This window comes from Phallusia mammillata, chromosome 3 (genome assembly GCF_965637545.1).
Source record: "Phallusia mammillata chromosome 3, kaPhaMamm4.hap1.1, whole genome shotgun sequence".
In the NCBI taxonomy this organism is placed as follows: Eukaryota; Metazoa; Chordata; class Ascidiacea; order Phlebobranchia; family Ascidiidae; genus Phallusia; species Phallusia mammillata.
Window position 1 is genome coordinate 18346498 of NC_137254.1, and position 72089 is coordinate 18418586.

Below are 72089 nucleotides of genomic sequence, written 5' to 3' on the forward strand. Positions count from 1 at the left end.
GATCTGAGGGCAAAAAGAAGTTTTTTAAAAGATTTTGGTCTGAATCGAACTTGCCTAATAATGAGGATAGGATATTTGTGTGTTGACATTCTTTTTGAATTACCATCTTAACTATAGTTAAGAAAAAAAGCTATTCTCTTGCGCCCCCACCCCATTCAATACAAATTTCTGTGGTACTCAGCAATAGGTAAAGTGATCAGGTGTTACATGACCAGTAAGAGATTTAGAACCACAGGAATAGGCGAATAAAAATTTCCTGTTTTATGTTTAAAATTGTTCACCACATAAAAGATGTTTAATAACTTTGTGTTTACCAAGCTTACATAACTTTTTGTTTAATAGCAGCAAGTCTTTAAACTTGTCACTGAGCGGTTGCCAAAAGAAAATAGAAACATAACGCCGACGTTCAGAAAGAAGGAATACCAATGTGAAAAGCCGATTTTCAAGTTTGTGTTTGCAAGGATTCACAAAACCGGTTCAACCACTATGAAGGGTCTACTTCTTAACTTCATCAAAAAACATCGTTTATCGCGGGTAAGACTCTGAACTCCAACGAAAAGGTGGGGACAAAGGACATCAGTTTTTTTAGTATTTTGATGTTAAACATTTAAACAATTTATATTCAAAGACTGCATTGTTTATGAGGAATATAATAAACTGAGGGTCCAATGCTGCAAACAATGCACAATGTTTTGATCTATGAAGTCTTATCACTGCAGCTGGTGTCAAAAAATAGGCCGTAATAGCGAGTCTGTTACTCTCAACAAACTAGAGTGCCTCCCAACCGGAAAGTGATGTTCAAAATTCAAGTTTTAACTGTCAGCTATAAATTTAATTTCAAAGGCGTGGTACTTGGTATGTATAATGATTGGTATAATAATACAAAATCCAAGGAATCTTCATAGGGCACTTCTGTGCTAAGGTCGATACAAAACATTAACAAAATATATGAATAGGGGTATTTATCTGTTTCATTTGTTTTTAAACCGTTTGCATACTTTTGTTTCGATGTGGTCCGAAAAGTATTACCGCATAAACCGGGAAAGATGGACATAAAGTTTGAACAAGTTTTTCTTCGAACATTTACTTTCAGTACCTGATAATCAACGCGAGACTACTTTTTGCAGTTTACGACCCGCAGGTTTCCTGCAGATTTTGTTGGTGGATATCCTGGTCGGTTTAAGTGCAAGTTTATGTTTCCACAAGACGCTTCTATTAGTGTTGAACATTTAAGGTTTGATGCAGAAGAAATGAAGAAATGTCATCCCGAGACAAGGTGTTATGTTTAAAAAAAGATTTAAAAAGGACTGTACGCATGTTTCGAATATTTGCTTGAATGGAAAACATTAATGCCCCAAGCTCATTACGTACTTGTAACGAAATTACTAAAGTATTTTACTTTTGATCGATTGTTGCAGATATGTTACAATCATTCGCCAACCATGGAACCATTTTCTTTCGGCATACAACTGTCTTCCTGATTGGGAAAAGCGAACCCTTAACTGCGCTGGAATGCCCACTGTATACATTCAACAGGGTGAAAAGATGGGTCCTATAAAATTTCTGTCAAAAGCTGCTGTCTTGTTAAATCCATCAGTTCCTTTTTATTTCCGGTATTTTTCAGTTTGTCTCAACCCCTTTATGACCAGGTTGTTGGATAAAAAAGTGGGTATAATTCACTAATAACTTGAGGATAAACTTACATACGATTGTTTATCAACTTAAATGTAGTAGAAATAGTTAAATGTTAAAACAAGCTATTTGTGAAAAACTACTTTGTTTCTGATTTACGCAGATTTCGAAATTTTCAATCTCATGATTTGGGAATAGATCCGATGTTAAATGACGCAAATGAAATTGAAAGTCAAATACAGGAATTGGATAAAAACATGGATCTAGTGATGCTACTTGAATATTTTGATGAGTCTTTAATATTGCTAAAGGTTTGTTATGCAGAAATGATCTTCAGTCTGAAGCTCCTAACAAACTGGAGTGCCGTTATATGCTTATGCTTACACGGTCAATGTCTTGCTATTAGCTGCGCTGATGTTGGTTTGTTGGTCGAAATCGTATGTTCTGTCCGCAGTTAAATTATTTTTTTTCTTCATGCCAGTTTAGCGTTTTTCCTAACGTTTGCTTTTGTAAATAATGACTGCTGCAAGCAGTTTTAAATGAATAATTATTGTTTGAAAGCTTTTTTAAAAGCAACTATTCAACGCAGTTCAAACGCAAAATCAAACACTTGCTCCTTTTATTAGAATTTGCTTTGCTTTGATTGGGATATTTTAAATGGACTTGGTCACCTTAACAAACGCTACTATAAACGGAAGACGTTACAAAATGAAGAGGATAAGAAAAACTTTAAGCAGCTTTACAACATTGTACGTATATAGTTATGAATTGAAATATTTTTTTTTATTCTGTCTTACGCTTTGTTTTGTTTTGATACTCGTTTAAAATCGTTAAAATCTAGACAATATGTGCATTGACATATTTGTTTAATTTCAATGTCTATACAATCGTGGTGTTTGGAGAACAACTATTTTTTTTACAGGACATTGCACTGTACGATTACTTCAATAGAACTTTCTGGAAACGAGTTGAAGACTACGGACGGGAGAGAATGGCTAAAGATCTGGAAATACTTCGTAAAAGACAAAATAAACCTATAATTTACCCATCTCACCGTTCAATGCCAAAAGTGGATTCCCAACTAAAAGCGGAAATTCAAAGTTATATGTTTGAGAACAACGGAAAATGTCTCTACCCAGGTTGGAAAGAGCCGCTGTACATTCCGTAGATCAGCATTTTTTTCTAAAAATATTCAGGTTTGTGCTCCCGATATTGTGTGAAATCGAATTAGGTCAATTTACCGCTGGTCATACAGAATTGTTTGATCTGTTTGCTGATTTACTGAAATTTGTACAACATTATGATTCTAACCCTATTGGAGGGTTACACAACATCTGAACTACAGACCAATTTAAACCTTTTATCTCTTCAAGTATGACACATGTAAAGCGTTCAGTCACTATTTGACTTAAAAAAAAATCGGTAAAAATAAATTTCGGGGTTGCAAAGGTCATCGAAACATTTCATTAGTTTATGGAGGAAGCAATAAGGCCGAATGTATTTAAGTTCCATTATTTCCTTGATTATGTTCGAAAGAAAGCTCCCAAGCGTAATTTTTTACTCGTTGTGTTACTGATTTCTCGTTTATCAATACAACTTAGTCTGTTTGGCAGACATGTTAATTGCGTTCACAAGAAATTTTGTTTGAAATAACTACTGTGATTTTGAGATGTTTATAACATGACTACAATGTTTCTTTGCAACAGAGTATGTGTTTGATGTTAATAAGAAATAAAACTGTCCTATATAAGGTCATGTTCTTCCACCAACAGGCACTAATAACCGTACATTTTGTATCTTACTTTTAACCTTATTTATTAACCTATTAATATATCTCAAATGGAAAAGTTAGTTTCGTAAAATGATAACACCAGTTAATTACAACTTTTACAGAAACGTTAATTTTTTACAGGAAATAAATATGCTTACTTATTCTTTAAACTGTGGGTGCACGCAAAACTACATTAATGATGAATCGATGATTCCACCAACAGACACTTATAACCGGATTTTTTCACATCTCACTTTGAACCGGATTTTTTTTACATTTACATATCTCAACTGAACACCAGTTGATATTACAACTACTATTCGCAAATGTCATTGAAAAATATTTTAACCGCGACGATTCAGGGTCATTATAACCAGATTAGGGAATACACTGATTCTTTTTCTTCACATTTCAGTTATTTTGTTTCAAAAAGAATGAATACACTTTTCTCTGCATGTCGGCATACAATTTATCCTAAAGACTAGTATGTCTTGTGAACACTAGATACAAGCTTTTGTTGAATTAAGTTGCTTAAACTAAACCAAATTGTCAAGTGCTTACATATAGTGTAAACATTTATCGTAAACGTTTCAACAATTCCTGCCATTACCGGTAATGTTATTCAACTACTTTTCTTCTCATGCCCTATACCCTAGTGCAGGGCTACTCAAACTTTCTTGCTCTGCGACCCCATTTTAAAACAGAAATTTCCACGCGACCCCTTGATAGGTATAGCCCAGGGGTGCACAACCTTTTTGCTATGACGGCCGCATCACAGATCCTTATTTCACCAGCGGCCGCTTAAAGCCTGCATGCTTGTGTTTCAAAATTACTGATGTAAAGAAATACTTATATATACATATATATACTATCTAATGGCGATGCACAAATTGACAGTCTTATCTTTTATGACGTCATCATCTATATTGTGACGCTTGTGGTACCTGCTTTTTAGCATTGTTTGCACACAATAGGCATAAAAAAGTCTGACACACATGGCTATTAGGCTGGTAATAATCTTTTCCACAAAATGTGTTTAGAGCAGTTTAAAAGTCAAAATATTTAGCAAAGGGTTTTATTTACGTCACGGCAGCCACTACATTTATTCTAATAAACATGTTCACGGCCGCACAAACTCGTCTCTGTACGGCCGCAAGGTTGTTCACCCCTGGTATAGCCTCTACACGGGATTAATGTTTAAACAGTAAACGTACGCACGCATACCATTTATTGTGACTGACATAATAACGTATAATGTTTCGCGACCCCAAAATTAAATTCCGCGACCCCAATTGGGGTCGCGACCCACAGTTTGAGAAGCCCTGCCCTAGTGTATGCCTAATTCTTCAACCTGGGTAGACAGTGAACCCTGTGCAGTAAACCACTGCAGTCACAGGGGTTAATGCGTACCAATAAATGCACAGGGGCTTCTCAAAAAACGAGAAATGAGTCCATGATAATGTGTCTACTACGACTCGGTGAGGTATGGGATCGTGGCATCTGGATATGATCCGGAAATAAACAGAATTAAGTCAATTCTAACTTGTTAAAAAGCCAATTTTATACTTCTACATGTTTTCTTTTACCTTTACACCAATTGGTATGGTGATGGTCTCAAAAGCAATAAGTACAGTAAAAGTGGTCAGATGTCTACATGTACAAGTGATGTTGGCCGTTGCGTTATCAATGATGATTTGCTGGTTGATTTTGATAATATATCGGCGTCCCAACCGACAATATCAATGTAAGTTGTGTTTTCCAAAGCTATGTATCGCGTTGTTGCAGTGGATCCCTCTTTTAACATCTTAGATTGTGTAATTAAAGAGGAGTTCATCTTGTAGACAAGCACAGTGGCAATGATTCGACTAACATTACCTGTTTGAAGTGAATAGTCAATGTGCGTAGATCCACTGTAAATAGTTGAGCTGTATGTCTTTTGATCGATGTTAGCGACTACGATGTGCAAATGATCATCGCCATCATTGTAGGTGGTTCCGTTTGTTTCAGGGTGGATTCGTGCAACATCCTCGATTTTGTTTTCGATATTTTCCAACGCCACACCTTTTGCTCGTTTAACGTTCCATATCTGCTGTACAGATAATTCGTCTGCGCAAAACTATAGCCATATAAATATGACATATTTCAACATTTATTGGTCCTAATTCAAACAACTGCTTGATCTCTATTGTTTTTACCATAAGTTTACACACGAAAATACATGTGAGACAACCTACCTTAAATATCACATTGCAAAAAAACTGTGTAATAACCATGTTAACTAGCTGAGATGAACTCAATCTGAAGTAATAGGTTTAACGGAAAATAAAAATCCAAACAAACAGTTACAACAACCAAACAAGTTATTTGGGATTTTTTCGATATTTATCGAGCTTACAGTTTTTTTAAGTTGAAGACTTCATATCTTTTGCAAAGACAATTTGTCTGCACGAAAACCATGGTTTTAGTAAAAATTTCGTTTTTTAAATTGTTCTAAAGTAAACAAATGCTTGATCTCTATCGTTTTTGTAGTTTGGACAAACAAGAAACGACAAAAACACAAAAACAATAAAAATATTCCAGCAACCCTATCGAAAATCAAATAGAAAATTTTAAACGATTTTCACAATTGTTATTCCTTTAGCTCAGTGATCGGCAACCGCCGGTCCGCGGCCCAGTACCGGTCCGCGAGGAGTTCGTTACCGGTCCGTATAATTTTTCAGGTGAAATGCTATAAAACATTTTGCCCATGTATCCCGGGGATGACAAACTAATTTAAGCGTTTTTATTGCTAAATATTTGTAGTTTTTTTAAGACCGGTCCGCGATAAAATTTCACTTTCAAAAACGGTCCGCAGTGCAATAAAGGTTGCCGACCCCTGCTTTAGCTCAGCCATAAAAATAGTATGTGGCAAATTCGTAATATAGATGTTAGCGGAATGACATTAACAAATAACTTTAACAACAACAAAACAACTTACATTTTGGAGGTACATAGGTAAAATTAATGTCGTGGTATTTTGCTACTGTAGGACATGGATCCACATACTCGTATTTTTGTGGAAGGTGGCAAGAAGGTTTGTTGTATTCTTCAAGTTGTTGTATTTACGACACCAAGTAAACGGAAATAAAATAGAATGATTAAACTCAACATGCGCAGCATTATATAGGCAACGATTATCCATTTACATTCCACGGAAAACACGCCAGATTAGGAATAGTGTGCTTGCGGACCATACTTGAAATGTAAGGAATGCTGCACTACGCTAAAGGCATACAAGGCTCGAAATGAGGTGCTAATTAAAACACAACGTTCGAAATTACAACGCAACAATAGAAATCCTTAACACCTCCCCAACAAGTATGAAAAACGATAATTAGCAACACAATAATTGTCGGGGTTTACGTTGTCGTTTTGAACGTCTCGGATTGCCGGGACCATATTCTAAATGTTCAGGGTCCGCGACCTTCGGTGGTGAGGATTGTGTCGTGTCAGGTATTTCCTCATTTATTCTCTCACTCACGGGGTTAGGATCATCCGCCGGATTTTCATCTTCTTCTGTTGCGTAACGAGGACGGAGTTGTTCAATATGACGTCTCCATATAGGTCCTCGCGGAATAACACGTACTTCATGTCGCCTGATAACTTTTGCTGCCACCCAGCGTGGTTGTTGGTTGTGCCTAGGACCAAAGTAAAGGGCATAACAAGGATCACCAACTTTGTATGAATAAACGTTTGCTCTTCGCACTAGAGACTGAGATTTGGTGGCGATCTTCGATTGGATCCCTTGTGTGGTGTGGGCTGGAGATGGAAGCAATGCATCAATCTTTGTACGCATCTGTCGGTGGTTTAAAAGCTCGCTTGGTGAATAACCACTTCCGGCCGGTGTTCGGCGGTGCTGCATTAAAAACTCGAGCAGCGCTTCTTTAGGCGGACTTGACGACTTCCGAAGAGCCTGCTTAAAAGTTTGTACCAAGCGCTCAGCAGCGCCATTAGTGGCTGGATGGTAAGGTGCTCCTGTAACGTGAACTATTCCTCGCTCTTTGCAATAATTCTGAAATTGTTCGGACATGAACGTGGGAGCATTATCTGTCACAAGCGTGTGAGGATAACCGAAATGAGAAAAGTCGTTCTCCAAAAGATCGATTGTAGTTTTTGCTGATATCGACTGCGTCGGATGAATACACGGGTATTTCGAATATGCGTCAATTAGCAGCAACCAGTTGTAACCCATGAAGTTAATTGCATGGTCAACATGTAACCGACTCCACGGCTTTTCTGGACTCATCCATGGATGCAGGGCAACTTTTGATGGAGCATTCTGATATACCGCACACGTATTACACTTTCGGCAGAGATCAACGATGTCCCTGTCGATGTTTGGCCAGTAGACTGCTGTACGAGCCAACTGCTTCATACGCTGCATACCGAAGTGTCCTTCGTGTAGTAGTTTAAGAACTTTTGGTCGAATACTTTCAGGAATCACCGCTCGTGAGCCGTATAATAGACATCCGTAGCATGTGCTCAATGATTCTTTAATTTTTCGAAAACTCTCTGCTGGATCATTTATATCCTCTATGCGAAATTTCGCCGGCCATCCTTCTCGAGTATAACGCATCACCTTGGTCAATGTAGGATCTTTGGCAGTCTCTTTCTGCAAAGAATACGAATCTGATGGTTGAACTTGTAAACTCAAAGATCGAATATTGCAAACGGTATCTACATCGTGAGCACTTTCTTTTCCGTCAAAAACTGGATCTTGACCCACAGGTAAGCGGCTTAGGACATCAGCATTTTGATGCTCTGACGTTTTGCGGTAAACTATGTCGTATGAAAATTGATTTAAGAATAATGCCCATCGAGCTAAACGATTGGCTGCAAGGGCTGGAGTAGCCTTGTTTGGCCCAAACAGCAACAGCAAAGGCTTGTGATCGGTCACAAGGATAAACTTCCTCCCAAACAAGTATTGATAGAACTTCTTTAGAGCGTAAACAATTGCTAAAGCTTCTTTTTGTATTTGACTGTAATTTCGTTGACTGTTGGTCAATGTCTTCGATGCATTGGCTATCGGCCGCTCGCTACCATCTGGATAACGGTGAAACAATACAGCTCCGATACCAACGTTAGAGGCGTCACACGCAATTCCAACAGGCAACGTCTGGTCAAAATGCGTGAGCACGTTGTTGGATGACAACATACGTTTTAGTTGCTCAAATGCGTCTTGTTCTGTTTCTTGCCACTTCCACTCGACACCTTTTCTTGTAAGTCGGTGTAACGGTTCTGACACTGTTGAAAAATTCGGTGGCATGAACTTGCCGTAAAACTGCACAGAACTAAGAAACGAACGAAGTGTTGAGACGTTGTGCGGCGGAGGCATTTTAATGACGTCATCGACTTTTGTACCTTTTTCTACTCCGTCCTTTGATAATATGTGGCCCAAATACTCCACCTTGTTTTGGGCAAATTTGCATTTTTCCATGCGACAACGAAGACCCTTCTTGTCTAATCTTTCAAAAAGACGTCGCAGATTTTTGAGATGATCATCGGCAGAAGAACCACTCACGAGGATATCATCTAAATATACAGCAACTCCTGGTAAATCACAGGTAAGGTCATCCATGATTTTCTGAAAATAACTTGGAGCAGAAGATATACCAAACGGCAAAACGTTTTGCAGCAATACACCACGGTGCGTGCTAAGTGCCAACCTCTTTCTGCTTTCGGGGCCTAGCATGATTTGATTATACGCATCCGCAAGATCTATCTTTGTAAAACCATGTCCACCCCCAAGTCTTCGTATTAATTCGTCTGGTAGAGGTAATGGATGACGATGCGTTTTAAGTTGAGGATTAACGGTAACGGAATAATCTCCACAAACTCTCAAATTAGCTTTGCATGTTCCAGGTAAAACTGCTTTTCGGACTGGTACAACTGGAGTTCCCCAGGAATTAAATTGAACTGGCGTCCAGATGCCCCTCGATATGCCAGCGTCGTAGGCCTGGTTGAGATCCTCTTGCAAAGCTATTGGGACGGCTCTAGGCTTGCAGAATATAGACTTTGTCTCGGGTTGAAAATTTATTTCAAGCTCGTAGCCTTTCAAACAACCAAGTTCAGATTTAAACAAGTTTGGAAAACTTTCGCAAAGTTTTCGGCACTCTTGTGCGAGATTTTGTTCCTCAATTTTGTCGATAATGTTGACCGGATTTTCTTTGTGAAGAATGTCGTCTAAAGAAATATGCATCTTCTTGATGGCGTCACGACCTAATAGATTCAGCTTAGGGATGCTTGAAACAAGTAACGTAATGTTACAATCCTTGTTTGACCCAGCATGTCTCGCCATAGCTGTAAAAGAACCTAGGATTGGCATGGGATGATCTGTAGCAGATTGATATCGCGTATCTGGGTCTCGAAGCTTCGGCTTTCCAAGACTTTTCCAGGCCGCAATGGACAGAAAATTTCCACCTGCAGCGGTGTCGAGTTCCATGATGCAAGTTTTCTTGTTGATAGAAATTGGAACCTCCAATTTTGGAACTTTAGCTACTTGGTTTGAAATATTTTTCACAGTAAACTTGTCGACACATTTTACTTTCATTGATTCGTGATACGCTTTCTTTCTGCAGACCGACTGTAAATGCCCACGTCGTTTGTTGAAGCCTTAAAACGACATTCACTTGCAAAATGGCCCTTCTTGCCACAACGATAACAATTATATGAGCTTGAATTCTCGTTCTGGAGCTCTGCAGAAGGAACCTCCCGGTGTCGCTGATTCCTTGGACGAAACTTGCGCACCTTGTTTACCTCACTTTGTTGCGTCCCGTAAACGGTTTCTTTAGCAACTCTAGCGGCGTCCTCGGTCTCCATGGCGACTTGAACTGCCCATGCGAAAGTCAACTCGTCACTTTTAATTTTAAATACGGCCTTTAGAACTGCTTCATTTTTTACGGAACAAATAAAGCGTGTACGAAGTGCCTCATCTAACGGATCCTTGATGGATGGAAAATCACAGGTGCTGGCGTCTTGACGGATTCGTGCTGCCAGTTCCTGGATTGCTTCTCCTGGTTTGCGCTTCATCTCACTCCAGTAGCGAAATCGTTCCCGCACAACAAAAAGTTTGGGATCAAACTGGTCTTTCATGAAACCTACGATTTCTTCCATCGTCAAATCGTTGACTTGCTTCGGCGGCGAACTTTGACCTGCTAAATTGGCCAACAACTTATATACCGTACTAGTCTGGTTGGTCAAAAACACTTGTGCTTTGCGGTCATCGGACACAGCATCTGCCTTGAAAAACGTGCGAAATCTCGACCAATAATCTTCCCACAATTCCATGGTTTGATCAAACGCTGGAAAATTGGGCGTGGCTGTGCTGGAACTGGGCGTGGCGGAACTTTCAGATGTCGACGACTGCTTCAAGAAGTTCATCAAAGTTTCCATTTGGTCTTGATGTCGGCGTTCTTGCTCTTGGTGTCGGCGTTCTTGCAGTTCCATCTGTTTTTGCATGGCTTCTAAAAATTTCTCCATTGTTAGAGATTTTCAAGGACCAGACTGCGTTTACCTCGTTTAGCTGGATCCCATCCTCGTCGCCAATTGTTGTATTCTTCAAGTTGTTGTATTTACGACACCAAGTAAACGGAAATAAAATAGAATGATTAAACTCAACATGCGCAGCATTATATAGGCAACGATTATCCATTTACATTCCACGGAAAACACGCCAGATTAGGAATAGTGTGCTTGCGGACCATACTTGAAATGTGAGGAATGCTGCACTGCGCTAAAGGCATACAAGGATCGAAATGAGGTGCTAATTAAAACACAACTTTCGAAATTACAACGCAACAATAGAAATCCTTAACAGACACCAACTCATGATTTTTGTCACACCGTCCGAACCATCGCAAGGTCCTCGAAACCTTCTGGCTGACCAACATAAGCTTAAACAAGTGAAACATTGTGTTACATTTTAACATAAAAAAATCAAAACCAAAACGAGTAGAAATCGTGGAATATAGCCTATTGGTTTATTTTTTGTCAAACATTTCTTTTATTATGTCATTTATTTATTTTTAACTTTTGAACACGTAAGCGGAACACGTGCATTGTGCCATCACAGAAAGTTTGGGAATCAATGATTTATCGCATGATTGTGTCTCCATGCTGCAATGTTTAACAACATTCTAAAGAAATAATTTTCGATTAATTATGTGTGTTCTATAATTGTCTGCCTTTAATCAACCATAAGCGATTTGAAATATATCCTTAAAGCCGAAACTATGATAGTAACATTATAGCAAATATAAAAATGATATATTTACCTTAAATATATGAATGTAAAATTCAGATAAACGTATGAATTGTTTGCTAAAAATTTCTTACTTTTTTACGTTTCCGTGTCAGTTAATTGATCTTTTTTTCTTTTTTTGAATTTTTTTGAAAAACTATCATGTGTAAGTGAAAAGTGAGATATTGCGTACAGACATTTCAAATTTCATTATGTCTGCAAGCTGTGACGTTACAAACGACATTAAACGAATTACATTTCAATGAATTTGTGTGCTATAATCGACTGTGGTTTAATAAGCCATAAACGATCAAAACGGTCATTTTGGTTTAAAAATGTGTAACTTCTCAAATAAAATTTGCTTACTCATCGTAGGGTTGTAGTCTTCCATAAACCACTGATATTATGCGAATAATTCTTCCTTTTTGACAACTGATGTCGAAGTTTAAAGGGTAACAAACTAAACCAAATGTATAACCGGGTTAGTCTTTGAAACCGCCTTGTCAATTTTGAGCAATTTCAAATCAATTTTAAGTTAAACACTTGGCGTTACCTACACATCGTATGTGTTCTGTTTCTTGTTGACATTGGTTTTCATAATAAACGGAGTGAGCTAAAAAAACAAACGTCAATTTTTGTTCCGATAAAGTTATAATATGCTTCACGTTGACATTTTCCACAAACAAATAAATTGGGTTAAGATATTTTTTTTAAACAAACAGACCTTTCTCTGCAAACAGTTTATGGCTCAAACAAAATTAGTAACGGTATCAGATATAAACCATGTTGCTTACCTTGGAACGATAAAAACACCAAAACTGCAGCACACATCTGTACGAATAAACAGTGTGAGCGATTCATATCTGTTCAAATCTTACAGTATCTATAAGTGTAACAAGTTTTCCTGTAATGCAGTAAAGCACAAAATTCTACACCGAACAACAGAGCAACAATTGCTGCACTGGGTGCGTGCATTCCCACAGTACAAATGTTTTTAAAATTTAAACACAAAAGATCGTTGCCCTTTATTCGCTCTCCACACTAAAACATACGTACGGTGCATGTGAAGGTAACCACAGAAGTATCAGGAAGTTGATTGTTGGCATGTTGTGGTACACAAGAGGTGATCACCGAGTCGGTGCAGCTTGTGGCTATAACGTTCACCTCTTCTGCAATTTCAACTATTATTGATTTGTTAATTGCAAGTAGGATTTATAAAGCGTTTATGCTTTGAATTACTTTGAATAAACGTTTTTTCGATTAAGTTTAATGAAAGTCAAAACATTGATCAGAATTGCAAAAAAATCAGATGAATCACGAAAATACCTTTAGTTTTGAACAGCGATTGTTATGGGGACCACGACTACATGTCCTTACTAGTGACTATCCTTACTACCCATCAATACACAATAACAACATACACGTGCAAACATCAATATCCTCAAGTTCAAGTTATTGTGAAAAAAAACTGAACGATCCATTGTTTTTCTCAACGACGGCATAAAACTGAAACTGCGAGAATTTTTATAAATTAAACTGAGATTAAACAAGCAAACTTGGGCTGTTATGAAACAAATTTTGCCATTTTTGGTTATTTGAAAATTTATCAACATTTTTTTTACACCATTTCAAATAATCAAATAATTTTTGGTATGCTGTATACCTCAATGTACGTGCAAAACTAATGTAAGTTAGTTAAACATATTGGTGATATTTTTATGAAATGGAGATCAAACAGAAGCATGCGTTTCCAGCATTAAATACACATTTCCCAAATAATATTGGCAAAAAAGCATGGTAATTTACTGTACATTTCAGTATCAATTTCACCCAGTAACAATTAAGATTATTCAAGTAAATTAAAGTGTTAAAGACCATAGTTTAATTAACCAAGTGCTTAATAGAATGCTGTTGAAAGAAGTGAATAATACACTTGGAAACACACTTGTTTTCTTACAGAGAATAACTGAAACATGATTCTACTTTTTTCACATTTTAAACAGAAAACATTTTTAGCACGGATTTGATGACTAACAGCACAACCACATTACAGTATTTGTTCAATGACTTATCCTTATTTAACAATGTCTTTAGGCCTTACATTCCATGAATTTAAATTTATATTGGATTATTTGATTTGAAGCAAAAATCATTTAATTTAAGAAATTTGAAAACCTTCATTTGATAACAGCCCTGGACACCACAATAACAATAAGTAATCATGTACTAAGTTTATTCTCATTAAAATTTGTACACATACATGTACATTTTCCAAACCAATATCTCCGAGTAAAACATTACGGCGTGTTTGCATTTGCAACTGTCTTGTTTAGTTAAATCAAACAAGCAGACTTAACACCCTCTTTTAGTTTCTTAACGTTTATTACTGTAGGATTCGTAAAATCTATAGGATTCCAATTTTATTTAATATAACTTACCGTCCTTTGTAAACGCTAGACCTTGATGCTTCGATCAATAGGATCTCCTCTTCCCCATTTCATGTGACAGAAAAGGTGCCTCGATTTTTCTTGGAATAACTTGTTGCGGTGTCCGTCATTATTCAAACAATGCAAAATTGTGTAAGCAGCACAAAAATTACTTAACACTCCAGAAAGCTATTGGTCAACAAACAATAAAATTGATCGTATAATAAGGGTAAAAAATCTTCCGTTAATAAGAAAAACTATTTGCATTGTTTGTTTTTCTCTACTGGGATTCATTCTCAATCGTTCACCTTACTATCACTTTTGTGCTTATTAAGATAAGCATAGTTTTGTTTTGCTTTTTTATTTGTATTTTATTGACAAAAAATGATTAAAGCGTCATTTCACCAAGGGGTGAATTAAGCTGTTCTACCGAAACTTGCACCTTGTTCTACTTTGTTTATTTGTTTTTTGTATTTTTTTCATTTTATTGTATGTTTTTCTTTTTTTGTTATTTGCGTTTTTGTTATTCATATTTAACGAATTCAACAGAGTTGTGGACTATTTTAAAGTGAGTTAATTGCATGGATAATTTAATATTAGTCTAAACCAGGGGCGGGCAACTTCTCCAGTCGGCGGGCCTGATATGGGAAAATGAAGTACTTGGCGGGCCGGATTCCTGAATCGCCGCGGGCCGTATGTTGCCCGCCCCTGGTCTAAACTGTACTAATAGCATGAACATGGACATTGCGTGTGCACTCTTTCGGCGTCGGAAACTACCTGGCAGGGTTTCTTTTTGGTATTCTAATTTCATGTAACCCCCACCCTCTTTTACTAACACGAGTGGTTAGTTTTTTGAGCAAATTTTTCACATGTCTTGGGTCGTAAACAAAAACGATCAGGGACAGGCAAAAAAATGATCCAGCAAAACAGCATAACGCCGAGGGGGCGTGCCTTAACTTGTGGTAACCTAAGCAGGTTATACTCCCCTGCCTGACTGATCTCTGTTTGGTAAACCGCGCCCATCAATCCTGACAAAATACTAACGGCCATGCAAGCACGACGAATATCTGTATTGACAAAGTTTGTGTCTGTTGTTCAAAAAGCAACTTGTATGTGGACAAAACAAGTGTCTTTGACCCGATTCCTGGCGCGGGGCTTACCAGCTCCTGTCACACAGGTGTCCACCAAAACCCATTCGCTACAATGGCTGCAGAAAAGCGGTTTTACAAAAACACAAAACTTGGAAAATAAACCAATGCTGAATGCGTGAAGCTATGATGAACAACTTTGTATGTCTGTGCCATATAAATGTTTGCAGCTAGGCTTCTGTTTTCATTGTCAAGGGCGTGCACAACCGAAAACACAAAAAACCAATTGGTGCCGGAATTAAATTTAAAAAATTGTAACACTTTCCGATTGCCGATATATTTTTGTTACAATTTTTCAAGGCAAGAATCATCAGCTGGAGAAAAAACTTGTACTACTAGGGCAGTGCGAGCATAATTATTTTAACTGCAAGTTAAGAAATTTTACGTTCATCTATTTGAACCCTTTCATGACTTCTTCACAGTGTAATTAGGAGTCTTGCGATGCAAACAAATCATTTGTTAGTGCTAACAGCCCGAACGAGCTGAAAATAGTATTTTTGTCCATAAACACGACGCCTTCCACCCTCTCGTGATAAAATAATATTTTTAAAAAACAACTGTCAGTGGGCGCTAAGGAGTCTATTATCTTAACCCAAAAATAGTATGCGAAAAACGGCTTGAAGTGACCATGATAAATTAAAAGCACAATTTTGAAAGGTAACTTGACAACATTTAATACTATTGATGCGCGCCGTGTTTTTTTTATTGTCATGTTTCATGCGAATTTGCCTTTGAAGCAAATTTGCCTTTTATCGTTAAATAATCACAATACACTTGCATTTTTTTAGTAAATTTTGATTTTTTTCGATTGATTTGAAGCCGACCCACCGGATAGAAACGACCAATTTAAAGGGAGTAAAACCGCTCCCTTTGTCGTTTACTGCAAAGTTTTTGTTTTCAACCCAAATGGGCACCAAAAACAAACGACGTTGTCATGGAGATAGCGTCCTCCTAATTGAAGAATTTCTTTACCAGTAGTTACCAGTAGTTGATGAAACTAGCAACTTAGCATAGGTTACGGCAGTGTTTCAAATTTTCATCCGAAGAGCAAAGGTTTTGTGGGTTCACTTGTAAAGATAGCAACACCCCAAAAAGCGAATTTCATCGAAACTTTTAATTGAAATTTGTTTTAGGCTGATCCTCGAAGCAAACATTTCAAAATTCAAATGAAAACTTTTTATTTAAGTGTAAAGAATACGACACAGTAACGACCAACTTGTTGAATGATTGTGCTTTGGGATTGTTGACTTGGGTTTTTGATGACACGCCACTTTGCTATGAGCATCAAACGAATTGAGCCAACAGCGAGGAGTTGGTAAATGCGCACTTCAGATTGAGACTCGTACGCTAATAATAACCATGTATGATTATTTTGATAACGCATATCTGTTTGTTAACGGCGTGGTGTTTGAACACACTCAAACCCTACGACCGAATTCGGCGAATCGTGCAGTGACAGAGATAAATACGGTCGAGAAACTGGTATCGACTGTCTTAGTTGGTTATTAACAACAGTTTCGCTAACCGCTGTAGTCATTTCTCTAACAAAATAATGTGAACTGTCTAATTATCGAGGTACATTAGTTTAATTTAATTTTCATGGCCAGACAAGATGAACCAGATGGAGTTGATTTATTTAATATTTAACGAGTTTATAGGGAACTGATGTTAGCATTGGTTATAGTTAGGGCAAATATGTTTTGATTTTTAGAAATAGGTCAAAAATTGTTTACAAAGTCAAATTTTTTTACAAAGTTAAAATTGTTTACAAACTGCATTGTCGTGGTGTTGTAGAGGTTGCACTGCCAGCAAACTATTGGTTTTACACCTTGTAGCCTACTTTATACTGCTGTAATTGGCCCATTGCCTCAATTATTGCGAATCATAAACCATCAAGTGAATGAAACAATTAGGATGATATGGCGTGATGCTCAACACACCTCAAAACGTGCAAAATTTTGGTATAGGTCCCAAGTCATTTTACGGCAGCTGCAGGTTAGGTGCAGCTCTTGCTTCGGTTTTGCTTCAGATACTTCATGTATCTTTCGTTTATACAAATGTATTGAATAATTTTCGTTGTGTCTTAGCTGCAGTTTTTTGGCAGTGATTTTTAATTAGCTCATTCCCTTTTCATTCCCTTAGAATAGGTTAGGTCTATGTTCAGATTTTTGCCCTTCTGTTAGACTTTTGCACATTCTTTCGCTCTAGTTAGATTAGCCTAGCCATATTTTAACTTTTTGAACGATAATGCGTAATTTAACTACTTGAATTCTTCATAGGTCAAAATTTTGTCAAAAAAAGTTTTTTAAGGTCAAAATTTGTAGGTCAAAATTTTTCGTTTTTTTACGTCAAAAAATAATTGCCCTAGTTATAGTCAAACAAGTTGATCCACAAAAGAGTGCCGTTTGCGTTTTTTCAAGGTTGCTGTTAAATTGTTTGGCGATACTAAAAAATGGAAAAGCGGCGATTTCAAAATTAGTGATTGCGTATGTAAGTAAAAAATCTCATGAGCAGCGATTTTTAACCGGTTCCCTAGAAACGGGGGAATTTTTCAAATAAAAATTTAAAGACTACTGTTTTAGACTATATGATACGTTTATCGTATGCAAAAAAATAATTACTGCTTCGGTCATAAAAGCATTGGCCGTTGTACAACTTTCTTTTATATTTTACAGGTTTGAGCACATTGAGCAAAATGGAAAATAAAATTGTCTTAACCGTTGAAAAGCTGAAAGCGGTGTGCATAGAAAATGAACATGGCAAGATGGTTGAAGCTGATATAGCTGCATCCGCGGCAATATTACTTCAGTTGGGGGACATTCTTGTCGAAGATGTGCATAAACATCCTTACAACTATATACATAGCTTGGGTTTGTTTGTAGCTTCGGGGATAAGGCGACCACACAAAACAGTCGATAAACGTATATCTGACTTGTGGGAAGAATTTCTTCAACACTCACCAGCAGTTAACAAAACTTGTAACTTATCTCAAGTTACTGCAAGTATTAAAGAGCGCATTGCTAGGATGAGACAGGATGCTGAAAAATGTTGTAAAAACTTATTTAGTTTAAAGTGCAAAAGCCAACGAGATGAAGAAGACAAAATATATACGGCCAAACAGATTTCTTCCGCTGTTTCCAAAAACTATGTCAATGCAGTGAAGGTGGTTTCAGATATCTGTTCGGATATACTCTTTGGCGATGACAAACAACCTCCATTGTTCGCGCTCTGTGCATTGGGTTCGGTAGCCAGAGGTGAGGCGACTCCTTATTCCGACTTTGAACACATGATTTTACTTGACGATGGTTTAAGCAACAAAGAATTAGAAAAACAGAAGCACGATATGCGATGGTTTACACGGATGTTTCAGTTTCTGATTGTGAATCTTGGGGAAACACCGATTCGCCTGTTGGGCATTCCATGTCTTAACGACTTCTACGCCGAAGACAAAAGAAAGGATTGGTTTTATGATGATATTACACCATGTGGAATACGCTTCGATAGCAATATGCCGTTTTCTAGCATTCATCCACTTTCACGTCAAGAAACAAAAGCAAAACCATTTCAAACCGAGCTCATTCAAAACGTAACCGCGATGTTGGAATATCTGGACATCCAGTCCATTCAAAGAAATGCATACCACCTCGATACGGTTCTGGCTAAATCCGAATATGTATCTGGATGTCAGCGTTTGCATAGTAAGTACAGAGTACTAGTTACCGAAAAACTTGGTAGTCAAACAGATGTCATTTTATCCAACATTCAAACATACATGGATAATGAAAATGTTCTTTTTGAAATGAAAAACAAAGTTACACGTTCCAATATTAAAAAGATTTGCTACCGTGGACCGAGCATTATTATTGGTCACCTCGCCAGTCTTTTTAAAGTGTGAGATTCTAACTCATATGTTATTATTGAACGGCTTGTAGATGGTCGTTACCTAAATCCGAATGCCGGACACAATCTTAAGTTCATTGTTGCTCTTTCGTGGGAGTTAAGGATGTCGTTTTGCCTTCGTACCAAGGAACAAATGGCTGAAATGCAAACAAACTATACAGATCCCGTTAAAGAACTTGCCAATATTGTTGGAAAGGACACCCTTTTTGCATTTTTCACCATTTGGTACAATTTCTGGAATATCCTGCAACAAATTGTCTTGGAAATTAAAGACCTGGCTTTATTCTGCCACAGTGATATGAGAGTAACAGATAGGGTAACTAATGAACTTTGGATTTCATATTTGTGTCCGGAAAACCTCAACCCCAACAGGAAAGTTTGTATCATGCCAAACAACAAACAAAATCTAAGTTCTGCGCTCTTTCTTCAAATCCTGGCTCTTCGTACAGACGACTTGATTTGTGCTCTGGTGCAATTGTATGATGAGTTTGATCAGTTGTACTTAGAACCATCTTCGGATTTAACTGCTATTCAGCTACGACAAGCATCCGATTCGTTCAGAAATCTTTGTATAGCTGTTGATAACCCAAATCAAGACTCAAATGTTAAAATGTCAACTTTGGAAGAATTCTCGAGTAGACTTCTTGGTCAACATCATGTTAGCCACAACATGACACGCTGCTACGAGGCCATGCACAAACTATACTGTGTTTCAGCACCATACCTACCAAAAACATTTCCCGCACCAGAAGCTTTTGCCTTCCTTGACCGTGTCACACACTTGTTTGAAAGTGTGACGAAACTGCAGGATTTATGCCTTGCAGATACTGATAAGTTCCTGAAATTGACTGAGATCACAAATACGGTTTATGCAACATGCCAAGGACTCGGAAACTTAAAAATGGAAATGCTGTCGGTTTTACGTAATTACAAAAAATCTTCCACTTGGTTTGTTTGGATTTTAGATCGTTTATTCCGACCTGACCATGGTGCGTTTAACCTCACCGATATCCAAAAGTTTACGCGCCGTGCGTTTGAAAAAAGGCTAAAAGGTTTTCACAAAGAGATTGTAAACATGAAAAACTCAAATGATCTTGCCATCATTAATATTTCATTGTTGCCACATGTGCCTGCTCGCCAAATAATGATTGCCGTTTTAAGCAGACTATCCCGTGGTACTTGCTTTGTGCAAGCGGAATTACTCTATGGTCTGGCTTATTTACTTTACCAGAGAAGCGATTACAACGGATGCGTAAATTCATGTTATAAAGCACTGAGTTTTATCACAGATATTTGTGAACAAGTCGATCGTTGCAAGTTTTTTCCCCTTTGGGAAATATTTCGATTGATGGGTCTTTCTGCTTTCCGAATGAAAAGATACAAACTGGCAAACGAAGCGTTTTGCTGTGAGATGACAGTAAAGCAAACTCCAACTGACGTATTTTCTGTTCTTTGTTCGTTTAAGCAAAACTCCATTCCACAAAGCAATTAAGCTTTAATCGCACATGTTTATTGATCCATCACATAAGTTTAATGATCTTGCGCAATTTATTCCTCCTCACCTGTTTGTGGACGTTTTGTCTTTGACAATTTCGCTCTTTATCATCTTTGTTTGTTGATATGTTACAACTGCGCTTAAAATGTCGACCTTTGATCGTGTTTTTCTTTCAGTCAGTTCTTGGAACTTGCATGAAAGGCTCTACCCATTGAACACACATATTCGTACGCACAAAGGATACATCGTCATATGTTTTCTCTAACGTATTATCGTTTGTAAATATTGACCAACGCAATCAGTCCCAGTTGTTCTCACACTGACAGGTGATTTATGTCGAGATTTGCTTGATGTTAGTCTTATAATATTGTGTTTTTTTGCGCGTACATAATACTTTTTCATAATTCTGAAACCCAATTACTCCAGCGGAGCAATATTATGAGCGCCGCCTTCATTACATATCATGTGTGATTTTTTTTCGATCATTGACCTAGATATATGTAGAAAGGCAAGTACACAGATTTCTGAGGATTCGTAACAGTAAAGAGCGTAACATGATCGTTTTGCAGCAAATTGTGTGTTGTGATTTGCTTTCCGTCTGACATATTATGTTAAACAAGACAGAAGACCGATTTCTTGCTTTCGAAAATTCCTTTTACGTTTAATGTGGTCGAATGAAGTACTAATTCAATTGGAGTCTAGTTTAAATAAAAACGCAAGCATCGAAAGAAAAATATACATTTCCCCAGATCGCGTAATCACAGGCAAACATCGATTTGCGACAAAGACATTAAAAATGGGATGTTGCACTGTTACTGAGTGACAACTTGCACAAATAATTTCCGATGTTAACTTTTAATGCAACAACGTATCAAACATAATACTCTGCGATCTTGGATTGCGTGCTATACAAGTACGACCGTAAATAAACCATGAAGAGTTTGTCATCATGATTACTTTTAATTTTATGTGCATTTATCACTTTAAGTTTAATAAAGTGCGTTGTATAATGGATTTTTGCAAGACACTGTGAATCAAATATTAGCATTGATTTTTGTAATTCTGATTACCGATGTAGTTTAGCGAGCTCAGTTTTGAGGCAAGACCTCATCAAGTTTAAGGCATTGTGTAGAAACACCCGTCCCGCTAACCAGGCCTTGCACACGAACTAACGAGGACTTCAGGCCACTCGCTTGCGCCGAATTCTTGTCGACGAAGCAATAATGCAGATATGTCGGCAATCAATGGCAGGTGCATATTTTATATGTGAAAGTTCGGACAAACGAAGAAGAATCATCGCTTCACGGAAACTTACAACTTTTCCAATTGAAATATGCGAATGAAAACACACCGTTGCCTGCCTCGTATGCTGCACATGTCAGCTTCTGACCGGCTGATTCGGTATAACGCCTTCAATAGGCCTGGCGTACTATGATAACATCAAACTCATTTTCTTTTGCAAAGGAAAATTGTAGCTTTATAATAAACAAAAAAAGTCGAGAGAAATATCGCATCAATTTAAACCAGGACACTCTTTTGTTATAGGGAATTTGCCGTATAGCATCATATTTACTTTGGTGGTTGTATTAAAATCTAAAGCATAATCAAATGCAAGCAATACTGTGGCCATTAATAGGGACGTGCTTCAATATCTAAAAGTATATAAAGTAGTCAAGCAGCAAAAAGACCTGTGAATTTGGATGTTAGGCGTGTAATTCTATTTCTTGCAATAATGTTGGTCTTTTCTAATGAGTGTTGTTTACAAAGTGCCAGAAAAACAATGGTAGGTAGACGTTAAGTTATTATCTCCGCGACCCAAAAGTAATCTTAGCACATTAGACTTTCAATGTAGACAAAAGCCTCGAGACACAATACAATGATTATGAGACGCAACATCGACTTATCGCCATAACGAGGTGGACGTGAAAGAAAAAAAGGTTACAGTCTCAAGTTTAGAATGTGGGTAAGAGTATAAGTGCCCAAGTTGTTTTAATCACTGAAATACAATTTGATTTGGATCAAGTGTCGATAATCGAAAATGGCAGAGCGAGAAAATGCAACATTGGTCGATGGTCGGCGGAAGCACGTGCGATTCACGAAGCTGTGTGTGGTAATCCTGCCATATGTAGGTTTTGCGGCGAAAAGTAGGTTTTACGTTCACTAATGTTGTTAAAGAGGTCTTTGAGAAACATCATAGACACATAGTACTTACTTTTAGATTTTCAGACAAGTATGGGATGAAACGTCATGTTGAGAACTCTTGTCGTAAAAATACAAATCGGGCCAAACCTTTCTATTGTAAAGACTGAGGTAGGAAGTAAGTGGCTTGCTTCATTGTGTTTGATAACTATAGTGACATTAATAAAATTGGTTAAAACCTTTCTTTTTAAGGTGTCTAAAAAACAATCTAAAACGACACAAAGCAGTTTGTAAGAAGGTTTGGGGAACGGGGAAAGGGTTTTGTTCAGAAAACATGCAGAATTCCACACTGACTGGGGTTCACCTGGAAGAAGTTAACCGTGAAAGTAAAAGTGAAAATTCGACTGAAAATGCGCGAGTGGCAACAACTGGTGGTTGGTGAGTATGTTGTGTCAAATGCTTGAAGCTGTATTTCAACATGACTAATTTTCCTGCAGCGAGGACCAGCACATATTTATTGAGAATCCTGTATCCATGGAACGTGATATGTGTAATGATAAACACATTGACGAACTCATAACTTCTACCAGCACTTTGTAAGTATGACTAGTGATTAACTTTGTGTAGTTTAAGTAGCAAAGACCTAAATAAGTTCACAAACATAATCAGGAAATATTATTGATAAACACACTTTATAGACTATTGAATTGTAATTAAATCGCAATGCAACCCTATAAGCAAATGAACATGGTACAGTGATCGATCCAAATCATTTCTTACAATGTGAAATTTTGCATTCATTGTGCTGCATAATATATTGCAAACATACCAATCCACTAGTTTCAGACTGACGCACTTATATTAACTGATTTTTATGCATAATGAAGTACTGAAAATTCCGTGCCCATAATGCCTGAATCACTACTATACTCTTCAAAGAAAGAAGCACTGACAGATGACACCAATAGCAAAAGCATTCAAAGTGAAGGTAAAAACCGATTTTTCCTATTTAATTTCGGTTGCACACTTCCATTGAGCTAACAGCCTTATATATTGATTATACTCTTATAGAGTTATTAACACCTGCAAAGACAACGGGATCTAACATTAGGATTGGTGAGGTTTACTCCTGTCAGGTTGATCCAGAAAAACGAGGAAAAAAGCGGAAGCTAGCGTATCAGCCCGATATTAAGGTAGAGAGCAACGTTTGTTTATCTGACTATGGATAAATGCATGATTGTTGTTTAATATTTGTTTAAAATACATTGGTTTAAATTTAAACGTTCCTCAATTGACTGCCTTTTTTCTAGATAAATTCTTCTGAGCTGAAGAAAAGTCAAAACACCATCGACACTTTTCTGTGCAAATCAAGAACTCAAACTGATAAATACGAAAATTTTGGTCAACTTGTTTCCTGCAAACTTCGGAAAATGGACCCTGCCATTGCTGACCAGTCGATGAGCGTCATATTGCAGTATCTGTATGATCAGTGTTCTGGACAAAATATTTAACATGACTAAACGATGTATCATGTGATCAAATAATTATTGATTTTCTCTTTTTTTATTCCTTAAACTCTAAACTTCAAGTGACAAATTATACAAGGTCTCAAAACATTGACAAAACTACGGTTTCTTGCCGCGTTTTGCTTCTGATCTAAACGTAATCAACGGTTTCTTTTTCACAATTTTTACTTTGTTTGAATGAGAATTATGTACGGAGTTGCTTGCTATGTACTAGATGTTGGTCCGTACTAAATCTAATTATGACTTATGATATGTGCATTGCGTGAGCCAGTTATTTTGTTATGTTTAATAAAATAAAGTATAAATATTAATAACGTTATGCGTTTTAATTGAAATATCGCTACACACTAGACATAACGGCAAAATTAGTGAGTTAAGTTTTCCCGCAGAGGAATATTATTTCATAAATACAATGCTTGTTTTTTCGGAACTATGACTTTTGTACGTGAATTTGTGCGGACTAATTGATTTTTGCCAAGCAGATTTAACAACGGCTAAATTTGTATGTAACTCTTGCAATGCTACTACGAAACAAATAACAAAAAAATACACAACAAATTTTCATCAGTTTTGCTACATTGGGCTGCTCTGCTAAATTCTACACCTTTTTAATTTCATACCGATTCATTTTTTTCTGCTAAAAGATCACTTTTTTATGGTAACTGCATGTCAAATCGGTTTATTTGTGAAACTAAAAGTTATTTTTATCTATGTTTCCTGCGCAGAAGTCTTTTAAATCTAGTTACTACTACTTAAAATATCATTAAAATGTAATTTTAATAATTACATTTGCGACTTGTTATTTCAAGCGTGACAATCGTTAAGTTCCGATGCGCTGGACTGATTTTCGTGAACTGTTTGCAAAATCAAGCTTGTGACGAAATAAAATGCTGTATATAAAATTCTAGACAAAATTTGCAGGAGTTGCCTAAGGGAGCAGTGCGAGATTGTACCAACAAATTTTCTGTGCGCGGATTACACGCCTAAAATAAATAAAAAATTGCTGGTGAATTAATGGAAAATTAAAAATACTGTTCCGTCATCTTTTCTAATCTGGCATGTCGGTACCTAACTTAATCTGTACCTAAAATGGTTACGTAAAATGTTTTCAACCTCACATGTCAATTGTGTTAGCATCGTTTTCACAGTCACAGTAATTCTTTTAGAATAAAGTGACCGGTTCTATATTCGTGGGTTGGTAAACCGCTGTGTACTTCACAGTATCCTAATGGTAAATTAATCCTATGGGCCATTGACCAGAAATATTATGCACAAAGCTTAGAGCGTTCTTCACTTCATTGGAAGTTTAAGCGTATCAGGGGGATAAAACGAAAAAAAATACAAAGGCGTTTTGATTGGTGTTAAGCGGTGCAACCTATAGCACGTAAAGGAACATTCCATCGCACTTTGTTTGGTTCCTGGAAGGTTACTTAAAATAAAGTTCAAAGTTTTTTAGCTGCCCAGCTAACAAGACAATTTGTAGTAATCGCAGGTACTGGTAAAGAATACAAAATACAGCACTTTGTAATGCTAAAAAAATGGGTTCGCAACTGGCATGTGAAAGTTTGAATAACATGCCATCTCGCGTGTTTACTTACCTAACATCCTCGCAGTGCTTAAAACAGCAGGGGCGGCTCGTGCTAGGGTGCTGCGGAGCTGCAGCACCCCCTAGATATTTTTATAAACCTACCATAATATTACAAATAACTTTCATTATTTTTATTTTTTTATTCCTTATCAATATATAATAAGCATAATTTCCGCCCTAATCACCTTTTTTTTCATTAAAAAAAAATTTTTTTTTTTTTTTGAAACACTAATTTATATCTATGCTGGAACTGCAGCTCCAGTTTTCTGACGTTTCGTGACGTTTCATGACGTTTTGCGGTTCTGCGCATGCGCACTTTGAAAAGCTACATGCTGGGCGAAATAGGAGCCAGGGTGCTGCGGCTCGCGCAGCTCCACCAATCACGTAGCGTGTGACCAGGGCACCCGGAAGTAGTTGTTTGTTCCGCGTTTATTGTGTGCCAAAGCAAATCACGTGTACCATCAGGTTCGACAATGAGTACAGTACGACAGTTATTCTTTTTTAATCATTTTTACAGTTTTTGATTGAAAGGTTAATCATGGCTTTTCAAGATTCTAATTCGGTGACTGTAAGTGAGCTTCAGCAACTTAAGATTTCGCAGTTATCAAGTGCTGAAAAGGTAAGTATAAAGAAAAAAGGGCGTCCAACGCCTGATATTCAACTTTGTCAGCCAGGAATGAGCCACAACAAGAAATATATACGCAGTTTTAATTCTGAATGGTATCAAAAGAAAAAATGGCTTCGTGGTTGTGAAGTTAAAAATGCACTGTTCTGTTTTCCATTTTTGCTGTTTGGAGGTGATGAAAAATGCTGGACAAAAGATGGTTTTACAAATGTAGCCAAAATAGGTGAGAAAGCAGAAAAACATGAGAAGTCAAAGAAGCATGTGGACAATGATGTTTCACTTTCACTTTTGGGAACTGTAAATATTAATGAAAAACTTAGTGAGGCGTATATAGACTTTCAATTATTGAACACAACAAAAAAGTGGAAAAAAATCGTGAAATTTTGTCCAAAATAATAGACTGCATTTTATTCTGTGGAAACTTTGAAACTCCCTTACGTGGACATGATGAAAAAGATGAGTATTGATGTAATGGACATGTACTGTTTGTCTAAACAGTAGCTGCTAAATTGCTTCACAGGAAGTGTGTCTTAAGAATGTACATTCTACAGACAAGATAGTAGTGACCACCAAGCACATCCTATTGTTGACAAAGAAATACTAGTTACTGAAATGAAAATGTTTCTGTAGATCTGATGTTCATGATTACTTTGAAAATAATCCAGATGGTGTTTTAACAAGTGAAATTACTAGGATAAAAAATCCTTTTTGCTGTTTCCATGAGTCTTTCAAAGGCAAAACAGTTTGGATGCAAACCTTTGTTAGGAACACCATTATTTCCAAAAGACTTGCACCTGCAGTGCTAGTACTACTAAATAGAAAAACAGTTTCTCAGTTGTCATTTGGAATCAAGGAAGAAGCTATCAATCCTCATGCCCAAACTATAACTTTATGATTCATATTGGTTGTAAAAAGGAAGCACAAGGTTTAATAATATGGTTTAAATTTAAGTGAGAGTGTTGTAAACAGGGCTAGAAAAAACGCAAATTTCCCGGGAAGCCACCAAAATTTCCCGCCATTTTTCGGTAAATCCCCCAAGTTGTTATACGCAACTGGAATACTAAAGTAACGCAGCTTATCGCGCCATTGCTGTACTTGTCGTGAAATAAATGCGTATTGTTGTGCTCGTGCACACACACACACGCGCGCGTGCAATGCGAACAAAGACACTCAGCACCTTGTGTGTTGACCTATGTGTTGCAGCGTTTTAGTTGCGTCACGTTTCGTTGCATCGCCGGTTGTAACCAGTAATAAAAACTGGCGCTGTTGCGTTATTACACCGCAAAACCTATTTTCGACTTGTGTTCGCACAAAGAGCTAAAAATTTCCCGCGAGTGTGACCGATTTCCCGGGATGGAGCATCCCCATTTCCCCACTTTTTCCCGCCATGGTTGTAAATTTTAAAGCTTCAAGGAGTTTTGCACTTAAAAAAGCAATTATAAGCTATTTGCCAGCAAATAAAGCAGCAATTATAGCAGTTAAAAATCTGAAAGACAAATAATAGTCTGTACACAAAAATTCCAAAAAAAGATGTTAAAATAAACAAGTTCTGACACAAATGTAAAGTGGTTGTTAAATTTGTCAGTTATGGTACCAATAAACAGCTGTATGGCTAGTTTTTTTGTGACAATTATAATCTGTGAAGGTCATATAATATGTTGAAAACGCTGACTGTGGCCATAAGGTAACTTAAATGAAATATGACCATTTTTTTGAATGTTGTCGAACTGAAATACTTCGACCTTTTTTGAATCATTACTTTTTTTTCTATATTCTTGTTGTGTTTTACCGTATTTACAACCGCTTAGTTTCGAGTCTGTGTCACGTGTGTTATTGTTCCACATTATTACTGCATGTTATAGTGTTTAGGCTAAACAGTTTAGCCGTCGCTGTGCAAGTAAACAAAATACACAAATGATGCCGTCTGCTATTTACACTCGTGTACATTATTGCGTAACAAAAATTACGTCACAATGGAGTTTCTAATTAAGATTTGTATTACTTGTTTTTCTACACAAAACAATGGCTAGAAAACTATAAATGTAGGTTTTCTATATATTGCCAACTTATATATGTTCAATAAAGGCTAAAATTTTGAGCAGCACCCCCACAAATTTTAGGCACGAGCCGCCACTGTAAAACAGTAAGAATGTTGTGTACTTATTCCTGCCAAGATTTTATCATGTCTTGCTTGGAATACTTGAAACATATTTGGCTGAAAAGATGATTACCTCGCTATCATCTTCAATATCTCTAGCTGATGAAGAATCGTCCTCTGTACAGATTTTTGTTGACATAAGAATATAGCAATATTCTTGCGAAAAAAACGTTAACCACTCCTTTCCTATTTATCAATTTAGCTTACATTATGTTATCGTTGTGCTGTATGTATCGTACTAGCCTATAATAATCCAAACAATACAGCAGTCTAACGCATACAAGACGCTACATTTTCCGATTACTTCCAAAGAACCTTATTGAAACGAGTTGAAGTTAAAGTGGTCAACGATATACCTAAAAGACTAAATAAGCAATCAATTGTGCAGAAGGACAAAGTGATCAGAAATATACACAAAGGCAAAAATAAGCGATCACTTATGCCACCGAATGGTCTACAATAAGTGAAACGGGGCGCAAGCACAAAAATACTGGTTCGAAAAGTAGTCCACATGCAAAGAATTGGTTTTTGATAAAATAAAATTGCTGTAAATTGAGCAATTATTTGGTGTCCATTATTTTGTGTTAATTTCGCCACTGGTTTAATAGGTAGGGTTGCCATCGATCTGGAAACAGAAAGGTAACATATCGCGAATTTCCTCACCAAATATTTTACGAAAGATGTTTAGGGGAAATACTGACAGTTTTGCAAAAAAGTGCATGCCAAGTAAAATGTTTGACAATTTCCAGTGTTGCCAGACAAAATTTTCACTCGTCATTTTATGCGACATTGCGCTCAAGAACCTTTCTACAAAATAGCTAAAAGTGGGTCATTTATTTAAATTTCTGTTGTTAAACGAAATTCAGGAAATTTATTTTAGTTTTTTACTGATACGTTTAAATTTTAACGAATTTGGTCTCAATATACCCGAGAATCAAAAAAGTTTGGTTGTTGGGTACAAATTACAGGATCTTGACTAATTTTAGGGGCAGATTAAGTCTCTTGACTTTCTGTCGTCCCTTTTAACATTGTCCGACCCTCTGCGATAGCCTTTGCTTTGCACGTAGAGATATGAACCTAAGGCATTGTTGTGAAATCACATGAGAAGTCTCACAAAACACAACATTTTGCAACACCTCATATTTAACGATGAAGTTTGTTTTACAGTTATAACTATGGCAAAAAGCAGCAGCCCACTTTTGATATTTGCTGCAAAATTTTCAAGCCCACCTATCAACACTGAATTTAAATGCAACCAATCAGGAAAATTGTTGCCGTTAAAAAATCAATTTTATGTTTTTTTATTATTAAATTGATTTTTTGCTCGACAAATTTTGCCAAAAACTGAATAGCATACACTTGCAGAATCAAAACGACTGTGATTTCTCGCGATTATACAATTTATTATTTGCGAAGCAAAACGATAAAACATCGGTAAAGCGCACCTTTGTCATATTATAGCGATACAATGTTATACAATGTGCTTAGATACAACGTTATGCTGATAATGGTTGTTTCCGTTGAAGACAGGTGTCTAAACAAATTCCAAAGATGTTCTTCTGGACAAATATAATGTAAATATTTAACGTTGTTGTTGCAATTTTTACAAACCTTATTCAGCCACAAAATGCCATGTGACCAATTAACCCTAAGTTTTTGAACTTATAATGGAGCAGTTTAAAGATTAGTCGGTCACTGGAGCCACTGGGCAAGACGACGGAATGACGTAACCAGCTTGACCAAAAATTTCAACTCGGTCAATCGTCATAGTAATGACATCATCAATAGGACAAATGCATCTGCTGTATATGTCGTTGATTTCACGGGAAGTCAGAACTCGTGGCCACATCATATAGTTGCTAATTGTTCCACTGAAAAAATAAAAATTGTTTCGCATGAAACGAAACCATTAATATTGCTTTTCTTTGAAATTATTCGATTAAACAAACTATGCTGAAAAAAAAATCTGACATAATTTGACTTCGAAATAAATGAAATAAGTGATGAATATTGTATTGTTTCAGTTGGATTACTGAGAAAGGAAACACGTTTTTAATAATGGCAATCCGATGTGTTTTGGAGTATAATTTTGCACCAATTGGAGCCAGGTGGTCCGCAAAATCAAAATGGAATTTTACGTGGCCATAAAATGAGTATACACCATGATCTACCTACTTAATACCTGAATGACTGAGAAGGACTCAGTCCGCCAGCATTTATCGCGTCTTGATCCTGGGCCAAAATTAAACTTCCGCCTCCAGTGGTTGGAAGAAAATTGCCATATATGTTGCCAGTTTGAAATCCATCCACGTACGCCACTGCGGTTAGTTTATCGAACGTGACGCACAAGTGAGCCTGGAAAATGTACCACATAACAAACTGAGATGATTATTAAATATAAAATCTGGCCGTTGAAAGTTCCCTATTCTGTAACTATTTTCGTCGTTAAACCCGACAAAAGACCCAGATTTTTGTGTCCTAGCGCGCTATATGACTTGTAAGTTGTTTTAGGCCCCTTTTTAGACGATTATGGTCTGATAGCATTACAGAACACTTACCCGGGTATTAGCTGACAATGTCACAGGGATGTTGTATACTGCCATATTAATATGAAGTTGTAGGTTGGTGGGGGAAGTAAGGAAAATAAGAAAATCATTTTATGCAGCACTTGTAGCATAGCTGGCCACAGAAACATGGTGAGAAAAATCTGTGACGTTTACCCAGAAACAAGCGGTGGCTGCTTTGAGGCTACATTGTAAATGCTAAAGGTGGATTCGTGTTGGGTGGATTTTTTTCCACCCTTTTACATGGGTTCAATCTTGTACATGTACCTTTAAGGGCATATTTCACTCTTTTTGCCTTCACATAAAAGGTGGAATATGGGTTTTCCCCCCGTTGTACCAGTTTCGTGGTCAACAATGTTTCTTACCGAGCGTAGTCCGTTTAAATTACATTTTGTGCAAAAACCACCTGGTTTATTTTTTGGTTACTGTTTTTTATTCAGTAGTTTTTTCAAGGTGTTGGAAAAACTGCCACCACCCCAGTGGTCAATTACTGCGCATGCGCGTTTATTTAGTCCACGTTGTTGCGAAAAACACGCGTTTGAGTTTGTCGCTTGTGTTTATCTGTGCTAATCGTGTAATGCTGTAAAGTTGAGCTGTAAGCAGTTTTATCATAAGTTTCTTGAAGGCAAAACAGTTTGCATAGTGTTTAAATTGTCTTTATGGAAACGTTTAAATGCCCAGTGCAGCTATGCAGTGTTACTGCTGAAGATTTCAAAAGTTTTCTGAACCATTTACGATACTTTCACAACGACAATGAATTAAAAAATGTGAACTGCACTTTGTCTGACTGCTCCAAAACGTGCAGCTCGTACAACTCTCTAAGGATGCATATTTACAGATACCATAAAAGTGTAACAGAGGTAAGAAGAAATAACAGGATTATTGAAATAAATGATCAACCCACTGAAAACGATTTTCTAGAGCCGATACAAGGTACTTTAAACTCAACACAATTTGAAATGAAGTTTGGCCTAATGTATTTAAAGCTCCGTGAAAAGTATGTTTTGCCTGTGTCTGTGTCCAAACAAATTATGAATGACATTGTCGGCCTTTTTTCTGACTGTCGAATACCTAATGGAGAAGCATGTTCAAATGAAACAGTTTCAGATCATAACTTATTGCTTCCTAAAACTCTGTGGAATCAACTACAAAGTGAATTTACATTCAAACGTTTTTGTATTTCGCTTGGTTATGTTCAGCCTCAGCAAATACAACTGAATCCCACAACTCAGTTTCATTATGTACCTGTAACAAAAACACTAGAGAACTACTTGTCACATTGTGATGTTGCTGACAGCATTGGAAGAAACATACAAAATAACAATCTTATTTGTAACTATATTGATGGCAGTGTATTTTTGACAAACAAATTTTTCCAAGGCAAACAGGAGGTTCTTCGCCTGCACTTATATGTTGATGATTTGGAGGTATGTAATCCACTTGGCACCTCGCGTGGCATACACAAACTGACTTGCTTCTATTTTACAGTGGGCAATATTGAACAAAAATACTTATCTACCCTAAGCAACATACATCTTCTTGCTGTTGTTTCTTCTTCTATTGTTAAAAAATTTGGATATGATGTTGTTCTTAAACCGTTTTGCACTGAAATGAAAACATTGGAAGAGAGTGGTCTTGAAGTAAGTGTTAAAGATGGAAGAAACTTACACCTTGTCTGTGGAGTTGCTACTATATCTGGTGACAATCTTGGTATACATGACATTGCTGGTTTTCGCAGATGTTTTTCGAGTGGCCGCATATGTAGATATTGCATGTGCTCTTATGCAGACTTATCTATTAAGATCCATGAAAATATGTTTACATTAAGAAGTCCACAATCACATAAGGAACATGTAAACAGTGTACTTAAAGATGCATCACTGATTCCGGTGTATGGTGTTAGATGTGCACCGGCACTTTCATCACTTTCCTCTTTTGAACCATTGCTGGGCTTACCTCCAGACATAATGCATGATGTTTTGGAGGGGGTTATGCCACTAACGATAAACCTGGTGATCAGTGAGTTTCATGCTTGTAACTTTATGTCAAAATCCTTGCTTATCGATAAAGTAATGTCATTCGCATTTGGAAAAAATGACAGACGAAACAAACCTGTTTCATGGATTAATGGAAATTCAATGTCATTAAATGCACATGAATCTTGGTGCTTATTCACTCTTTTGCCATTCATTATTAATGAAGATATTCCTGTGAGTTGCAAAGTATGGGAACTATACATACTTTTGTGTAAAATCTGTGAAATTATTTTTGCTCCAAGAATAATGCCAGTTTGGATAGACATTTTGGATGTGTTGATTCATGATTTTTATAAACTGTTGTGTGAAATAAGCCCATCAAAGGTTAAACCGAAAGTTCACTACATGCTTCACTATCCAAGGTTAATTTTGCAATATGGACCATTGCGACACATGTGGTCGATGAGATTTGAATCATTTCATCAAAGAATAAAAAAAGTAGTCCGACAATCTTGCAATTTTAAAAATTTAACACTGACCATTGCACAGCGTATTCAAGGTCTAAAGTGCTGGGAGCATCACAATATTTGTTGTTTACAAGATGAAAATATGATGTATGGAAAAACACTTAATTGTCATAAGTTGGACATTACTATGTTACCTACTGCATTAGTTACTGTTGCTTCTTCCATTTTTGGAGATGTAACAGATGTGTTTTCTTATGGTGGCATGGATTTGTATTTTGATTGCTGCCACTACAAAATTAGTGACATTTTTGTGATTGATGTTGTTGATGAGGATCCTGTTTTTTTTAAAGTGAAAATTATTTGGTCATTCAAACAGGCTTGGTTTTTAGTAGGCAACATTTATGACCTTGTAAAATTTAACAAACAGCTTCATGCATATTGTGTTCAGTTATTATGCAATTTTTGGCATGTGATAAAAGTTGGCAGTGAGCTTGCTGGTCCCTTTGATGCTTATACTTTTAAGAAAAACAGTTACATCAAATTAAAGTACCTGCCTTGTTTGTAGGTTTACCATATTGTGTTTTTCAGATATTCAGCAAAATGTCACATACATTTCATGTGACACATAACCAAACAAAGCAACTTGTCACTGTAAAATGTCTAAATGGCCTTTATGAGGAGATTGCCAATGTGTTTGGTATAAGTGATTTTAAACTTCAGTCTTATGTCGAACAGTTTAGTGACTGGGTTGATTTCGACACGCTTCAAGAAGCTCCTACCACAGGCAAACTTAAAGTAATAATTAAAGATGTGGAACAGTTTGAACATATGGAACAGGAGAATAGCTTCTCTTCAACCATATCAGAATCAGACACAGTTGAGTTAAACGAGGAGTTGCCTTCTACCTCATCAAGTGAAGACACCAGAAGTTGGCCGATGATATATAAAGTTCCGAAGCTCCCGCCACACATTTTTTCAGAAATCAGAAGTGTTGAGGAGGGAGTCACAGCACACATTGGGGGAAAACTTAGGAGAAGGATTGTGGCCATAATTTTTGCAGACATGATCAAGTACACTTTGTAAGTATAAGTTTAATGCTGTATTTTTTGTTGAGTTTAAACAAATATCATTGACAGATATCCAATGCCTAATCAATATAGAGAAGTTTGTCAATCCCTAATTGCTGAATACCCGATACTGAGGGATCGATTCTCAAACACTGGCTGTTACTTTGTATGTAAAATTTAATGTTTTTACTTTCTGAAATATTTTTTTCTGGAAAAGGATTTGTGCAAAGCTGTTTTACATTTACTGTATTTGCAGACAACATGGCTAAAAATGTTGAGAACTAAGTATAAAGATTGGCGCAGACAGCTAACCAATAACAGTTATCGAGAGGTTATGAAGCAAAAGTACGGCCATGTGAAGAGCAGCAAATGTGTCAGTGGAAATGAGGACTGTAGCAAAAAAAGAAAAACTAATGTAAATATTTGATTTGTAAGAGTAGTGTGGATAGCTGAAATATGACCTCTAAATTGCAGGAAAATATGACACAGCCTGACGATTTTGGCACAAAGATGCTTATAGATCAGCTTCAAAAAGAGATGAGCAAGCGAGAACCTTGCGAGGATACAATTAGGGACAGACTAAAAAGAACTTATGAGTTTCGTCGTAATTTCGGAGGTTCAGCTAAAGATCTACTTGAGGTTTACCACCCTTTAAAATCATCAAAATGGGTGCGCATATTTAGTTCTTGGTACAAACTTTAATCAGTGATATTGGCTTTGTATAAACAACAGTGGTGATTTAAAATACTTTTTATTCTAGATTTTAGAGGAGATGGAACAGGTATCAGGGATTAACATGAAAAAGTTGCATGCAGATGAGTTTAAAAAAATTAAAGCAAAAATTAAGTGGGAAGGAACACAAGTCAATGATGCTATTTTAGGTTAGTTTAAAAATGCATGTAGTATGTGTCACATGTTAGCAAAAGAACATAGGTTTAGTCAGACTTGGACAACTAGATAATTCTAGTTGTCTAGTTGGGCAAATTAGAGCAAAATGGCGGTAATTCTAATTCTAATCTAATTTAGAATTATCGAGTAAGCTCTAATTCTAATTCTAATCTAATTCACAGTTTTCCCAAAATCGCTACTTTGTCCAACGGCACTTTTAGTCATGTGATCTGAGCATGCATTTTGTAACCAAAGCGCACAAAACCATGCAATTAACAAGACCAAACTACATCACTGAAACACGTTTTTTAGTGAAATTTGGCACTCAGCTCTGTTTAAACACGTTTCAAATGCACCGAATCGTATTGTCTAAAATGTACAAATCTACAAGTTCAAATGTGAAACGAACTAAAGTTGGTTGGCTTAAATCTAATTCTAGTTTGAATTCTAGTTTAATTTCTAGATTTTGAGAAAATTCTAATTCTAATCTAGTTTGCAAAAAAGGAGATGCTCTAATTTTAATTCTAATCTAATTTGAAAAACCGAAAAAAAATCTAGTTGTCCAAGTCTGGGTTTAGTGCAGTGGTCTTCAACCTTTTCCACAGGCGACCCCAATTTAAAAGAAAATTAAATTAGCTGGACAACTTGTGTTTTATATAGATTATTGCATCACTATGATTAGATTGTGACACAAGGTACCAAGCTGTACTTTAGCAAAGGTTGCGAACTAGAAAAAGTCCATTATTTTTTGGTGATAATTTAACGCCAGTAAATTAAATTTATAGCGACCCCACTTGGGGTCGCGACCCACAGGTTAAAGACCACTGGTTTAGTGGGTATTATGTCAGAAAATAAATATTTAGCATCATTTTTTTATGTATAGAAATGAAGAATTCATGGATCTTGTTTTTACCAGCAGTTTTCAAAGAGAAAATGAGCAGTTTTTTTGTTTTTGATGAGGTAAGGTATTGTAAATTGACATGGTCACTTAAATCTGCAACCTGAAAAAAATATGTTTTTAGAATGTCCATTGGCCATATCCACTTGTTACTGTATCAGCTTCATCAACTCTTGTCCACATTGATGGAACAGAAATAATTGTTGAGGGTGACCTTATTACAGCATTTGCAACTTTGATTGCAGCATATTGGGTATTTGATGTTGTCATACCTCCTCAATGCTGTAAAACCATGGCATTTGTGTGTGGCTATATTCTAAATTTAACTGGAGTAAAAATACCTTTACCTGTACTGCGCATTATTAACTCATTGTAATGCTGCAAAGACTTTGATTTTGTCTGCCATCAAAATGTGTGTATTTTTCTTTGCTGAAAAAGTTTTGTAACTTAATAACTGGGTTTACAGTGCTACATTTGAATTGTTGAAGTATCCACGGTGCATTATTTTAACTGGCTTATTAAGGTAATACAATATGTGTTCGTTAATAATTTGAAGTGTTGTTTTAGGGTGAGAACATTGTATTGACAATGGTGGAATTAGGGTTTTCCTCCCAAAAGATATGGCATGTTAGGGTGGAAAGGTGTAGATACACCCAGATTACGAGGCCGTTTTTATTACATAAGGGTGGAATTTTCGCAATTCCACCTAGGAAAATCCAGTATAAAATTGGGTGAAAATGTATAAAAACACCCGTTAGGAAAGATCAGTTTGTTTCTACCCTTGGGATATTAAGAAAACTTTCCACCTTATGGTGGAAATTTTGAACCACCTGTATGGGTGGTCGTTTACACCTTTACGATTTACAGTGTAGGTACGTAACGACGATACCAGACGAAGTCCTGGTTTTGAAGTTTCCTTGGAAAGCTGTATGTCACTGCGGGGCAAGCTGAAATGTTCAAATTCTGTATTTCACATCAAATACATGTGGTTGCACGGTGGAAGTGCTTTCGTCTTTTCATTAGTAAATTATTAATGGTTTGGACATATCATTTTTTACCAAATTATTGACAACAACAAACCTCTGGTTTTTGTATTTGTCAGGCCTTCAACCTTGACTTTCAAGTCATCAACCTCCATTTGCAACTTTGGCGAAGCCGAACCTAAAATCAAGTAAATCAACATTATTTAGGTGGATTGTAAAATATGCGTGGCAATAAAATGTATTCTTATACTTCCAGGGGGTCCAACGGGTCCAGGGGGACCTTGTTCTCCTTGTTTGCCTCGTAAACCTATCAGTTAAAAATAGATTGTTTAAGAAGTCAAACTTATGCGTTAATTGACAATCACTTACCTTCAAGATATGGCTCTTGACCCGGCAAAATCGCTACCGGAGCACACAACTGTAGTTTGTTGCATTGATCCTGAGAACGAACAACATCGACCAACAGAACAGCAAAAACAATGCGAAGAAATTCCATCATGAGTTGAATAGAAAGTCAAGCTAAAAGTACATTTGATGATAACATAAAACTTAGCAAATCTTCAAAAAGCAACAATTGTTACCTTGTAGGTTGACGTTTGTAGAAAGTATGTATCACCGTTTCATTTTCCATGCTTATATGTAGGCTCCACGTAATTTTTTTAGCACATGTTGCAGTAAGTGGAATAATCCTTTAGCCTTTACCTTCAAAGTAAACTTGATACGCGACTGCAGATGAAAACGTGTAATTACAACAAGAAGCTTTGCAAAGTTTGTGGTATATTAAATTTTGGGACATCATAAAGCAGAAAACGTTTAAAACGAGTCACGTTTGATGTCAAGCATTTGGCCTGGGGGTATTTTCAGTCTTAACTCAACAGAATCGACATGTACATCGGTCTTGCACAACTGAAAACACCAGTTTATTTTCTAAATCATTTATTTATTTTTCTATAATATAACTCGCTTCCCAGGGACGGTAATAATGCTGCATAAATAAAAATTTAAAAAAGGTTTTTACCAAAACTTCACTTCAACTGTCTTGTTGAAGACGGATTTTTAGGGTAAACTTTATTTGTTAAAAATCAATGATTTAACACAAGGGGTTAACCAACAAAACACAACGTTTGTAAAACAAATGCTGTAGCATACCGTAACTATATTTTTTTCAAAAGTGATATTGTATACTATTATAGTATACAATATCTAGTACTATATATATAGTACTAGGGCTCGAGAAGCACACAATGAAATTCGCTGACGCTAACCAGTTGAGCAGCTTGTAGAACGGCTTTATGTAATACGGATATGCCTGTAATTTAGAGAATATGAATGGTAATTCAATGACGGCAAGTGACGTTTTTTAAAGAAACCAAACAGTCTAGGCAAGAAATTTGGACATGCTGCTATGCTGAATAAAAATGAATCAAAAATTAGAAAATTTGCAAGAAAGGCGACAAAAACAAAATTGCAGCTTGTCTGGTCAAAATATTAAAACTGTAAACTAAATAAAAAGTCTTGTGAAAAAAAACAGCTTATACAATATTAAAATTACATACATCTGAAACAAACAGGCGTTTTGTGTCTGGCCTTCCGAGTTGTATGTTTATGAAACAAAACTACTTGGGGCTGAAATCATCGATTAAACTTAAATTGTACGTCAACGCATGCCGCATGCAACTCTCGTTTGACACGCATGGTGGCCTATGAGTGCCACCTAAAAAACATGACATTAAAATAGAAAATTAACTTCAAATAGCGAAGTAATTTGAAAACTCAAATGAAAATTCAAATAAAATTGATTTGTGAATTAAAAGTGATTTTAAAACGAAAAGTGATTTGAAAATAAAAAATGATTTTCAAACGAAAAGTGAAATGAAAACGAAAAGTGATTTGAAAACGAAAAGTGTTTTCAAATCACTTTTCGTTTTCATTTCAATTTTCGTTTTCAAATCACTTTTCGTTTTCATTTCACTTTTCGTTTGCAAATCACTTTTCGTTTTCAAATCACTTTTCGTTTTCATTTCAATTTTCGTTTTCATTTCACTTTTCGTTTTCAAATCACTTTTCGTTTTCATTTCAATTTTCGTTTTCAAATCACTTTTCGTTTTCATTTCACTTTTCGTTTGCAAATCACTTTTCGTTTTCAAATCACTTTTCGTTTTCATTTCAATTTTCGTTTTCATTTCAATTTTCGTTTTCAAATCACTTTTCGTTTTCATTTCACTTTTCGTTTGAAAATCATTTTTTATTTTCAAATCACTTTTCGTTTTCAAATCACTTTTCGTTTTCATTTCACTTTTCGTTTGCAAATCACTTTTCGTTTTCAAATCACTTTTCGTTTTCATTTCAATTTTCGTTTTCATTTCAATTTTCGTTTTCAAATCACTTTTCGTTTTCATTTCACTTTTCGTTTGAAAATCATTTTTTATTTTCAAATCACTTTTCGTTTTAAAATCACTTTTAATTCACAAATCAATTTTATTTGAATTTTCATTTGAGTTTTCAAATTACTTCGCTATTTTAAGTTAATTTTCTATTTTAATGTCATGTTTTTTAGGTGGCACTCATAGGCCACCATACATATGTATTTGAATATAAACTCACCTAAACAATTTAAAATAACCAGTAACTTTTTTGTTCACTGCATGTGTTTTTGATGCATCTTTTAGCCTTTGGGTTTTGTAATGAAAACAAAAACTAGTTGCATCGCGAATCTTAAGTAGTTTCATTGTTGGGGTTACCATCACGGATAGCACTACGGTGCGGTACGCAGAAAAGGTAATCAAAAACTACGGTACCCAAAGAAAGCAGATTTTTATGCACGGTACGCTCATCTACCAGAGCGTACAACCAAAAGCGTACCGTACCATCTTATTGGTACCCAAAATAAATGTCAGGCAAATGGTCCTTTTTAGTATCGTTTCCATTTGTAAAGTACATTGATTAACCGCAATTAAAGTTATTCAACGAAATAACAAATCTGCTCTAAGACCCTGATCTTGCCAATTGTATCATCAGAGAAGCGCACATGACAAAAATAAAGATTGAATCAACACTTGTGAATGATTCTTAAATTAGTTAAATAAAGTTGGTTCAACTTGTAACTTTATTTGTACCAAGGATTTGACATTAAAAACATATGCGATAGGTACCGTACCATACTGCCACCATTGCCTGTGATTTTAGCATCTACATGGTTTTAACAATTTTAAAATACCACTCCAATGTTAATGATAGTCGAAAGTCTAAAAGGCAAGATTACAGAATTATTTTTTGCAGAAACACTCTTTGCAAATAATGGTGTCGATTTCACGTTATTTTTAGTGGTTTCGTAACCAATGGACTGAAGTTATAAGAATCTTATCTTACAGATTATTGCAGCGAAGTGCTTGTCTATAATTGTGACCTGTCACATATTACAAGACATTTTGTGGCATATAAACCAAAAGCAACAATTATTTATATCTTTCCACTTTGGATACCAAATATTCACTATTTCCACACTCTCGACCTTACTTGTAATAATTGCTTTTTTTGTTCATGAGACTACAAAATGCATTGAATTCCTCGAGCCGGTATATCAATTGTTCAATCTTTGTGGGGTTTATTTGATGAAAAGGTTTGAAGTAAAAAAGTATGGCCACTTACGAGCTTTTTTGCACCTATAAAACAGAGTTTGCAAAAAAGTCAGGGTTTGCAAAAAATAGTTCTGAGAAATGTGTTGAACCCCAATGCCCTACTACACCAGGGTGTCTTATACTTTCTAGTTCCGTCGCAACGAACTGAAAAAAGCCTTTGTCCGCATGCAACGTATTTAGTAGAGTTTATTTCTCTTGGTGAAAGTTATCATTGCGACATAACTGCATTAAAGCAATCACCAAGCCGAAAATAGCTGCACAAGCGAAGTTCAATTTCAAGCGTGACGTTTGTTAAGTTTCGATGCGCTTGACCGATTTTTTTTTCATTCTTCGCGAATTGAAGAGCGTGTTGATATACAACTTTTTTGTACTACGTAAATAATAATGTTTTGGAGCAAATTTTTAGGAGATATGGAGGGTAGCTGACTTTTTAGGGCTCAGTAGACGACTAAATTTTACATTTTTTGGAATTTTAAGGGCAATTCATAATATTGTGCTGAGGATCAATCCTTTCCAATCTGACACGAATTCAGCGAGAATGGCTAGTTTGCCAGTTCGTTATGGGATCGTCTTGTCTTCTGATACCCTGGACAGTCCAGTGCATAAAGGTATGCGCGAGAGTTCCATGTTTTTGAAGTAAGTAGTATAAATGCTAAAATAACAAGGTATATCAGAGAACGCATAATATAAAGCGTTGTAAAGACATAAAACAACAGTAACAAAATCCATTCTAGCACACATTTTTACCCAAGACAACTTTTGCAAGCTTTTCAAAATACCTAATTTGTTTTTAATTTTATTCTGAAAGTCCTTTTCTTTTTTTCTGTTTTTTTGTATGATATTTCCTCATGCGAGAAAAAAAACATACGATAGTTAAAATATATTCTCTCATTCTGATATATATCTACACACTTTAATTCTTTCCATTTTAACTTTTTCAAAAGCATTTATAAATTCCTATATTTTTCGAAGAGAAATGTTTAGTTAAAAATGCTATGTACGATTTTTCAATTTCCGACAAAAGCCTGAGAAAGTAAATTTTGATGACGCATGATTTGTTTCCACCTTTCACGATCTAATTTTTTTCGGTAAGTGAGCTGCATCCATTGCACAAATTTGCACCATGTTCTTTTTAGCAAACAAGGGTTCAATTGCCACATATAAATGACATTAACACACATATGATGAAATAAATTAGTGAACGGAAATTAATTAGAAAAAAAGAAACATCACATTGTAAAGAATATGTCCCCATATGTAATATCTGTTGTTGGTAAAATTGTATTGAAATATACATCCCAGGGTTAATTGGAGTCAAACAACTTCTACTAGATCAGGGGTTCTTAACCAGGGGTACATGTACCCCTTGGGGGTACGAAGCACCAAAGTAGGGGGTACGACAGTCAATGCGAAATTATACATTATTTAGGCATATTTGTGAAGAATGCGTAACAAGCTACTTTGTTATGTGTAGTTGATTTTAATTACCTGATTGTTGGTGTTCTGTAAATTTTGTTGAACTTACAAGACTGTTTTAATGCATGCATTCAACATGTAAGTTATAAATACACTGAGATTAATTCCCATTATTGTTTGCTTCTGTCGGCCATTGTAGAGAGGGGGTACGAGAAAATATCATGAAAGCTCAAGGGGTACAAGCGCTAAAAAGGTTAAGAAACACTGTACTAGATGGTAGGTACCTGTGGTAATTTAGACTGTTCTCATTAGATTGGCATTTGTCTAAATCTGGACTTGTCTTAGATTTTAAATTGTGTCAAAGGCCACAACAATGTTTACATGCATTCTGCTGCCACATTCCACTGTAAGGTTTTTTCACATGTTGGAGGTTTTTGCAACTGTTAACAATTACAAAAGTATGTTGCCTCAACTGACAAACATCCAAACTCAATGTTAACTGTTTGTTTTCCACAACAAGTGAAATATTTCAGAATTACATGGATGTATTTGTTTTAATAACTGAATCTTTTTTAATGGTTTATATTCTTTTCACGGACCTTTGTTACACAAAACTCATATTTAACTACTTTTCTAGTTGATAGAAATCAGCCTTGGAATTGATTATGTACTAAATTTCACAACATAACAATCAACAGAACAGGATAATGAATAAAAAATCATTACAACAAATACAATGAGTACATGGGTGGAAATACCTACGCGCTTTATCTATATTCAACACACGTTCATATAACAATTCAAACAATTTGTGTGTTGTTGAATACTGTTTTTTGAAACAAAAAGAAATATAATGGGAGCATTTAACCTACATTGGTTTCACCCAGGTACTGTTCATTGAATGTGTTTTTTCTTCTTCTGAATTTCCAATCTCATCTTAAGACATGAGTCACAAATTGGTATTTGGTCACTTATTTTCTGTATGTATTGGTAATCCTTCTTCGTTGTGAAGTAGGTGGTAATTAAAATCCCAAGCACTTTCTCAGTGATCAATGCAACAGCTTTGATTTTTTAAAATTTTACTGTCTGATCACAGTTAATTTACAAGTTGCTCCGCTGTTTTTAATTTAGTGATTTATTGAATGTCGTTACGGAGCTTCAAGTACATGGAGATTTTCACAGACTTAAACTTTTCCTCAGTGTTTCATACCGGAACGGAACGAAACCAAATAACGTTATTCGTTAAGAGCAATTTTTTTTATTTCGTTATTTGGTTCTGGACCGATATTTTCATTCCGTTCCGCTCTGACCGAAATAAATTTATAACGGTATTTTTCGGTATTTCGGTTTTAAAAAAGGAACATTTATTTGTGGTCTTAACAACTATTCAGCGAAAAAAGAAAGAAAGTTGCAATATTGCCGGTAGTTGTTACGTGACATAACATTTGTCAATGATGGTAAAACGGATGTAAATTGTAGGACCTTCAATTTTTATTATAGCTTAAAGACGCGAAATTTTAAGCAATTGTTTCGTGTCAAATGTCCCGAACGAAATACCGGAATAAAAAATATCGTATTTCGTTCCGTTCTGGTATTTTGAATATTTTTATTGCGGTATTTCGTTCCTGTATTTGAGCCAAAAATTATTTATTTTGTTCCGGTATAACGCTCCGTTCCGTTCCTGTACGAAACACTGCTTTTCCTAAACCTGGATGTTTATGTACGTATTGTTGCCAAGTTTTTCTAACAAAATTTTTTTATTGGTGCCTTGAAAGGCAAAACATTTTTTCTATGCTTTTTTTAAATGTAATCATTAACCCCTTAACTGTGTTTGCTAGTGTGTATGTAACTTTCCTTTGCAACATAGCACTAATTCCGAAACATAATCTATTCAACATTACTAATACATCACACTTTGCTTTAAAGTTTTAAAAGTAACATATATTTACAAAATCATATGTACATGATGACAGATCAAATATGTAATGATTTACATGATGAAAAACAGATCAAATATATACAAACTTCCAAAGCTGCAACAAATATTTGAGGAATTTTTGCTATCGTTTAAGTTGATTTTTGTTTTTGTCTTCTTCATCCGCACGAGCATTGTGTCTCACAGCTAAACTCGAAAAGCGATTCATAGATTCTTGTAGAGAAGCCAACTTCACCACCATCCATTTTTTTGCCCTGGAAAGTTGATCTTCTAATGCTTTTGAGTAAAGCAAAGGATTAAGGGCGCTGTTGATTGGAAGCAACAGACAAACGCTCAATACATAAGCATCAGGTGGCATCTTGATTCCTCCAATGCTCAAATATCCCATGACACAAATTGGAATCCAGCAAAAGAAGTCGGTCAAAATCAACCTCAAGATTCGTTTCTGCATCTTGGAACTAACATCATTGCTTCTGGATCCTTTCATACGGTTGCTCTGCTTGAAGATCAGAATATATGCAATCACCATATGGATGAACATAACAAAATTGATTGTAATGCGAAAAGCTAAAAATTCCCAAGCAAATTCACTGGTTGTGGAAAACAAACGCGGCATACAGACCCTTGTTTCTCCATAATATCCAAACTCCCCTTTGATTGGGTTACGAGAAAACGTTTCCTTAATAGTTTTTTTCACATCGTTCCAACTTTTTGGTTTCATACCGTTAACCTTTTCTGCAAAAAGTGACATGTTTTTACTGGAAACAAAGTCATTTCCAAAAATGTTGTTTGGAAACCAAACATCAGTTGAAAAATCCTTGGGGCTAAAGGGGAGCATTAAAATAAAGAAAAAAAACTTGTAAGTGGAAATGGTGTGTGACTGTTGACGTGAGGTGGTCGGTGCTCAATTAAACAGAACAATTGAAAGGAGTAGTATTCTTTCCTCTCGTCTGTGACGTAACAAAACCGATATTGGATCATACTTGCGCGTTGTAATCCTGTTGAACCAGATAACAGAATCTATTCTGCAGATTTGCGCAGTCTTTAACGCAGTGGTTCTTAACCGGGGTTTGATCGAACCCCAGGGGTTCGGTGACGCCGATTTAGGGGTTCGACGAAGGTATTTTTGAAGTACAAGACAAATACTCGTTTTCGTCAAACTTTAAGGTCTATATTCGTATAAAATGGCAATTTGTATTTGTCAAATATCGAAACGCTGGAAGGTTACACTAAGGCAGGGGTACACAACCTGCGGCCGGACGGCGCCGCAGAGTCGATTTTGTGCGGCAGTGAACATGTTTATTAAAATATATATGTACTGGCGGCCGTGACGTAAATAAAACTCTTTTGCTAAATATTTTCTTTTTTAAACTGCTCTAAACAGTTCTTAACCATACGCGTCAGACTTTTTGTACACCATTGTGTGCCAACAATGCGAACAAACAGGTACCACAAGCATCACAATATAGATCATGACATCATAAACACTTAGGACTGATCTCTACGCTGTGCAGCTCAATCTGTGCACAAATTAAAACAAAAATAAACAGGTAAATGGCGGTCGTTTGTGAAATAAGAATCTGCGATACGGCCGTCCTAGCAAAAAGGTTGTGCACCCCAGCACTAAGGTTTTATTTTCTTTTTTTGACGTAACAAAGAACATTGTGCGCGTTGTTCGGAAGCAGAAAAACAACGAAATTTTGTTGGCAGCAAAAAAAAACTTTTTCTTGTTTGTGCACAGATGCTAAAATACAATACTTCATTTTGATAAAAACTAAAAATTGCCGGAATTAAAGCAATCCTGAAACAAGTTGCTTGTATTATTATGTCAGAATTTAACAACATGACAAACATTAAATGTTGTCACTACGTTGGAAAAAACTAGTTATGACTCACCAAACAAAATGGGTTAAAAACCTAGGATGTAACTTTGGGCTTCGACCAAATGCTGAAGATTATCGTAGGGGTTCGGCCGTTATAAAAAGGTTAAGAACCACTGCTTTAACGCATTACGGATGATACGGCCCACAGGTTGTAATTTTGTTACTCCTGGTTTGAACAATGTCTAACCGACACCCGTACAAACATAACACAAGTGTTAAAGAACATAACAGTAAACATATTTTGCGGTATGATTTATGTCGTACGTTGGCACCCATAGAAATTGTTTTGAACTTGATTTGTTGAATTTTTTATTAAGTTGTTCCGTCCCGACCTTTAGTTCATTTTACTACAAAGTTTTTCTACCACGGCGCGCATCGGACACACAGCTTTGAAGAGTGTCAGAGGATGGCAGTCTTTATCTGTACTGATAAAATGTTATTACAACACTTCTCCGTTTTCACCTCAGTTGGTATTTTTCCATTTTCAAATATAATAACATTTCATCTGTACAGACATAATAAAGTCTGTCAAAAAAATTGATAGGCAAAACCTAAATCGTACGGTTGGAGTGAAACACCATTATACAGATAAACAGTGCTCAACAAAAATATATGGACGGAGTTTAAGTCAAGATGTTTTTGGGTGCTACTTGTAATTTTCTGATATTTAACTCTCTGTTAAATGCACTCTGACACCCCTGACTACAAAATATAAATTACATGTTCAACATTGTGGGGCGTTTAATTGACTATCTATACCACAGCGACATGCTTTTCGCAATACAGTGCAGACAAGTGAAGGTATACACGGTGTGAGTCGCACAATGGAACCTGGCAGAAGTTTTATGTCACGCTCGTTTTTTTAGTAGTAGAGTAAAAGGGATAGGATAAAAAAAAACGGAAGAGACAATCTATACCTGCTTGTAAATCGGGTCTCACGAGAGTGAGGTGCATCATGTACGCCACACCAGGGCCAAACACAATGTCGACGCAGACAGATAAATTCTTTTACACAAAGGAGTCTCCAAAATTTTATAAACGTGTGGTTATGTTTATACTTCTACGGTCGATTAGTTTGCCAGATTTTTGTGCAGCTGGGACTAGACGAATGCTCTTTGATCGCTTTTAATATGCATGATGTGCGTGTTACGTTATTTTATAACATAACACGGTATATAAGACAAAGTAACATTTGAAATAAGCAACAAGAACTTCGTCACACAAATAGCCACAAACGTCATAAACACTCGGAACCCCCATACCTTTATATTAGGTTATGTAGGTAAAGCGTATTTGTCCAATCAGCATCCATAGGTGAATGGTCTCTTGTTTTTAAAGTGAACGTCTTTAACACGCTATTTCGTAGTATTTGGTTTGTACGCAATGTTTTATGCTTCACAAAAACTGTTAACCGCATTAACGGTGCCAAGTCAAGTGTAACTGACCACTTCTTCTTTCGAGTAAATGCCTTTCTCTCTCCTTTTTCAAACATTGCTCTCTCGTTTTCAGTATATATGAAGAGTTTAGAGTTGGAGTAAAAGACTCCACTGTGCATTTTGTGTTTACGTTGTAGTTCGCTGTATTTCGTGTCTCTATGTGTTTGTTTAACTAATTATTTGCTAAATATATTTCTAACCATACTAAATGCAGTGGCGTTGTTCTTTACTTTAGGATAGGCAACTCGATATATAACCAAATAGAACTCACGTGCGTCCTTATGGCTATCGTGTGAAAAAATGAGACTTATTTACTAGCTGATAAACATTAGGTTTATCACGGCAGCATAAGGCGCAACAGCGCGTAAAGGCCAATGTTCTTACACTGTTTTAATGCCACACCAGTATCATGATGATTAAAATCCATGTTTACTTTTAAATTGTCCAATATTTTTTTTGTGTCTTTTAGGCCTGAGCTTGTTTATTATATATCAGCACTATAAAAGATATAAAATAAAAGTTTAACTGTTTGCGTTGGATTTATGTTGTGTTGTTGCAATTGAAAGTACCGAAACATTTAAACACAAAACAAATCCTAAATAAGATTACTCTACTGTAGACAACCAGAAACAGCATCATGTAAATGGGTGCCCAAATACTTTTAATAGATAAATTGCCTTGTTACACTAACATATGATGACTAAATCCTCTACCGCCATGCAGAAAACTGCTGGTCGTGCTGTCGAAGGGCAAAAGGTTTTACCTTTTAGGTTTTAAATGTTTTGTTTAAGTATGATAATAAAAGTCTCAAAGAAACCGAATCGTCGCTAAGTTTATCATCGAGTTTCGAACGTGTGGTACGCGTTCCTGGCCAATACAAACACATGGCTAACGTTTTAACGATGCAAGCAATTGTGATGCAATGATAATTAATCAAGTAAGTCAAAAATGTGTGCTAAGTGCATTTTCTGATTGAAACGGAATTATAATGTATAAAAGTTTCGTTATTTGGTTCTATGTCGGCACATTATGCGAGGAGTACCTATTCCGCGCGTAGCATCGGATGTCGGTGCCAATACATTACTATCGGATCATCCCTGTTTAAAACCAAAACGGGTTTAGTGTCTCACATATTTAGTTATCTAAGCTAAAAGCCGTCGAAGATTTTTGCTCTATTAAAGATAAGGCCAAACGTATTAAATATAGACTTCTTTTTGGTGCTACCAAAATTTAAATACAAATGTTCATTTGTGATCACCCTTTAATAATATGACTTTCCGTTTAAATAACATGGTGATTAAATGAGCAACAGCAAAACACAACCAATAATTATGCATTGGAAGAATACAGCAAGCACTTTTTGACTTTTATCTCTCAGGTTCATTTTTTAAGCATCATGGCACAAATAAGAATCAGGATCATCATCATTGTAGTCACAAAAAGACACATGTTGAAAGATGTCCAAATTCCGTCCATTGTATTGCTCACTTCTGTTAAAATACCTTTGTTTAATCATGTGACAAGCGGAGGTTTATCTATTGACAGGGGATACACTTACCAACACAAGTCTTTCCATCACTACCAAGAAAATATCCTACAGGGCAAATGCATATCGGTTTTCCTCTTCCATCGATCATGCACTTATAAGAACAACCTATTTCATTCTTTAAAAAAATGGACGTCATTAATTTTTGCCCCAAACTTTGCAAAACCATACAAAAGACAATTACTTTGTCACAGGATGGATTGACTGTCTCCTTTTCGTCTCCAACAATGTTAAAAGGTCCAAGCACAATATTTCTCACACCTCTTTCAGCCCCAGCTTCATTTTCAACTGATCGTTTGACAATTATATCGTTTTCACAGTTCTGAAAAAATAATCATGTGTAAATTAAAAGTAAATTGAAAGAATGTGAATAGAAGTATTTTCCTACTATTTGACAGTTTTCATCCATATTTTTCTGGCAGATGTTCATGTTGCATGACATCCACAACTCCTGCTCTCTATCCTGTCTATGAGACCAACTGAAACCGAGAAAGGAAATTCCAAACACTCTTGGATCTGTCAGGTTGTAGATGATGTTTCCGTTTATAGTAAGAGGATCTTCAACTGCACATCTATAATTTTGTTCGTAAAATAACCACCTAACAATAATATTTTGTCTCAACCAGTTCTTTACCCGTTATCGACAAGTGGATAGATGAGAATCGCTTCGTTTTGGGATGGCTTGACGTCGCAGGTAATACCCTAAAATAAATGATTGTCTGTACAGTGGCAATAATAATGAATAAAACAACATGCAACATTTCGCACCTGTAAAACCAAATCGGTTTCGGTGTCAACATTAATTTTAACACCAATGTAAACAGGAGATCCAATTGTTATTGTCCGTTCATTTTCGATTGTCATAAAAGTATCTGATGCGTAACGAGCCATTTCCATGACAAAGGATGTTGAAGATTTGCCCAAATGAACGACAACTTGACTGTATAAAATAAAATTTCAGGCAAATTTAATTATTTCACAAAATATTTTCTTTTCCCTTCGCCAGTGTCTGAAAACAAAAAAATGTTTAAGCGGGTTGAAACCAGTAACACATGCAAAAATACACACGCACAAACACAAAAAATAAATTCTTTTGCTATGAGTGACTGCAACTGCAGACCGGGAAACAAGGTGCATAAACTCAACTAAAAGCACGCAAACTGGCAGAAATTGAGATAAAACGCAGAGGAAAAAACTTGAAAGGGGTGTAAAATATCGAAGCGATTGTAGGCAACGTACTGTATGAATCGCCATCTCTTTAATATTGTATGTCAAAAAAGCTTGGCGCACGATACACAAGATTATAAAAAAGCAATTGGTAATTTTGATTTGTGAGGTATACATCGATAAAGCAATAAAATTTGGTTTTCACCCAATGAAACTCTCATCGAGTTGTTTGGCTGACGCCGGCTGAAAGTGTGGGGCTGACTTTACGGCCTATACTCAGCATTACCACAGAAAACCTGTCCGACTTTTTCAAACAAAGCAAGATATTGCTCTGAGCTACAATGTAATTTTAGCAGGGTAACCGCACATAAAAAGGTTTGATATATAAGGACATTCATGGGCAAATTTAACTAACACCACTATCGATGTTCCAGCGATAGTGTTTCCGGTAAAAAGTTGGCCGCAATTGCCTTGACCATTAGTCACGTTTCTGCCTTTGCCGTTTGCGGTTTTATGTTTATGTTGTGCAATTGTCTTTTGAAATAATAAAATACAGTGTTTTTTTATACTTTAATTTCTTGCAGTAGTAATGATCCAGAATCATTGCAGTCCTTTGGTTTATTTACGTAGAGATTTATTTAATAAGGCAATATTTATTAGGATTATAAAGTATTCATATGCTTTACTTAAAGTAATTGCATTTTAGTCTTACCTTATCATAACTGTCAGAGGCTGAGAAAGTGACACAACTTCGGTGCGATTGAACGCACATTGAAACTCAATAATTGGTTGTTGGTCGCTGCGAGAAATGATGTGTTCACTTGATGTTTGAAGAAGCAACAATTTGTAGGTCACAACAATCTCACTGTCGGTCTCCTGCATTTAACTTTTCAGTTAGGAGTAATTCCCAAACGAGTGAAATCGGACTACCATATTGACAAACCGAATGCATATTTACATTAATATTTGCTGAGCATTGCTCATGTCCACCAGTGAATTCCACCTCATATGTGTCAGAATCATTGTTTTTAAGAGCAAAACAATTGACCAGAGGCTGCAGACCGTCATCGACCAGTTGAAGTTGGTGACCCGCTGTAGGCAACAAATTTCGCACGTAAGGCCCCGACAAGCTGCAACATAGAACGAATATTGTTTCCAAATCGATGCAATGCGTATTTTTGAAAAAACAGGATTTTATAGAAAATATTATGTCTTGTTAAAGTGCAAGAATTACTCTGTTTCAGTTTTATTTGTTTGAACCCAAAAATTATTTTCTAATTTTATTCAACACGATTCATACATTTGTGCTTTAGAAGAATGAGACCTTTGCAACTTACCTCGTTTTGACACCAGTAGATGAGCAATTAACAGTAAAATCTGAAAAAAAGGATTAAATTAAGACATGAAAAACTTAATAACAACTATTAAAGTTGACTAATATTTTAAAGAAATGCTTGACTTGTGTACCTTCGCTATTCGTGTCTTCACTTTTACTGATTGTGACCCTGAATCCTTGGCGACCTCGTGACACGTCAGAGGTCATAAACATTCGAAAACTTGACCCATACGTTTCAAACAGGAACTGGTTGTGATTTCCCGTAATTTTTAAGTTTGGTGACGAGGGATCATCAGAAATCACCTTTATTCATCAAAAAGTCTAATTACAAGGTTTTCTTTCTTCCTGTGTGTTTAGAAAAGTAAAAGGTTTTAATTACAAACTTACGTAGACGAAATCATAAGATTCTTCCATATGAAGACTTTCGAAGTTGAACACGAATGAAACCGGCCCATCGGCTGCAAACTCCCAGATACAAACAGAATGGATGTCGTAGTCTGAAGGATAGTTTGGTGACGAGATGGTAATAGGTAGACTGGTGATAGTTGTTACTCCACATTCACTGGAATCAACTGAATCGTAGAACAGCGATTGTAGAAATTTCGACACATTTGGAAATAAACAGGCGAATTACGAGTGCATAATATCATAATCTATCGCATACCCGTTAATAATGTTTACTTATTAGCTGTGTGGAAGAAAAGTGTTTTTAACCGCCGTGTCAAATAAAATTGTTACTCTTTACAAAAAATCGTATTATACTTTAGTTAGAGCACAACTTTGCGAACAAGGGCAAACACCTGGTAATGATGTTTTCTATGTTGTATTCTGGTAAACTGTGTCTGTTGATAATCCCCCCCTCTTTAGTAGAAAAGTTGATGTGTAGCGGCGCGATATAATTTATTCGGGTTTGTATATTTTTATGATAAAGTTTTGACTGCGCAATATTTTTGGTTAGTTGGAATGTGAAACAGTTGGTCAGTTGATTAGTAATGTTGTTTTGGTGAAGCCAAAGCACCATAAAGTAAAATGCTGAAATATGCATCTGAACGATATTAACTCTTGTTAATGACAACGCCAGGGAAGTACTGGGCAATTTTCTGAAGCTAACGCCTGACCGAATAGTGTGAACCTTAACCTATAGAACACTCTAATCATTGCAACAAACCCTTTTGTGTAGTTTGTAGTGCTCGACCCATATAGAGAGACACTATTAGAAAATCTCGACTTGAAAGAAATCGATCTCCAATTTAACCTTATTAGGAAGTATTTTGATGCTTTTGTTTGCAATACTGTTTCATCACACAAAATTAGATCACAATAAACTTCGATATAAAATAAAACGAAAATTTTTTTAACCAAGTTGTTTGGAAATAGAACGAAACCATTGCAAACATACTTTCAAGTAGGATGTTAAACAACCGAACAATTTTGCATCACAATTTACCGCCTTTTACTGATAGGGTAATATTCTTCGTAGTTTCGCTGGTCTTACAGTCGAAGAAAATGCTTCTAGAATTGTAGGCAACCACAAGACCAGATGCGTTACCAGTTAGTTCTCCAATATACAAGCCGTTTGTGTCGTTTCCTGCATATGCCTGGTGGTAATAAATGCAATAAAATTTAATGAAACGGAACACATGACATTTGCCCATAACTTAATGCTAAAATCATAAACGTGTGAAGACGTTTCATTAAAAGATGCTGGGTTAAATATAAATAATTTCCCGTTTTTGTCTTCCATTAAAAAGTTTAAATTGTTTAAATATCGAACTATATTTACTATCAACAATTAAGCTACCCGAATTTTTTTTCTTAGTGCAGTATTATGAGCGTTAATATGTTGCAAAGACGATCAGCTTAAACTACTCCTTTTAGCTTGAACATAATTTGTAGCTGACCCTAACTATTTAAGAGTGGCGAATTTTATGTATAAAACTTGGAATGTCTTTGGGGATCACCCATCAAATTCCATCGACTGGCTCTGAAACAATGAGGGTTCACTATTTTATGTTTGGTGAAGGGTACGCAAGGAATATTTAATAAATTTGTGTTACAGCAAAAATTTGCCTTTATGTGCTTTCTTTCGCTGCTTCTAGTTCATGTCAGTGATCAGATTTCATTAACTGTGACGTAACGAAGCGTCTGACATGATTGGTGCAGAAATCTCTATCGTAACAATACGTATGATGGCATTAGTGGTGTAATTTTGTGTTGACCACGTTTTGTAGTTTCTTTCTGTGCTGCAAGCAGCCTTTTTACTAGTCGCAGTTGTAATAGATCTAATTTAGTTTCGGAAGTATTTACGCGCTGACATTATAGTGTATTATGTGCAGCTAATTAAGCTAAAGTTATTAAATTGCTGAAACCTCTTAGTCCGTCAAAGTGCCTGTTATTCGGTCCTGGACTCCTAGGGCCGAATGCAGAAACCTGGATTATCTTTATTCACGGCTTAGCGCCAATCGAGGCTCAGCCGATCCCCGGATCATAGGCCCGGCTCAGCGGTATGCAGAAATTCGGATCAGGCTCGGCTCAGCCAAGCCGAGGATTTCGTCTGTCACTCATCACTGACGCCAAATTTTCTGTTGTGACTCAGCGTTTGTTTTTGGCGCGAATGGGTTTGGACGGCAAATTGCAGGAAGCCGCTAACATTTTGCAGTGGACAGAAATTAGGCGGACGGCGGCGAAAAAGGTTTAGACAGTACGGAAACCGTTTTTTGTGGTCTTTGTATAAGATTGTTTCTCAATTTTGACAAAGAGTAGTTGTGTTCTCTTGAGAACACTTTGCTGGTATTAAGTTCAGTGTAAATAGCTTTATTACTAGGCACTATAACTCATTTATGATTTCAGGCACTATAACTCATTTATGATTATAGAACTATGTCTTCAATAGAAGTCTACAGCAAAAAGGCACGCCACAGCTTTGTTGATGCTGATAAAGAATGGTTGGCAGCTTTGCTCACTGATGCGATAATTGCATGTAAATACTGCCCAAATGGTCACGTGCTATTTTGCCACCATTTTGTATTCGTTATCATTGTGAAATATACAGCCCATGCGGTCCGGACGTTACATGGTGTCAGAAGATTTGAATCGTATATTTTGAGATGGATCAGTTCAGGCCACCCACGTCAATGCGCTTTACATCAGGAAATACACCTGATATCTGGTGAAAATGGGATGTGCTTTCGAACATATTATACCGCCGCGGAATTAAGTTCCAAACCGGGCAAGACGCAGGTCGCAATCTTCTACATTGCGCAGAGCAGGAGGCTCAAGATATATTTTCTAATTTTGTTTTCACCAATAAAGATAATGACGAAGATAATAACTATGAGAATGTCTTGCGGAAGTTCCGACAGTACTGTGAACCTCGAAGAAACTGTGTATTTGAGACATACAAGTTTGGGCAAAGAGACCAACATGACGGTGAGTCTTTTGATCAATGGATCACTGATCTCAGAATATTGTTAAATGGTTGTGAATATGGTGAACACAAAGGCCGACACCTTAAAGACAAGATTGTGTATGGCATCCATGATGGTTGTGTTAGAGAAAGATTGCTGCGAGAAGCTGATCGGACACTGGTCAAAGCTTTACACATTTGTCAAGCTGCAGAAGCCAGCAGGGCACAAATAAAGTTGATGAAGAACAAGTCAAAACCGGAAGTCAACACCATTCACACCAAAAAGACTCACAATAGGTTCACCAGAAAGCCACAGAAACCAGTACAATACAATGCTCCAGTGTGCAGGTATTGTGGAAAGTGTGACCTAGCAGGAAAATGTCCAGCATATGGCAAAACCTGTCATAATTGTGGTGTTCGTAATCATTTTGCAACTGTATGCAAGAAAGTGTCCACAAGTGCAGTGCATGGCATTGCTGCGAGCTCTGCTAAAGAGCAAGTGAACATTTTGAGGGCAAGCAAACAAAGATGAAAGTAACTTTGTCTGTTGTAAACCAGAAGTGGCAACATTCTACAGTGCAGTTCAAATTGGACACAGGTTTTCAAGCCAATGTGTTGCCATTGCATGTTTTCAAGAAAGTAGGTCAAGCACCACTTGGAAAATGCACTACTGTTCTTCGTCCGTTCGCTAGCAGAGCCATAAAACCGCTTGGCACTACCAAGCTTGTAGTCCGTAGCAAAAGCCGTTCATCGAGTCTTTTGTTCTATGTGACAGATGCTGCTGAAATGCCAATTTTAGGAGAGAGTGGTGTGATGAACTGAATTTGGTAAAAATATTTTTTTTTACATCAGAGCCGTTGACACTGGCAACAGTTTAATTATCATGATATATTTAATGGAACAGGTGTATACAAGAAAGAGTACCATATTCAAGCCAGATGCTGTTGGAGTTATACAACATCCTAGCAAAATTCCATTTGCAATTAGAGACAAATTGAAAGACTGTCTAAACAAGCTGTCGAAGCAGAGGGTTGTTGCTGATGGGGATGGACATCCTACCTAACCACTTTTCACACGCCATGGGGAAGGAAAAGGTTTCTACGAATGTCACTTGGTATCTCATCTGCCAGTGAAGTAATGCAGAAGCGTAATGAAGAAGCTTTCGGAGGAATGCAGGGAGTGTTTGTCATTGAAAGGTTTTGGAGCGTGCACGACACAAAGGAGTAAAATGTAATGCAGAAAAGATTCAACTTAAGGTAAAGAATGTTGAATACATGGGACATATTGTTTCAGAGAATGGTTTGAAGCCAGACAACCGGAAAATTGATGTAATTGTCAACAAGCCAAAGCCTAGTGATGTTCCACCACTGCAGCGTTTACCTGGGATGACGAAGTATTTATCACAATACATACCAAATGAATCAAGTATATCACACCATTAAGAGAATGGCTGAAGAACAGGTGATCCACACTCTCATTGCAAGCCTACCTGTAGCCTCTTCAAAGTATGAGGAAATCCAGCGTGCTACAGAAGCAGATAAATCTTTGCAAAAAGTGCAATACTATTGTCAAAATGGATGGCCACGTTCAATGCAGAATGTTGAGATTAGTGCTCGCAGTTACTGGAATATTCGAGATGTTCTACACACAGCTGATGGAATTGTATTTGCAGATGACAGAGTAGTCATTCCTGAAATACTTCGACCGTACATGCTGAAACTCATTCATGATAGTCACCTTGGCATGACCAAATGCTAAACACGAGCAAGAGAAATTCTGTATTGACCACGAATGTCCCAAGACATAGAGGACATGGTTTCAAAATGTACCACATGTTGTCAGTACAGAGAAATCAACAGAAGTGGTGCTATCGCAAAAAGCTATTTAGTTATTGTTGACTACCATTCTAAGCACCCGGAAATGGTTCCACTTGTTGACAAAACTGCAAAGACTGTTGTTGAAGAAACAAAATGCATTTGTGCAAAACATGATATACCCAGAGAAATTGTAAGTGACAACATGCCTTTTCGTAGCAAGGAGTTTCTACAATTCACAAAGGATTAGGAAATCACAGCTACAACATCAAGTCCTACTTATCCGCAATCAGATGGTCAAGCAGAGAGAACTGTGCAAACTCTAAAGAATCTGGTAAATAAAGGCCAGCAGTGAAGGAAATAATCCTTACTTAGCACTTCTAAAGTATCGCAATACTCCACTTACCGGTCTAAAATACTCACCTGCACAGATCTTGATGAGCAGAAGACTAAGAAGCAAGATTCCAGTTGCCAAACATTTGCTTCAACCTTATGTTGTTGATGTTTCCAGAGATTTGGCTCGTCGTCAAGAGCTTCAGAAGAGATACTATGACAGAGGTACCAAACCCTTACCTCATTTGAAAAAGGGGGATGTGGTCCGATACCGGAAAGGAAAACAATTGAATAAATTGAACTATCGTTGGAAGCCAAAGCTATTATTCATACTCTTATTTTGTTCGCAATGTGCACGGTAATTTGCGTCGCAATCGTAGGCAACTCAACAAAACCCGTGAAAAGCCCCACTATGTATTATGATCATTACACAGATTACATACCAAGCACGACATACACAAACAAAACCAATACCAATGATCGTTGTGTTTCGTCACAGAGTAATTCAACTGTAGATGCCAATTGTGGAACTAGCAACACAACGCGTACTACACGCTCTGGCCGTAGAGTCGTGATGCCTGCAAAGTTTCGTGATTTTGTTTGTGTCTCCTTGATTTTCTTGCTGGTTGATTTGGTGTGAATAAGGGTCGCAATGTTTTCTTTAGAAGAAAGGAAGAATAGTTGGATGTAAATACTGCCCCAAGTGGTCACGTGCTATGTTTGCCACCATTTTGTATTCGTTATTATTGTGAAATATACAACCCATGCGGTCCGGGAGTTACAACTGATCCGAAGTAACACTTCAGTGACGTGATTGAATATAAAGCTACAGACAAGGCTTCTGCACGGCTCAAGAAATTGGCTTGGGAGCAGGTGACGGAAGCTTGTAATAGCTGTGTCCAAAACCCTTGGGACACTAGCCATTTGAAGCGACTGTTGAAAAACCAGAAAGTCAGAGCCAAGAAATTACATGCCGACAACAGGCGAGAGATGTTCAAGACAGGTGGTGGGCAACCAATACTTGTTGATGACCCTCTTGGCGAGTTGGTCACAGGTACAGTGAGATCAGTTGTAAACTTATCTTCGTAGAAGCCAAGTTTAACAAGAGTGTTTTTTATGTGCAGCAGCCCTTCCATCGCAGTTGTTTCCTTACAACTATGACTGTGACGCAGTGGCCACCCCCAAGGATGAGAGCAGAAAGGTTGTTGTTGAGTTAACAACTGCAGCGCCAGGCACATCAACAACTGTGTCTCAGCCACAGAGCAGCAATTTCCGCTCGATGCGCAAGGAAGAAATGGTGACAAGGCAGATATTGTTAGAAAGAGAGCTAGCTCTTAAAGAAGAGAAACTGAATGAAGTGAGAGAAAGGCGAGTCTTAGTTGCACAAAAGTGTCACAAATGCAAGAGGCTATTTGCGCTGAGCAATTGGCCGAAATAAGAGAGAGAAGGGCGCTGAATCGGGAAAGGAATGCGCTGTAATGTGGTTGCAAGAGCTGTCGGCCGATGCCCAACTGTAATCAGAGAAGGCTTCTTATGGTACAAACTGGTGATCCCAAGGACGGGCCTCCGTTTCAAAAAAAAAACTTGGTAAAGGATCCAGTGTGAAGAGAAAAGCAGGACGGATTGAGCACTTAATTAATTGCCCTTCGTATTGCTCAAGGCAAAAGGCTAATATGAAGAGCACCTATTTTATTAATAAATTTTTAAAATTAAATTGTAGGCATTGAACTATCACAGAATATATTTTGACTGTTTCCACTAGTTTGCTTTCACATATGTTTATATATTTTATCATATGCATTGTTTATTTGCAATCAATGAAGTCTTCGCTGACTTTTGCTTGCCTGAACCACAAAGAGTTAACATTGTTTTGGGTTATATTTTGAACTCAATCAGCGCCAATCAATCAGCATTACATCAGAAGTGGCAAATAATAAACACATGGATGTGTGGTGCTATCGCAAAAACGTTACCATGCAAGCCTTTAAAGTCAAATGGATTTTTATGTAAATCAGATTTTGTAAGACGTTTTGACCAGAAAACTCTGCCTAGTATGTCGTCCAATGTAAAAATGATTATTTGTAAATAAAGAAAATGTGGCTGCTGCAATAATTTTATCTACTTTTATTAAACATGCTGCAGTAAAGCTAACACCTTGAAATTACCAAAATTTACAGTAAATGGTCATATATTATAACTATAAAAGTACACTGGCAAAATGTGAATAGACCTTTGGTTCCAAGAAAAGTATATATGAAACAAAAGCTGTCCAACCTATTCTTACATCAGCCGTCTATACCATTTTGTGTCCGAAAACTAGAGGGTATAGGAAACAATACATAAATTGTCTGATTTTTCCAAACTGGAGCTTTGCCATGAATTTGATTGATCAAATTAAAAAACAAACATTTTGGCAAATCAAATTCGCGATAAAGCTCTCCAGTTTTTGAAAATCGGGCGATCTGAAGTTTTGATTGAAGACGTTTCTAGATATTACAACATGGTTGTAACAAAGACATCGCTAAAAGTCTTTTTACCGAGAAGCAGAAGAATTGATGATCGGTGCACAGAATGGTAAAATGCTGAAGTAGAAACAGAAGCAATTCTTTTTAGTATTTGAAGAATACGCCGAAAAGCATTTTGAGTACGGCAATGCTATCAAACAGATCAATACCAAGACTGAGGCCAAGAAAGAGCTTTGCAGTTTGCAAAAGGGCAAAGAAGAATTCGAAAATCGTATCGACGAGTGGCTGTCTGGCGTCGAAGAGAATCACGATGATAATGTCAGCGTGAACTCAAAGCGAAGTCATAGTTCACATGCGTCAAGGTCAGCTACTGTGCGATCATCGATTGCCAGTTCCCCTTCGAGTACTAAACGCACCGAAGCTGGTAAGGAAAGAACCGGCTGTTCTCAAGAAAAAAAAAACAGCTTCATGAAAAACAGCGAACGAAGTTGCAACCTGAAAATTTTGAACGTCGCAGGCGTGAGCAGCTGGACGAATTTGAACTTTTGGAATCGGAACACGAAGTACAAGCTGCAGCAGTCGAAGCTGATATCTTGGAGCGTCGGCCGAAGCTGATATCTAGGAGCGTCGGTCGTTCAATGGAACACGCGACGTGCAGATTTTGGATGACGTTTCTACGACATCAGTACCTTGTCGCCAACTGTGCAAGAACCGTTATCGGTCAAAAGTGCATTAGATTTGTCTAATGGCGACGCTCCGAAGATTGTGATTTAATGCACGTCTAATGGCGACGCACTAAAGGTCAGTGATTTAATGCACGTCGCTTTACTATTGAAAGATGGCCTCGATTTGCCCAAGCCCGAGTTACTGTACTTCGATGACAACCCTTTATAATAAAAAACCTAATATTCGACAGTTTTGCCGAATAAATTCGGCCGAATCAACCGAATCTTTTATGACGTAGCGCGAAGGCGTAAACTACGCATTTGACATGAAAACACAAATTTTTCTACCAGGCAAACAGTGGTGCTACACAACAGGATAGTTGCGTTTCATTAACATTTTGATCCAGTAGGGTTTAAGGTTGCCTCCGGCCTGATTGCCAGCCTGCCAATGAATTACTGACTTTTTGTCTGGGTCCCGGACTCTGGGATGGTTAAAACGAAACTTATGGCGTAGTTTGAAAGATGGTACGGTACCTCATTAAGCAGAAAAGACACGTTTTGCACTTTAAATTTGTGTTTATGAAAGATTCGGTTTCGGTCGAATCGCAACAAATTACTCGGCCGAAACCGAATCTTTGTAAAAATAGCCGATTCGGCCGATTAAATTCGGCAAACCAAATATTCGGCACATCACTAATTGCTAGCCGTGTGCAAAGTGACAAGTCCAAACTTAACTATCTTATTCAGTATTGTGCTGGTGAAGGGGAAAAAATGGTATTGTTTTGTTCTTGTATGGACGATGACGGATACCGCAAAACTCGGAAAGTGTTATATGACCATTATGGTCGCCCATTAATTATTGGTAGATCCAATGTTCAAAGACTAACCCAGGGTCCGTATTCGACAGCCGATGGCAGCGAAGGGCTGCGGGAGCTTGCAGATCACTTGGACGAGTGTTATGTCAGTTTGTTTCATTTGGGTTATTTTGCTTATATAAATAACTTTGAACATCTCCTAAGTATCGCTCGACGTTTCCACTAAACATGCAACACAGGTGGAAACGACATGCTGGCGAGATCGAGCTGCGTGGAAGCGAACCGCAGTTTTCGCATTTGGTGGAGTTCGTACAGAATGAAGCGCTGATTGCGAACACACTGCTTGGAAAAACGATGACGTCTAAGGTGGAGAGCGCACCACCGAAACCGGTCAAGCCTGCACCAAGGATGATCAGAGCCTCGTCACATGCTGCTTCCGTGTAAAAGTTACGACGGAAGGCAAGCATTGACGAGCCAAGCGAAAGGTCACGATTATCCATGCTGTAATTTGCCTCACGCTTTAACGCAATGTAAAATGTTCAAAGAAAAGCAGTTCGGAGAACGGCTGCGTATAGTGCGGAGAGTCAGGCTCTGTGATAACTGTTGCTAAAGGTCACATCGCTAGGAACTGTACATTGCAGAGTTCTTGCTCAGTCGTGTCGCTGCAGACATCACATACTATTACCTCACGATTTACATGAAACCGAGTCCGACAACTTTTTACAGCGAAGAGAGCAAAGACCAGGTGCAGCAAAAAATTGAAGTGCCTCAAAGACCGTGGTAACCACAACTTCGTGTGCAGCTAAGTCGTCTGTACCTCTGGTTGGCCAAAACGTTTATATGAATATTGTCCCAGTAAGGATCAGTGGTAAAAACGGAAAAGAATTTACGCTTTCAACGATTATTAGGAAAACACAGAACAACAATGGTTCTGTCGTTAGTCTATCTGCAAGACCGCTAGATGGCGCAGGATTTGTTGACTTGCCACATGTGATTACGGTAGATAATTTACCTGTTGTTCCGAATAGATGCGTGAAAAAATGTTCACATCTCCGTGACATTGAATTTACGACGCCACTAAACAATGAAGTTTTACTGCTTATCGGACTGGAAGTGCCTGAAGCATTTTGGATCGAAGATGAGAGAATAGGGCGACGCGGAGAGCTGAGCGCGGTTAAGACAGTTCTCAGTTGGTCTCTGTCCACTACTGCTTTGTCTCGTTCTAGTAGATGCAGTGTACATTACGTCCAAGTGAATCACGTTAACTGGTTTAATGATTTGTTGCATCAACAAGTAAAGAAGATATGGGAGACTGAGTTCACAGATTCAAGTCTAGGTTCCAGTGTTGGAATATCAAAGGAAGACAAATACGTGATGAAGCTAATAAACGACTCTCTGAAATTAGAAGATAACCATTACTGTTTGCGATTGCCGTAGCGTGCAGGATCGCCTAATCTGCCAAACAACCGCGATTTGACGGCTACCTGAAGAGTGGGTACGCCCAGAGTTTTAAAACAGGTGATCAAAAGGAAGAAATTGGGTAAATTTGGTATTTGCCTCATCACCCGGCTCTGCACCCGCAGAAGCCATGCAAGGTCAGAGTAGTGTTTGACAGTGCAGCAAAATTTCGGGACACAACCTTGAACCAGCAGCTGTTGCTAGGTCCCGACCTAATGAATAGCCTGGTAGGCGTTCCATTACGATTGCGGCAAGATGCTATTGCCATGGTTGCCGATGTGGAGGCAATGTTCCACCAAGTGAGAGTGGTTTCCAGGGATATTGACTTTCTGAGATTCGTCTTGTGGTCGGGCGGAGACATGTCGAGGGAGCCTGTACATTTCCAAATGCTGGTCCATTTGTTCGGAGCGACGTCGCCGAGTGTGCAAGTATTAGTTTGCGACGTACCGCAGACGACAATTGTCAAGAATTTTCAAAAGAAACCATTCGCCACAGTGCGACGCAATTTTTATGTAGACAACGGTTTAGTCTGTCGCTACTTTACAATTGGTACATGAGATCCGCGCGCTTTTGCAGCGTGGAGGTTTTTACTTGAGGAAGTGGTTGAGAAACGGCGAATAAGTCTTAGATGATGTACCTACCAGCGACTCAGCGAAGTCTTTGTTTTCTTTGAAAGATGACATCGACCAAGTAGAACGTGTTCTAGGGGTGAGCTGGAATTATCGTACCGCTACGTTTCAATGTGAGTAAAAGCAAAAGCCGATTACCAGACGAGGCATATTGTCTGTAGTAGAAGTTCTGTTTTTGATCCTTTGGGGTTTGTTGCTCTTGCAGGAGCGAATGTTGCTGCAAGAGTTGTGCAGACAGGGTCTTGGATGGGACGAGGAAGTTACAGAAGATATTGCCACAGCGTGGCGCCGTTGCCAGAACATTCCTCTGCTGAAATACCCAGATGTCTGAAGGCAAGCCAATTGGGAAAGATCAAGGTATGCGAGTTGCACTATTCTGCCAATGCATCGTCGCATGAATACGGTACGGTGTCATATCTGAAGGTTGAAGATCTAAATAGACGGTTGTGTTGTACTCTTTTGTTGACAAAAGCTAGGCTAGCGGCTAGCCTACTAGCCCCACTGAAAGTCGTTTCACTTGCAAAAAAAAAGAAGATTGAAAAATCAACTTTCTGGACAAATTCTATGTCTGTACTGCGATGCATCAACAACACGGCCAAGCGCTTTCCTGTCTTTGTGTCAAATCAACTGACGAAGATAGATAAATGGTCTGATGCTTCAAAGTGGAAACAAGTCCCAACGGCGCTCAATCCGGCTGACGACGCGTCGTCGGGTTTGCTGCGTTGGTAAAATGCGAGAGACGATTTGCTGGGCCGTATTTGTGCAACTCGAAGGATCAATGGACGACGAGTCCTTTGATTCCAGACGTTCTACCGGAAGAGTTTGTGCTAAAAGAGCGAATAGAAATCGCAGATGGGTCAACGAATACCCGCCGGATTACAAGTTCGGCAAAAATGGACTATTCCAGAGCGTAATCTGGCGCATGCTGATCTAGTTCTTCTAGCGCAGGGCTTCCCAAACTGGGGGTCGCGACCCCTTCCGGGGTCAAACTTGAGGGGTCGCAGAGAGCTGCACCAATTTTGCACAAACTACTCCATACACCGGTGTAGAGTCAGAGTGCCGCACACTCCCGGCCTTGACGTTTGTACAATGTCACAATAGCAGCTTTGTGCAAGTTACGTCGGTTTCAAAACGTTTCCAGCTAAACACAAACGCGCTTGTAATGACGCCCTTGATCGAGTAGACGTCGGTTGAAACACAACAATTGCAATTGTTTTGTAATGCACAGGCATTTTAGTGCAACATAAACATGACCTATAGACTAACGTTTAAGTCAGGGTTCTTCAACGAGGGCGATTTCGTGAATCGAGGTGGCGGTGGTGACCATTTTTGGAGCCGGGGGGCGATTTTCTTATAGAGGCGATTTCAACATTATTAATTGTATAAATATATACAAGAACTATGAGACTCATCTAACTTTAACTAACTAATAGATTTTGTTCGTCTTGCAAACAAACACCAGGGGCACATCAGCATAAACATGCCGCGATTTGAATCAATTGTATTGGGTGACAAAAAACAAACAAACAAACAAAAATTGTTGGGTGGCGATTCTCTTTTTTTGTGACCAAGGTTGGCATATAATTTGCCACAAGAGACACTTTATTGAGGCTTTATATGGTGACGGCTGACGGACCACACTTTTTAAATACAACGGTAACGAGCTTCTCCCAAATTGGTTTTGCTTTCACACTTTGTACATTTAATAGCAAAATATTTAGTAATTTCACACCTTGTACATTTATAATAAGTAACATTTAATTTGGTAAATGTAGTGAAATTTGATGTAGAATGTATAAGATCCTCCTCTACCAAGTAATCTCCCCCTTGTTTTCAACAAAAGAAGGCGATTGTTAATTGTAGGATTATCTTGTCTACCAATTTTTACCAGCTGCGTTGGAATTGCGTGCAATATACCCCATACATACACCTTCTTGTTGCCAGATATGCTCCATCCTGAAGTTTTCATACCCAACTGAGTTGGTAATGACATGCTGCTTTCACCCACGTGCTAACGTAAACATGCCTTGCATTGTTTTTCAATCAACTGATCTCGCCCCAATTCAACAATCGACCAATGGGGCAGTTAATTAAAATATTAAATGACCACACGATGTCGCCACGCAACAGTTATTGTCAGCGGCGGATTTGTATTGCGGGGCTACTGTTGTCTGATAAAGTCGAACGTTTGAAAGAAAAGTTTAGGAAATTAATTAGATTGCTGACTATGTCAAGTAATAGAAAATTACTATACTGTACTATTTTTTTAACCCAAAGACAGCATAATGGAAGATAGAGGAATCAGAGTGCAAGATTTGTTTACATTCTTTGATGTATTTGTTAACATCCCTAACAATGCTAAAAGGAAAAAGCCAGCTTGAAAATATTTCAGTTGTAACTAAAGGATAGGCATACTGCATCAGAAAGGATCCATGTTGAGAGAGTCATAGGACTCGCTAAAATATACAAGATATTAAAACAATCCATGCCTCATTATGCTGCGCCTGTCAAATAAACTTATTTTTGTTTGTTAATTTGTTTTATGTTGACAAATGTTATCCAATGTATTGTTAGAGATAAGTGTTAATTTTTTTTGTGTATGTCAGTTAGGTTATGGCAGTTCTGTCCAGGACAATGTGTTTTGTTTGTGGGTTGTCTATAGGATTATCTGGCTGTTGCATTAAAACATCCATGCTTTTATTTTATTTAGGTGTGTGTATTTTTGACAGTAATTATGATTACCAACGAACTTGGACTCTGTGAATACTTTTTTGTGGTTTGTTTCTTACATTATTTTACCAAATGGCAACAAAACAATAAAGGTGGGTAAAAAAGATTTAAACATAAATCAAGAGCCCAAAAAGTACATGATAATGTATTCTTATGTTATCAACAAAACATTTAGTGTATAATTACTTAAACCAATAACCCATTTGCAATTTTTCTGCTGCATATGGTAGCCATACTTTGACAAAAAGTGTTGCAATTTGGGCAATATAGGATTAGTAAAAACACGCTTATCAATAGGTATTTTTTGCACAAATATATCTTTAAATGTATACACCACAAAGTAGCAGTACTGTTTATTAGCAATGCCCATTTGTCCTTGAATCTGAAATCTTTAAATTCATACACCACAAAGTAGCAGTACTGCTTATTAGCAATGCCCATTTGTCCTTGAATCTGAAAACTTAAAAATCTTCGAATTCATACACCACAAAGTAGCAGTACTGCCTATTAGCAATGCCCATTTGTCCTTGAATCTGAAATCTTTAAATGTATACACCACAAAGTAGCAGTACTGCTTATTAGCAATGCCCATTTGTCCTTGAATCTGAAAACTTAAAAATCTTCGATTTCATACACCACAAAGTAGCAGTACTGCTTATACAGGTAATAAATAAAGTGAGTAATTACTTTTCAATTGATTTACAAGGTGGTGAAACGTTTGAAGCTGATCCGGACAACTTTTCTTAACAGATAGCTCTCCTGTGATGTGAAATTTGGAAACCATAAGAGTTATGGCTGCTAGATGTTTGCATGTAGCAACAGGCCCTCTTCCTGCTGCACATTCACATTCTGAATTTACAATTTCTCCACTGTTTTTAAGTTTCATTTTGACATTATATACAACATTTTTTCAGTGAAGCATGTACAATGCCACTTAAATAAAACTCAGATAAACATTTCAGACTAGGCATCCTTTCACAATAGCCTTCACATCACTGTTGGAAATTTTGTTACATGTGGACTTGAAATGAAAATAAACTTTCACTTGTTTCTCAGTTGTGTGTGGTATTTGATCCAAGCTGGTTATTTAAGTATCTATTTTGGGCCACTGTAACTCAGAGCTGCTAGCCTGCTACCTACATTCTCTCTCAAGCTCACAGCACAAGTGAAGTTGTCATTTCTATCATAAGCCTGAAGTCTGTGCACATGTAGTTATGCACAGAAAAAAACAAGAAGCTATTGCAAAAAAACACAGAAATAAATTAAATCCTCTTTCTTGCCGGTTGTTTTGGCACATCTTCTATTTAACTCGGATTTTAATTTGTATGTTGTCCATTTAGAATATTCCATTTTTACTTGATTTATGTTGTCAAATAGTAGTGTTTTTTGGTAAAAATATGACGGAGTGGAGTTGTGTTAATAGAGTAATGCGAAATTTAGGCCTCTAAATTTGAGCGCGTTTGTGCCGTTATGACAACTATAACTGTTGCGTGGCGACACCATGCGGAAATGTCGATCCTTAACTGCCCCATTACGCGCATTTGCCCTCCAGCCTCATGCTGTCAGTTTCTCTCACAACCGCATTTACAACGATTCGTGCTTTCGTTTTCTACAGTTGTATTACTCTGCTGCTTTCGTCTTCTGTAATTTTTCTATGTTCGCTTCTCGTAATATCTATGTTCGTTATTGCATTTTGTGTTTTGCCTTATTGCTTGATGCATTTGTATTTTGTTTGCCGCTCCAACACCAACATTCCACTTATCCATTCATTACCCTCCGCCCCTTCCCCTTTTAATTATTAAGTGAATAGTAACAGGTCAAGTGACTCGATGGCCAATGTTTGGCTCTCACTGACCCGATCGCGCAGTTACTACGTTCGTTTTAGTTTGGTTATGCAATTGTTTAAATTTCAAAGCGTGACAAATAAAACATTGAATTGAATTGAATTGAATAGGTTTTAACTGTTGAAGCTTTCGTGTTGCTGGTTGAATCTAACTGCCCACATCTGCTCAAGAACTTTTGTACAAAATAACAATCTCAGTAACTTCCTCCGATAAAAAATAAAAATAGGTAATAAAATTACGATTTCCATCATACATTTTTCTTTTAATATTTTACTTTTATTTTAACAATATATTTTACTTTTATTTTCCGCCGTAACAAATTACCTAAAACCTAAATCGTTGTTAAAATTGCTCATTCGGCAAATGATCCTTTACGTATGTGCGTATGTTCTCGACGCACAGCAAACGTCTAAATCACACGAAGAAGTTGTGTCAAGTGCCTATTTGCAAATCAATGTGACAGAAATTAAAGGCTAAAGCGCGTAAAATGCATCGGTATTTGCTCCCATAAGGGCACAGATACTGCACACGGTATAGCCGCCGATGATCAAAATTATTTTTTAAAGGGTCGCGGACAATTTAAAGAGATTAAAAGGGGTCGCGATCAAAAAAGTTTGGGAAGCCCTGTTCTAGCGGACAACTCCGTCCCGCGAGTCGTGGATACCTACCCTGCAGAGGATGGATCGGTACGCACGGCACTGGTCAAACCTAAAAAGCTTTGAAAAGGCCAATTGCCAAATTGTGCCTGATTCGCAAGGCAGACGAAAACTCGCGTCGCGTTGTTTCCGATTGCATATAGTGTATGTGTTTTGTTATGTGCTTGCTGTAGTGTTGTGTTTTTATTGGATGTGACGAACGGATTCGCACATCGGGGCCGGGAATGTTACAGCGAAATTTCGCCTTTATGTGCTTTCTTTCCCTGTTTCTAGTTCATGATCTGATTTCATTACCTGTGACGTAACAAAGCGTCTGCCATGATTGGTGGAGAAATATCTAAAGTAACAATGCGTGTGATATCATTAGTGGTGCAATCTTGTGCTGATCACGTTTTACAGTTTCTTTCTGTGCTGTAAGCAGCCTTTTTAGTGGTCGCAGTTTGTGGTTGATCCAATTGAGTTTTGGAAATATTTATGTGCTAACATTATAGTGCATTATGTGCAGCTAATTAAGCAAAAGTTATGAAAATGCTGAAACGTCTTAGTCCGTCAAAGTGCCTGTATTTTCGGTCCTGGACTCCTAACAAGTTGGTACGTAATTGAATGTATAAATGTATTAGTTAAATGTAGTGATAATGTTTGTGGATGAGTTAGAGTTCTTGACTTTCTTAACGTGATATATGCTTTTAGTGTAAGTTTATCGGCCATATTGAATGTGCGTATTATTGCCGATTGTGACACGTTTCAGTTCGTTTAACAGAGAACCAATGCTGTTGTGCAACAGAGAAGAATTGGCATCTGTCAGGCAGAAAATTAGGAAATTCCATAGTGCGGCGGTCGGTGCAGATTCAGGCTGCAGAAGATTGAATCAATTACGGCCGCGACAAATTGTATAAGTTTTGAGTTATGATTAGGCATAGGCTTTAATTTTATTGCTATATTTTGACAAAGTCATTTTATACCAGGTGAGATTAAGACTGGCCTTGCATCTAGATGACTCGCTGAAAATGAAGCTTTCTGATTTTCAAGAATGTGTTTTCTGACAACAATATGATCTATGCCAGTTAAAGTTAGTAATCGTAAACATTAAAACCATTCTGGTTACTTATTACACTGATGTAATAAACAACAACCATTAATAAATTGACAAAGATATGGCCGTTTTGCTGAAACAATGTTTATTCCGAAAACAAATGCATAAATGTTTACCTTGCAGTAGTCGTTTTCAGCTAACCCACCATAACGAAATTGACCATAAACGCCACTGATACCAGGTTTCGTGTATATGAAGTTCCACTGCCATGTGTCGCATTTGTCATTAATAGTTTTTGAAACGTCGTATTCGTCCTCTATTTCGGAAGGCTCTACACATGCCGACGAAACTGGAACCAAAACAAAAATGATTTATGCTTTTTAGAAGTTTGAATCGCTTCTTGCAAGAATGTAGTCAAAACTTATTATTTTGCACAAACCATATTTCATTTCATTGTATGATTGTGATTTGGTTTATTATTCATGAATAGTTTCCTAAATAATGATTTTCAAAATTTGGACTTTCTAGTTTTACGACAAACACATTCTTACTTACCCCCGAGCAACATGGTACAGGTGGTCAGAAATAATAACCACAAATTCCGCTGCATGATGCTTACGTCAATTGATGTTTACTCGCAGATTTTCAACAGAAATTTTACGGATACTAAAGGTGCGTTGAATATGCCCAATACTATACAGACTACTGCATACGTTGTGACACAATGTTGGTAGAATATAGAATCCCGCAACGAAACGGATGTCATAAAGCCCCTGACGCATATTTTTCTGAATTGTCTGATCAACGTGTGCTTAGATATACCTTTGCTCTGTGTTATGTATTTATGAAACATTGTTGTATAGCAGGTGTATCTATATTCCCCTTGCAAATGCTTTATCGCTGATACTTATGTCCAAATCCCCATATGAAGCTAATATCGGCTTGTTGTTTGAAAGTTGGGTCACCATGGTTTGAAACCCAATTTGTGCTGAACAAAATGTCACTAAAAAGCCCTGTGCTGTATTTTTTAAATCGTTAGCTTTGTTCCGACTGGTTAAACGGAAACAATCTCGCCATAAATCTTTGACGTTTTTTGCCTGGTACTAGATTTCGCCTTTTTCCAACGTTGAGTCTCATCTTACGGTCAATAGTGGAAAAGACAATTTGTATAACTTACTTACCAAGCGTTACAGAGAACAGATTTTTTGTGAAAAACGTCTAACTGTTATAGTGTACAACCTGCTGGTAAACATAAAAAACCTCGTTACCCAAATCACATGAATATTTACAGTTAATACTAAGATTTGTCGGACATTAGCAATAACGTTTAGTATGTTTAGAATAATATTAAACCTTTACATGATCATTTTGCCAGACCTTGTCATGTTAATTCATCCTGTTAAAAACCAGTAAACATTGTCAAATCGAAAACCTAAAAACAACAACATTTAACTGCAATAATCTGAACAAACACCCCCAAATCCAAAAGACATGTCGTAGTATAAAGAGATAAAGTAGAAAAATATATTTGCAACGAAAATGGCACAAAAGGTTTGCATTTTGAAAGGTAGGCAATAACAATATAATTTTTCCACCGTGTTTGTAACATCTTATTTGCCAGCAATTGCCGATTTATTTATATCCACGTTTTTCTCCACTACAAAATGTGTTGGAATTTATGTTTCATTGCGAAGGCAATTGTTGTTGATAATTGACTTTGTAAATATGTATTTAACGACTCCTAGAGTGAATTACAGTAAATCTCAAATTAGGTAAAGAATCATTCAATATCTGATTTTACGGCATCCATATAGACGACAAAACATGGTGCAATGTAACTTAAAACTATTAATGTAAATCGCGTGATTGTGAGTTTCCGCTTCACATTAGCAGACTGTACATATCTATTTGTAACAAACCAAAGGTCCTTATGTGACAAATCTTTTCCGTGCAAAAGGGTAGTATTGGTACACCACAAACCAGCTCAAACCTAGTATCCAATAATATAATAGTTTAGTTTTGTCTACATTAAATCGATATTAATAGTTGACGAACAGAATCCAAAAACACACCGGTGAGTTGAACTTTACAAACTGAGTTTTTGCTCAATTTACCCAATTTTGGAATACTACTGTATTTAGTTATCAGAAGTTTAGGTTGAGTTACATGATATGAAACATAATCGTGAATCTGTAATTTATGAATTGAATGTTTTGCATGGGTGTTAATGTTATAAATTGTGTTCAATCTACACACAAAGCATAGATGTAGGATAACATCTATCCTGCAGCATTTAAAACCGTGCACATACATGAAACCTGAAACCGAGCATAAGGGCACGAAAAGCGGGTAGT

General features: G+C 37.1%; 4 protein-coding genes and 1 long non-coding RNA gene across 7 annotated transcripts; 4 read left to right on the top strand and 1 right to left on the bottom strand.

Moving 5' to 3' along the window:
- Positions 1-2212: 2212 nt before the first annotated feature.
- On the top strand, positions 2213-2829 carry LOC145220213 (uncharacterized). Its single transcript, XR_013858033.1, has 2 exons — positions 2213-2381; positions 2555-2829. It is a non-coding gene; the product is annotated as an uncharacterized LOC145220213 (long non-coding RNA).
- A 19808-nt stretch (positions 2830-22637) lies between these two features.
- LOC145220209 (uncharacterized) lies at positions 22638-25217 on the top strand. 3 transcript variants are annotated; one of them, XM_080087485.1, is made up of 7 exons: positions 22638-22794; positions 22856-22967; positions 23042-23227; positions 23287-23385; positions 23677-23777; positions 23861-23982; positions 24100-25217. In XM_080087485.1, the coding sequence occupies exons 3-7, from the start codon at positions 23124-23126 to the stop codon at positions 24298-24300; spliced, it is 627 nt and encodes a 208-aa protein (XP_079943611.1). In that variant the 5' UTR covers positions 22638-22794; positions 22856-22967; positions 23042-23123; the 3' UTR covers positions 24301-25217. The 3 variants fall into 3 exon arrangements, with proteins under 3 accessions (XP_079943611.1, XP_079943610.1, XP_079943612.1); XM_080087484.1 differs by having other exon boundaries at positions 22869-22967; XM_080087486.1 differs by having other exon boundaries at positions 22869-22960.
- Positions 25218-30370: 5153 nt separating this feature from the next.
- On the bottom strand, positions 30371-31529 carry LOC145219778 (neuronal pentraxin-2-like). The gene is made up of 5 exons (XM_080087089.1): positions 31518-31529; positions 31355-31448; positions 31245-31282; positions 30869-31041; positions 30371-30557 (listed from the first exon to the last, which is right to left on the bottom strand). Exons 1-5 carry the CDS (start codon positions 31527-31529, stop codon positions 30371-30373), a joined length of 504 nt encoding a protein of 167 aa, XP_079943215.1.
- A 231-nt stretch (positions 31530-31760) lies between these two features.
- On the top strand, positions 31761-34258 carry LOC145219225 (uncharacterized). Its single transcript, XM_080086616.1, has one exon. The coding sequence runs from the start codon at positions 31910-31912 to the stop codon at positions 34256-34258; it is 2349 nt and encodes a 782-aa protein (XP_079942742.1). The 5' UTR covers positions 31761-31909.
- On the top strand, positions 34231-37100 carry LOC145219226 (uncharacterized). The gene is made up of 7 exons (XM_080086617.1): positions 34231-34772; positions 34830-34926; positions 35017-35175; positions 35235-35429; positions 35521-35641; positions 36532-36608; positions 36671-37100. Exons 1-7 carry the CDS (start codon positions 34294-34296, stop codon positions 36920-36922), a joined length of 1380 nt encoding a protein of 459 aa, XP_079942743.1. The 5' UTR covers positions 34231-34293; the 3' UTR covers positions 36923-37100.
- Positions 37101-72089: the final 34989 nt, after the last annotated feature.

Excerpts from the sequence above, each read along its gene's own strand:
- LOC145220209 (XM_080087485.1), top strand. The coding sequence starts at position 23,124 with ATGCAGAATTCCACACTGACTGGGGTTCACCTGGAAGAAGTTAACCGT. Across the intron at positions 23,386-23,676 it reads ATAACTTCTACCAGCACTTT|TACTGAAAATTCCGTGCCCA; the intron begins GTAAGTATGACT and ends TGCATAATGAAG. Across the intron at positions 23,778-23,860 it reads CAAAAGCATTCAAAGTGAAG|AGTTATTAACACCTGCAAAG; the intron begins GTAAAAACCGAT and ends ATACTCTTATAG.
- LOC145219778 (XM_080087089.1), bottom strand. Across the intron at positions 31,283-31,354 it reads TGTGGCCAGCTATGCTACAA|TATACAACATCCCTGTGACA; the intron begins GTGCTGCATAAA and ends TTAATATGGCAG. Across the intron at positions 30,558-30,868 it reads AGTCCTTCTCAGTCATTCAG|TGGAACAATTAGCAACTATA; the intron begins GTATTAAGTAGG and ends TTATTTTTTCAG.
- LOC145219225 (XM_080086616.1), top strand. The coding sequence starts at position 31,910 with ATGGAAACGTTTAAATGCCCAGTGCAGCTATGCAGTGTTACTGCTGAA.
- LOC145219226 (XM_080086617.1), top strand. The coding sequence starts at position 34,294 with ATGTCACATACATTTCATGTGACACATAACCAAACAAAGCAACTTGTC. Across the intron at positions 34,927-35,016 it reads CAAACACTGGCTGTTACTTT|ACAACATGGCTAAAAATGTT; the intron begins GTATGTAAAATT and ends CTGTATTTGCAG. Across the intron at positions 36,609-36,670 it reads GTTTTTTTGTTTTTGATGAG|AATGTCCATTGGCCATATCC; the intron begins GTAAGGTATTGT and ends ATATGTTTTTAG.